A 72,089-nucleotide genomic window follows, 5' to 3' on the forward strand; every position below is an offset into this window, starting at 1 on the left:
CAATGTTTGGTGCCGGCTTTCTGAGAGGTCTCTCCCATCCTTCCTTTACCAAACAAAGGGGTCCCCTTACAGGATGTCCGAACAGAAGTTCAAAAGGGCTGTAGCCAACCCCCTTCTGCGGGACCTCTCTGTAGGCGAACAAGAGGCAGGGTATCAGGACATCCCATCTCCGCCGAAGCTTTTCAGGTAGTCCATGAATCATCCCTTTTAGGGTCCTGTTGAACCGCTCAACAAGCCCATTGCATTGTGGGTGATAGGGTGTGGTGAATTTGTAGTTGACACCACACTCCTTCCACATAGCAGTCAGATATCCCGACATGAAGTTTGCACCTCTGTCAGAGACAACCTCCTTAGGGAAGCCCACTCTGGAGAACACTCCAACTAGGGCTCGTGCCACAACAGGTGCTGTAGTGGTCCTAAGGGGAATAGCTTCAGGATACCTGGTGGCGTGGTCCACCACCACCAGTATAAACTCGTGCCCTGATGCTGTCGGGGGTTCCATTGGTCCGACAATGTCGATCCCCACTCGTTCAAAGGGTACCCCCACCACCGGCAGTGGTATGAGGGGGCCTTTGTCGTGCCACCTGACTTACCACTGGCTTGGCAAGTGACACAGGAGCGGCAAAACTCCTTCGTATCTTCGGACATGTGGGGCCAGTGAAAGTGAGGTACAATTCTGTCCCAAGTCTTATTCTGGCCTAAGTGACCTGCAAGGGGAATCTCGTGGGCCAAGGTAAGAAGGAAACCTCTCAGAGACAAGGGGACGACCAGCCTCCTGGTCGCGCCAGGCTTGGGGTCTCTTGCCTCGGAGTACAGGAGTCCATCGTCCCAGTACACCTTGTGGGTACCTGTGGCGTTCCCTGCAGCCTCAGCAGCGGCTTGCTGTCTGAGGGGTTCAAGTGAGGGGCAGTCTAACTGTGCCTTCCCCAGGTCTTCCCTAGAGGGTCCCCCTGAGCCCAGAAACTCAACCTGACCAGGTTCAAGCTCTTGTGGCTCAGTTTCCCTCAGTTCCTTAAGGTCAGCCTCCTCAGAGACTTGATCCACGACCTGGGGCAAGGGGGAAGGCGAGGCCTTACCCTTACTGCTCCTTTTCTTGGATGGTGTCTGGTCCGTTCTTCCAGGATCCAGCACCTGTTCAGTGGGGCATCTTTTGGCCTGTGACCTGGTCACAGCCAGGACATGTGCTGGCAAGCCTAACATTTCCATGTGAGTCCTCTGCTCCACTTCTGACCATTGTGACGTTTCCAAATCATTGCCCAACAGACATTCTACGGGGAGGTCTGAACTAACCACAACTTTCTTTGGGCCACTTACCCCTCCCCAGGAGAAATCAACAACTGCCATACTGTGATTGGTAGTGACATTGCTGGCATTGGTCACTAGGTAATTGGTACCTAGCATGATCTGTCCAGGGTCCACAAAGTTAGGTGTCACCATCGTGACACTGGCACAAGTGTCCCTGTAGGCCTGAGCCACTTTTCCATTGATCAAAGGCGTCTGTCTGTATTTGCCCAAAGTATTGGGACTGGCATCAGGGGACATATCCATATCCCCTGTACAGACAAGGACGGCCTGAGTGAGTGTGCCAACTAAGTCGTCACACCCCTCAGTTCCCAAGGTTAACCCAACTAATGCCTTGGGAGGCGCACTACCACTGCTGACTGTACTAGGGGGTGCAGGTGCCTTAGGGGCTGCAGTGGCAGGAGTTTGCCCTCCTTTCTTGGTGCACTCACTAAACCAGTGAGTCTTACCTTTACAGTATTGGCACCACCTTTTTGACTGGCCTTCTGGAGTCTTCTTTTTCTGCTGTGAAGCCTGACCCCCACCCTCTTTGGTTTGTTGGGGGCCTGTCGAAGACTTCTGGTCATTTTGTTCACTCTTGTTACTACCCTTTTGGTCTGCTTTCTTCTGACCACCCTGGTTCTGAGTCTGGTTCTGCTTGACCCTTGTTCTGACCCATCTGTCTGCCTTCTTTCCCAATTCTTGGGGAGAGGTCAGCTCCGAGTCGACAAGGTGCTGATGCAACAATTGGTTCTGACAGTTGTTTAAAATCTGTTCTCTCATGATAAGATTGTACAATCCCGTGTAATCAGTAACCTTGCTACCCAGTAACCAGCCTTCTAAAGCCTTAGTGGCACAATCGACAAAGTCAGTCCAATCCTGAGACTGAATTTTCTGGGTGTCCCGGAACAGCACCCGGTACTGTTCCGTGGTTAAGCCGAACCCATCAATCAGTGTATTCTTCAGGACTTGGTAGTTGTTAGCGTCCTCAGCTCTCGTAGTGAGGAGCTTGTCCCTTCCTTTACCTTCAAAGGAAAGCCACAGTATAGCTGCCCACTGACTTGGGGGGACGCACTGGACAGTGCAGGCCCTCTCCAAAGCAGTGATCCACTTGTGGATGTCGTCCCCTTGTTTATAGGGGGGCACTATTTTACTCAGGTGTCTAGTGTCTATACCCCTGTCTTTCTCTCTAATGAGAATGCTGCCACCAGTGGGATCTAACCCACTCAATTTCTGTTCTCGGGCCAAGGCAAGTCTTTCTTTGGCGAGGGCAAGTTCTTCCCGCTCGATCCTCAGATTGACTTCCCTCATCTTCGCTTCGTGCTCCCTTCTCTGAGGGGACGTCATCCCTCTCTGAGAAGATGCCTGAGAAACATGTGTTCGAACAGATCTGTTAGAGCCTCTCGAGAGAGAGACCTAACTCGTCCGTTCCCAAGGTTAAGCCTGCTTGAGCGTGGGCCCGGGGCTCCCCCAGTTCCATTCTCGTGCCTGCTTAAGTTGGTCCTTGTGAGCCTACTGACTACTACTGGACCTCCGTCTGCCTCGTCCCCTGCTAACTCTTCTTCCTCTTCCTCCTCACTATGGAGGTCAAGGTCAGGGTCGCCACGGGTTCCCTCTAAGGGAGGCATGTCCCCATCAGGATTAGGGGGGCCTGTGTTAGAAGCCCTCCTAGCATCATAAGTCTCTAAGAGACCTATCAAAAACGTGATGGTAGGGTTAGAACCCTGGTTTAGCTTCCTGGAGGCACACAATTGTCTCATCTCCTTGAAGCTAAGAGCTGCATATCGTGACACGACCTGTGGAGGGTCGATGACCACTAAGGGAGTCTCTGCAGACTCTCCGTGGCCCGACATGCTTTCTAGTGAGGTGTAAGTGATGCACCTACCTACACTATGTGTTTCCCTACTGATCCCTCGCTAAGAGTTATAGTCAGGGTGTGCTAGTCCCTGTTTCACTATAACAGCTGGTTCAGTAGAACTCAGAGTATTCTAAGTTAAGTTATATGTACCTGGGTACTTATGTGATCTTTCAACTTGATATTCTTAGGATACGTGTGTGGTAAAACAACAGCAAGCTCAAATCCCAACCGCTGCTCACCAATGTGAGAAGTTGGCCTGATATGTAGTGCTCACTATTCTAGTGATCACTGTGTATCATTCCAAACGACCCTTATTGATGATTGGTTGTAAGTCAACCTTATAGACCAGCTATCCTAGTAGCGTGGACAAGAGCAGTCTTCAGGCTAAACTCTAGAGGGCGTGTTAAGCCAGCTGTTTACCATCACAAATACCCCTTGAACACCAAGTGAAAGGACACCACACAAGTTGTTATGAAAATAAAGGATATTTATTTATAACAAGACTACCCTGGCTCTTTATGAGTCAGGGAGCTAAGCACAATACAAAACTCTTAGGAAAATACTTCTGGTTGCACAATTTACACAAATGCCCGAGGGCACGAAACCATTTACACTGCAAGTGGAATGGGAGAGGTTAAGAAGTCTAAAGTTACTGATTCCGGAGGAATCCGATCAGTTGGACTAAACGGGAAAGGAGCTGGACACTTGTAAAGTGAACCTACGATGGAGCACCGAGATGCTCGAGTTACCTAGCCAGAGGCTGCGGCTGCGTGGGGTTCAGCAAGATGTCGGGAGTCCTTGTTGTAGTCTCGGGAGCCTGAAAGAAGAAGTTGCTGGCAGGCGACCAGTGTCGATGTTCAGCGAGATCCAAGCCTGGATCGGTGATGAAGGAAACCTGAAAGCAGAGGGGACTCAGTTCTCAACCGCTAGCCAGCGATCGTGTGGGTACCAGGAAGGTACCGGCTGAAGTCACCTCGACCAGGTGAATGGGTGACGTCGGACTCGGCTGTTCCTCGGACCAGGAGGCGCGGCGGCGACCAGGATGGAGGGCGAGCTGTCCCACGAAGGTGTCTGCTGTCGATGATGCTGGGCCCAGGAATGGGGCAGCGGATCTTGGCAGTGGCAACCCACGCGGGGGAGTCAAGATGGCGTCTGGAGTGGACCAGGAGGGTCCGAGGTACTCCTCTGTTGAAGGGGAGCAAGAGCCAGCCTGGAGCAACCAGACCAGTGATACAAAACTGTCGGGGTGCGTCGTGAAGAGGGCCACAAGCCGGTCGGCGAGTGGTCGGACAACGCGGTGAGCAGCAAGGAGCAGAAGGGCCCCCCCACGCAGATCTCGTGGATGCTGGGGAGGCGGACTTCGGTGCAGGAGCCGCTCAGGGTTAGGGCTTCTCAAACCCTAGGTGCACTCACTCGAGGGTCCCTCGGTGGGCGTGCTAGATAAGCGTCGTGCAGGTTCTGAAGATGGCCGGTCCCGCAGGTCTCGTCGCACCTACGAATCTCAGCTGGGCTGACGATGTAGGTAGAGGTCAGAGATGGCAGGGAACCCGGGTCTCGTCGAGCTGGGCGGTCTTGATCCGTGGGAGAGACGTACAGCAAACCGCAAGCGCTTAGGTGGTGCCTGCTGGTGCAGGGTGGCTACTCCTTAGCCACAAGGGAGAGTCTTCGGAAAAAGTCAAGAGTTCCTTTCGTGGAAAGTCGTTCAAGATTCAGAATTATCCAATTTGGGAAGGGGACCCGCTCCCACCTTTATTCTAGGAAAAGGGGCTGGCCCGTGACTAGGTCCTACCTATGGGTGGGGCCAGGAGGGGGGTGGTTACACCCCTATCCTTTGTCCGGCTTCGCCCCAGCTCAGGGGCTGGTGTGCCCCCGAAACTGGTTTGAGCCGGGCTATGCACAGTGAGCACCGGGGTGCCACTTGCAATCACCTTCCTTTCAGCCCTGCCTACCTGGGATACACAAACCCTGTCTGGGATGGTGCTAACACCGCCCTCGACAGGAAACCCTTTGTCCAAGCTCCCCTCGCTGGAAGGTCTCCCAGCAGCAGGAGGTCAGACTTGTGTCTGGTGGCAGCATCCATTTTGTGATGCTGAGGCTTGAGTCAACTTTAACCGGGGTTCAAGGTTACTTCCATGTCGTGTCCCTCTAGAAGGGTGGAATGCTAACCCCGTCGCCAGAATTGGCGAGGGGTTCGTATTCCAATTCGTATGACACCTTACTCGACATGTGTGGGTGATGCGCTGCCAAAGTTAGCAAATAACCGCGAGGACTATAATGCATTTTAAGGTAGTTGGCCCGCATCACCATGGAACGGCTATTAGGACTTGGTTCCGCAAGCCGTCGACGGGCTCAGCTCGCGCCAGAGCACCATCCCACATGATTCCCCGCACTCTGCCTTCAGGATTGATAAGGCCTGCCATAGGAGTGACTGATAGAAATCCATGTGTCCATTTTAGGGTTAGGTATAGGAATACTACACCTACAGCAACGGGTGATTACACCACCTTGCCCCAGCTGTCGTGCAGCCAGTTGTGTCAGATTTGGGTGGCCATCCAGGGGTGGCATAATACATGCTGCAGCCCCTGGTAGGCCCTGAGTACACCGATGCCCTGGATACCTGTGGTATGCTGATACAGGGACTGATAAGGCGGCCCAGTTCCAATTGGTGGATGCACCTAACGTACATGTGTGTTAATTTCGAGAGAGAACAGCTAGGCTGTGGGTCTGATTGGCAGGCCCACAGCCGGGGAAAGTCGTAAACCAATGAAGCAAAAGCAAAAAATCTGGGTGATCATAGGATTGCAGACCCTACTCTCCTACAGCGGCCCCCGCAGGATCCCGTGTCGAGCCCGTGCCAGCCCCCGGGCCCGAACCCTTGGACTAGTGAGCAGCATGCCTGAGCGAGGGGCCATGGAGCTATCCAAACAGGTGCAGGGCCGTACCCTCCTAGAAACCCATGAGGGGTTGCTCATGGCCACGCCGGTCCGCTCCCACAACCGCCCGAGTCCAAACTAAAAAACCCACAACTCGACCCCATATGCCACCTGGAATTCACCGACATGTAACGTCACAAGCACGATCCAACCATGACGCTCATACTTATTGGAATCAGTCCCCAAGATGAACACCCCAGTAAAACCTGATCGCACGTCTCCCACTTGACCATGAGGCATCAGGGAGGTCCACATGAGCGTCCGCCGCGCCACCGACCAACAGATACACTCCCTAAGGCACCGGGCGACCCGTACGGGACCACAGGACGTCGAGCCCCCCCACGCAGGCTCTCCACCATGATCCCCAGCCCTATGGTCGACCACCCCAGTCATATCGACAATGCCTACACACGTTTTTTGCCCATTCACTGCGCACAAACAAACAGGAGCATAACTCACTCACAATGGCGTCGTCAACAGTGAAGGCCTGACAGTGCACCCCAGACAGATCATCCAAGAGGGCAAACATGCGCTACATCCGAAACAGACGACAACATAAATACCCGGGAGCAGAGAGCACAAGGCATCCCAGGAAGATATGCAGGGAGCTGGGTAGACGGTCGACAAAATCCCCGGAAGCACTTGTAAGTGCTTTCGGTTCACGCATGGTCAGCCAATCGCGTGTGGGGCTCAGGGGGGTCAGGGCGCCAAGTCACTCGTGCGCGGCACGCCCTGCCTACCCCGGGTGTGGGGGCTCGGTGCGACCGCCATACTGGCGGCGTGCCCGAATCCGTGCCCGCCTTGCATATCTGTCGTTGAGCAGCAGCTGGGCAGGTAAGTGGAGCGGCAATGGAAAAGAATGCCTGCTGCTCCACAGTCCCCTTTTATTCTCCCGACAGCGGGAGCCGGGAAAACCCGGCTTTCCCGCTGTCGTTTTCATGACGCGCGACCCGGAAGCATTTAACTGCTTCTGGTTCGCCTATCTTCAACCAATGGCGCGAGGGAAAAAAGGCGGGCGCTGCACATGTCATGCGTATGCGCCCCCCGCGCCCCCCCTGCCTCCCCCAAACATAGGGACCGGCACAAACCGCCATATTCTGTGGCGTGCCCGAGTCCGTCCACGCGCCTTCATATATGGCCAGGTATTATGCCGAGTCCCTACCACCCTCAGACTTACCCCCCTTTACCCGTTTACCTGGTGACAACTTTTTGGGACCATATAGCCACCTTCCCCCAAGGCATCCGCAGTGGAAAGTTTTCACACAATAGCTTGGGTTAGGGGTCGGAAACCCCGGTCGTATTTTATTACAAAAAAACAAAACATTAATTGCATATATTTACATCATTTACAAATAATATGCAGAAAAGTCCAACCATTACATTTGCAATATAGAGCACTCCATTGATATGTACAGTATTCCAGTTGGCTAACCTTAACATGTTTCTAATACATTGCCAATCCTGTCTTAGCTAAATGTTCAACAATCAATCCTTTTCTGCGTTTCCCTTTTTGAGCCTACGGCAAAGTCAGTGACTGGTCCAAAAAGATCATGCTAGGGTCCATCCTCCTACCGGAGTATCTTGCGCAGGGGGGCCCAGTTTGCCAGAGATTACCTCCCCAGGCACCCCCTACGCCCCTAAGTTTTATCTCCAAGGGGGCTACGCAGTCTTTGCCAAATATCCTGTGCCACTGCGCATGTGCATGGGTTGGTCCAAGATGCCTACCGGAAGCGGAACTTCCCAGCTCCCCGCACATTTCCAGCCTACCGGCTGTAACTGCCCCCTGGAGTTCCAAGAGAGACAAAATGTCCACTCCCCCAGGTGTCCTTATTTACCAATGGTGATGCCTACAAAGGCCCGAAAAATTATGCCCACCAATCAGGACATTACTGCCACAGGCCAGCATAGCTGACCGACTCTCTGGCCCCTCCCTTTCCGAAACTAGAATGTCATGCCCTGCTCCATGCCCCCTCCAGCCAGGCTAACAAGTTTCCAAGAAAAGTTTTGTTTCCAAACCTGGAAAGATGAACCCCATCGTGCAGGAAAACCTTTCCCCCTTGATGCACCCATGTGCGATTGTCTGCAACCTTGGGGAGCAAAACAATCTATCCATCCACTTATCAATTCTCTTCGCTGAGTGATTTAAAGCCCACACAGATTCACCACCTCGCCAGTGGAATCTGGGGATGATGTGTGACCATGCTATCACTGCTTGGGGGCTTCTTTTCACCAGCCAACCCACTTCGGTGATCAGTGTTTCCACCACACCTTTCCTCTCTAGGTGAACCAGATCACTGCCCCCCAAGTGCAGAATTACTGCAGCGGGGAGTATGTGTGCTCTATCCAGTGCATTCCCTAACATGTCCCTTAGCTGGTCAAAGCGCAAATCCCCCGTCCACGGAAAGAAAGATTGACCTTTGCCCGCTGATCCCGTTGCACATAGTTGCCTGAAAAGAAGACATGTTTTAACCTGTTTACATAGGAGTGTCCAACAATCCACACTTCCGTTTCCTTATTCCCCCAGGCAGGTACCCGGGCTGCGATGGGATCCAATGACGAATGAACTTCTGCAACCTTCCTCCCTGCAGGACAGGTCGTGGGAACTGCAAACCAAGCCAAAGGATAAAAACTCCATCAGTAACACGTAGTGAAACGTTCTCATGTCATGTGTATAAAACACACACATAGCGCTTCACACCAGCCGTAAGCTTCCCTCCTGCGGGACAGGACAATGGAAACTGACAAACAAACCCCAAGATTCCAATGCTACCAGCCCGAACAATCATTGTGACATAGCTTCCTTACAGCATATGCAACCGCACATATCGCTTGTAACAGTCTGAGGACCATCTACCAATCCTCTGCACCGCGCTCCCTGGTAACCCCCTGGCCATGGCTTCAGTAGCGGCCCCTATTCTAAAAGAGTGGGTACCAAACGTTGATGAGTCCAAACCCGCCTCCTGAATTGCAATTTAGTTAATAGGGTTCCATCACCGTGTATAAATAGGGGGCCCCTGGAACCTTGCGACCGCTGCGTGATGAAAGCTTCTAAATTGGTGATGAGACAGCAAGTGCTACCCTGTGCCTTATGAAGGATAATTTGGTCCCCCCTCCCATTTTGATCGGTTTTGGACCTAGGGACAGTTACCAGCAATGAACCCCCATGCAGTTTAACGTGGTGGCAATGCAGCACCCCAAGCCAGTCCTGTTTGTTTTTTGCTACCAATTCCCCCACCCTGAAAGTGCAGAAGAAAGCTAGCAAAAATGCCTCTTTAAAAAGCAGTACCTCCCCAGATGAGCCACAAACCTTGCCTAACGCCCTTAGTAATGCCTCTAGTGTCTCAACACCTATGGGGCACCTTACATCCGGCTGGGGTCCTTGCAAACGCTGCCATCCCCATAGTGCTCTGTTTACTATGAAATTGTTGGTGGGGTTGCACTTCCCTTGCATTATGGCAGAGAAAGACACTGCCACCATGTGGCGCCTTGCGCATGCTACCGTGCACCCTCCGTCACTCATTGCCCTCAGAAACGATACCACTGCAACTGCTTCGTGCCATGTCCCTTCCCAGGCCTCCCCAAGAAACTGCAATAGGTACCAAAGGCCCCCTCAAAAGCCCGTTGTGAGATGTTGGCCTGGCATATGCTGTTCCTAGTTATAGGGACACCTTGCACCAGTCCAATTCGACTCCTATTGATGATAGGTTTAAGACAACCTTTAAAGAAAGCTATCCTAATGGTAGCTGTGGAGAGCAGCCTTCAGGCTAAGTCTTGAAGGAGTGTTAAGCTTATTGTTTTACCATAATAACCTCTTGAATATCCAAATGAAAGAGTAGCCCACACAGGTATATATATAAAATATATGTATTTATTCTAGACAGAACCCCACAGTCACTTTATGTGGCTAGTGGCAAAGTTACACTTCAAACAAGCATTTATAAACACAATAAATAGCACAGAAATCAATGGGCCCCAGGGGGGGACCAAACCATATACTAAAATAGTGGTATAAGAACCACGACAATTCTACAGGCAATGCCTAGGGCATTCAGGATCGCTTGCCCCTTCAGAATCCACCCACAGTTAAGAGGAAGGGGACCCACGGGAGGCGTGTGCAGTGCGAGAAGTTGCTATCGGGATCGCAATGTTAGCCTATGGAGAATGTCGCGGTTGAATAATTAAGGTTTAAGGACACTTCTAACAACAGTACAAAGTTAAGGCTTGAGACTTAAGGCTTTGGAGAGCCCACCACCACGGGAGTACCGAAGTACCACTGTTACCTGCCCCAGGGAAGCCGGGTGCATAGGTCGATTCTGGTGTCGGGTCGCGGGCTGATTTTCTATGGAAAAGTAGTCCAAACTGCTGCTAGCTGAAAGCGTCGTTGAAGTCGTGAAGATTAAAGTTGAAGAGAAGATAAAGGTGAACCTGGAAGCAGAGGGGACAGAGTCTGGGTCACAGCACAGTGACCAGGGAGCTCACAGGAAGGAGCTCGTGGATGTCGGGTGCTTCAGGTGTGGAAGGTACAGCTGGGCTCTGCAGTCACGGGCTCCGGGAGGCTTCAAGGAAGGCCAGCTTCTGGAGGGCGACTGTCCCACGTCGGCTGAGGGTCGCTGCGGTGTTAGTGTCCCGATTGGATCCACTAAGCATTGGCAACCGCAACCCACGCAAGATGAACAAAGCAGCTGCTGGTGCAGACCCACGAGGTCTGAGGGTGCTCTCCTTTGCAGGGAGCGTAGAGCAGGCCTGGAGCAACCAGGGGAACTCTTGGAAAGATAGGTTTTCCTCCGTCAGGGCCCACAAGTCGAGAGACAAGGGACCGCAGAGGGCAGCAAAATGGAGTGCGTAAAAGGGCTCCCACGGGCCACCGGATTGGACTAGGGGGCTGAGCTTTGGCACAGATGCTGCTTGAAGGTTGTCTCACAAATGGGCCAAAGCACAACTTCCCCACTGGTCGGGGTCGTGTGCTATGCAAGAGGTGGCCGGGGTCTCGGGGTATGCAAGGATCTCGGCACCCACGTGGTCCACGGTGCTCAGACTTGCTGGGCACGCTCACAGGACTCTGGGATGCACTGGAGACCCACCTCAAGGTTGATGGAAGGCGTCGAAGTTCGTGAGAGCAGCGAAGTTCCAACCGGGTATCTTGCAGTCTTTTAGGTGCCTGCCAAGCAGGGGGATAACTCCTTTATCCCAAGGGAGATTTCTTCAGTCAGCTGGGCAGCAGCTCGTCGAAGGTCAGTTCTGTGAAGTCCTGTACGAATCTAAGGCTCTAGGGCCAAGTTATTCCCATATATCCCCAAGATTAGGGGATGGTCCAAAATAGAGCCTACCAATCAGAGTAGAGGCGGGAAAGGGTGGCTACACCCACTCCCCTTTGTGTGTTTCCTGCCTGGGCGAGGGGCAGGATGCCCCTGAACCGGTTCCAGGCGGTGTATGCAGAATTGGGGCTCTGCAGCTGCCTACGTGCAACTCTGAAAGGACATTTGGTGCACCCACCCTGTTCCAATCCACATATCCTGTCTGGGGAGGTGCTGGCACCTCCCTGCCACAGGAGCCCTATTGTCCAGATGGCGAGGCTGGGGTTTTCCCCAGCAACAGCCAGCCAGAGTCGTGTAGGTGGCGGACAGTAGCCATTTTGTGGTACATGTGCACTTTTAAATTGGTGCCTAAATTCTACCGCTTTTCCCATATCACCCTCCTAGCAAGGGGGAATCGTGCCCTCATGCCCATGGCTGGACTGGGGGTATGATTCCTTCATGTTTGACACCAAACACGATATGGTTCTGTGTAGCCATTCCCAAGTTACAGCGATGACGCAATAACTTATAATGCGGTTAAGAGTATATGGTATGGCTACACTACAAACAACCCAGTAACGATTTTATGAAGGTTGCAGAGAGGTCCTACTCACGTAGGGGTCCCCCCTCACACATACCTCAGCACCCAGCCCTGTAGGATTACCAGGGCCTGCCATAGGGGTGACCTATGAGAGTATATGTGTTGTAAGGGTGTGGGATATAGGGTACCTACATCCCTGTAAGGGGTGCTAGCACCACCGTACCCAGACTACAGTAGTGGTCTGGTGGTGTCAGTTTGGGTGGCTGTCCCAGGGTGGCACAATAAGTGCTGCAGCCCTGGTAGGCCTACTGGGGGACCCATGCCCTGGGTACCTAGGGTACCATCTACAAGGGACTGGTAGGGTATGCCCAGCATCCAATTATGTTTGTACCTAGAGTACTCACAACAGTTTTAGGGAGAAAGCAGATAGGCTGGGGTCCTGGATAGCAGGATCCCAGCCAGACTAGTCAAAAACCACTTAAATACCAGGCAAAAAGTTGGGGGCAACCATTAGTCAGATTCCACTCTCCTACATAACCCCCCCCCCCCAAACGAAAGGAGATAAGGCTAACCTTGTCCAGATAAGCCTTTATTTCCTGAGTGGCCATATAAGGAAGAACCTTCACTAACATGGTTGCTCCCTGTGTCATGGTCCACTTGGGAAATCCTACCCCAAGGGGTTCTAGAGTTTCTCCAAAGTCTAGGGAAATTACCTGTATTGGTTTTTGGGTCAGAGGTGGGCTGGTGGGGTGTCTGAGTCTGGAAGTGAGGCCCTACTTGGGTTGGTCTCAACCTCCTCAGATCACTGGCCACTATGGAAGCCTTTCTGCCCATGACTGTGTCATATCTGGCCCTAAGGGTCAACCTCTGGCTGCCCACAGCTGGGGGTTGGATCCCTTTGGCTGGAATAGTGGAGGGTCCTGGAAGGTTTGGGGCAAATAGGCCCCAGGTTTCCCTGTTCCCAACAACATCCATTTGAGGGGTGCCTATACCTAAGGGTAAGGGGGATCCCTCAGTTTGTAGAGGAATGTTCACCTGGCTGAAACTACTCTGCTGGGTGTCCCTAATCTGTTGATGAGGGGGTTCCTTTGGTCAGGGGCCCAGTAAGGGTCCACTGACCTCCCTGACCTCTGCAGCCCTGGGCTGACTGAGGCAGGATAGAGAGGGGCAGGATACCTGCTCCAGACTGGGTACCACCTTGGAAGGGTCCCCTGCCATCAGAGAGGTGGGCAGGCCAGGCCTGTCCACTTCTGGGGCAGTTACCTCACAAGGGGCAGGATCAGTTCCCTGAGAAACTTGACCCTTACCTGTAGTCTGGTGGGGGGAGGACTGTTCCTCTTCCCCTATGCTCTCTGTTTGGGTAGAGTGATCCATAGTTTCAGGCTTCACTCTTTCTATTTCCTCCTGGGGTGGAGGTGAGGCCCTCAGGGTCTTATCCACTCTCTCAGGGATTCCTACCATTTTCAAATGGGCCTTGTGGTCAACCTCAGCCCAGGCTGAGATTTCCAGATCATTCCCCAGTAGACAATCTACAGGCAAGTTTGGGGACACTGCCACTCTCTTTGGGCCAGTGACCCCTCCCCAGCTGAGATTTACTACTGCCATGGGATGGTCTGTCCTGATTCCATCTATGTTGGTCACCTGGTAGCTAAACCCAGGTAAAAGCTGATCTAGGGGCACTAGCCTCTTGGTCACCATGGTGACACTGGCCCCTGTGTCCTTATAGGCCACAGCCTTCTGACCATTGATTATTGGTTCTTGTCTGTACCTGCCCAAGATATTGGGGCTCATGGTAAAGTTGGCAAACCCCATGCCACCATCACAGACCATAGTTGCTTGAGTAGGGGACCTGGATAGGCCAGGGTCCCCCTGAGTTCCCCAAGAAATCCCAACTAAATTTTTGGGTGCACTCCCACCGCCTGGGGGATTACTACTAGTAGTAACAGGAGGTGTTGGAGCTGGTTTTGGAGGAACATTTTCTTTATTGCCATTCTTAGGACAGCTGGAGTCAGTTTTCCAGTGGCCAGGTTGCTTACACACATGGCAATATGGTTTCTTGTTGTTAGAGGAAGTATTTTGGGACCCACCCCCAGCACTGGGTTTTTGGGGCCCTTCAGAGGACTTTTCTTGTTTATCATCCCCACCTTTCTCTTTGGGCTTAGTGGAATCCTTCTTCTGGTCACCAACTTGGCTCTTAGGCCTAATCCTGGTTCTGACCCATTTGTCTGCCTTCTTTCCCAATTCTTGGGGAGAGGTCAGATCAGAGTCCACCAGGTGCTGGTGTAAAAGTTGGTTCTGACAATTATTAAGAATCTGCTCCCTCATTATGAGATTATACAATCCTTGATAATCATTAACTTTACTGCCATTTAACCAACCTTCCAGTGCCTTGGTTGCACAATCCACAAAGTCTACCCAATCTTGATTCTGTGCTTTCTGGGTGTCTTTGAACTTAAGTCTGTATTGATCAGTGGTTAAGCCAAACCCATCTATTAAAGCAGCTTTCAAGATATAATAATCATCAGCATCCCCTTCTCTTACAGAGAGGAGCTTGTCTCTACCTTTGTCTGAAAAGGAGAGCCACAGGATTGCTGCCCATTGCTCTACTGGGACCCTCTGTACTCTACAGGCCCTTTCAAGAGCAGATATCCATTTGTGGATATCATCCCCATTCTGATAGGGGGGCACAATCTTATGGAGGTTCCTATTGTCAGGGACTTTCTCTCTAACTCTAGGGGTTTCATCACTGCCACCAGGGATCTCTAGACCCCACTTCTTTGAAGCTTTCTGAAGCTCCAGGGCTTCCCTGTCCAAAGCTAACTGTTCTCTTTTAAGCTGAAGCTTAGCCTGCTCAAATTTGATCAGTCTGCATTTCCTCTCATGAGAGGACTCTCTTCTCTGAGAAGAGGCAGAGGACCCTTTGGATCTCTCAGAATGGTTGGATCCCTCTGAGGGGGATCTGTTCCTTCTTGGATCCACCACTCTCCTTTTAAGGATGGAGGGAGTGCCTCTTGGGCCATCACCTCCAGTTTGTGAGTGGTTTGTTTCTTCCAGGTCAGGACTTTCATCCTCTTCCTGGTCCTCATCAGAGTCCACTCTGGGAGTGTCCTCTTCTGATGGATGCCCACCCACTCTGTCTGTCCCTCTGGACCCTATGGACTCCATAAAGTCTGCTATGAGCAGGATTTTCCTGAGACGTTGGGTGTTGGCACCTCTGTTTGTCTTCAGTTTTCTAAGGGTGCACATCTCCCTGAGCTCTGCAAAGGAGAGATGATCATACTTATCAACTGGGACCCTTTGGGGTCCTTCCATAGCCTTAGTGGCACCTTTACCTGAAGACATGTTTAGTGTAGGGATAGTGGTGTATCTACCTACACTAAGTGTGGCCTACTGAACCCTCTCTTGAGTTGTAGTCAAGGTGTGCTAAACCCTCTACACACAACTCCAAGTTCAGTAGAACTTATTGTATTCTAGCTTGAATTTATATGTACCTTTGGTACCAAGTGGCTTTCACTTTAGAAATTCAATTTGTTATCTGGTAAAACAATGGCAAGCTTGAATCCAACCGCTGCACACCAATGTGAGAAGTTGGCCTGGCATATGCTGTTCCTAGTTATAGGGACACCTTGCACCAGTCCAATTCGACTCCTATTGATGATAGGTTTAAGACAACCTTTAAAGAAAGCTATCCTAGTGGTAGCTGTGGAGAGCAGCCTTCAGGCTAAGTCTTGAAGGAGTGTTAAGCTTATTGTTTTACCATAATAACCTCTTGAATATCCAAATGAAAGAGTAGCCCACACAGGTATATATATAAAATATATGTATTTATTCTAGACAGAACCCCACAGTCACTTTATGTGGCTAGTGGCAAAGTTACACTTCAAACAAGCATTTATAAACACAATAAATAGCACAGAAATCAATGGGCCCCAGGGGGGGACCAAACCATATACTAAAATAGTGGTATAAGAACCACAACAATTCTACAGGCAATGCCTAGGGCATTCAGGATTGCTTGCCCCTTCAGAATCCACCCACAGTTAAGAGGAAGGGGACCCACGGGAGGCGTGTGCAGTGCGAGAAGTTGCTATCGGGATCGCAATGTTAGCCTATGGAGAATGTCGCGGTTGAATAATTAAGGTTTAAGGACACTTCTAACAACAGTACAAAGTTAAGGCTTGAGACTTAAGGCTTTGGAGAGCCCACCACCACGGGAGTACCGAAGTACCACTGTTACCTGCCCCAGGGAAGCCGGGTGCATAGGTCGATTCTGGTGTCGGGTCGCGGGCTGATTTTCTATGGAAAAGTAGTCCAAACTGCTGCTAGCTGAAAGCGTCGTTGAAGTCGTGAAGATTAAAGTTGAAGAGAAGATAAAGGTGAACCTGGAAGCAGAGGGGACAGAGTCTGGGTCACAGCACAGTGACCAGGGAGCTCACAGGAAGGAGCTCGTGGATGTCGGGTGCTTCAGGTGTGGAAGGTACAGCTGGGCTCTGCAGTCACGGGCTCCGGGAGGCTTCAAGGAAGGCCAGCTTCTGGAGGGCAACTGTCCCACGTCGGCTGAGGGTCGCTGCGGTGTTAGTGTCCCGATTGGATCCACTAAGCATTGGCAACCGCAACCCACGCAAGATGAACAAAGCAGCTGCTGGTGCAGACCCACGAGGTCTGAGGGTGCTCTCCTTTGCAGGGAGCGTAGAGCAGGCCTGGAGCAACCAGGGGAACTCTTGGAAAGATAGGTTTTCCTCCGTCAGGGCCCACAAGTCGAGAGACAAGGGACCGCGGAGGGCAGCAAAATGGAGTGCGTAAAAGGGCTCCTACGGGCCACCGGAGTGGACTAGAGGGCTGAGCTTTGGCACGGATGCTGCTTGAAGGTTGGCTCACAAATGGGCCAAAGCACAACTTCCCCACTGGTCGGGGTCGTGTGCTATGCAAGAGGTGGCCGGGGTCTCGGGGTATGCAGGGATCTCGGCACCCACGTGGTCCACGGTGCTCAGACTTGCTGGGCACGCTCACAGGACTCTGGGATGCACTGGAGACCCACCTCAAGGTTGATGGAAGGCGTCGAAGTTCGTGAGAGCAGCGAAGTTCCAACCAGGTATCTTGCAGTCTTTTAGGTGCCTGCCAAGCAGGGGGATAACTCCTTTATCCCAAGGGAGATTTCTTCAGTCAGCTGGGCAGCAGCTCGTTGAAGGTCAGTTCTGTGAAGTCCTGTACGAATCTAAGGCTCTAGGGCAAAGTTATTCCCATATATCCCCAAGATTAGGGGATGGTCCAAAATAGAGCCTACCAATCAGAGTAGAGGCGGGAAAGGGTGGCTACACCCACTCCCCTTGTGTGTTTCCCGCCTGGGCGAGGGGCAGGATGCCCCTGAACCGGTTCCAGGCGGTGTATGCAGAATTGGGGCTCTGCAGCTGCCTACGTGCAACTCTGAAAGGACATTTGGTGCACCCACCCTGTTCCAATCCACATATCCTGTCTGGGGAGGTGCTGGCACCTCCCTGCCACAGGAGCCCTATTGTCCAGATGGCGAGGCTGGGGTTTTCCCCAGCAACAGCCAGCCAGAGTCGTGTAGGTGGCGGACAGTAGCCATTTTGTGGTACATGTGCACTTTTAAATTGGTGCCTAAATTCTACCGCTTTTCCCATATCACCCTCCTAGCAAGGGGGAATCGTGCCCTCATGCCCATGGCTGGACTGGGGGTATGATTCCTTCATGTTTGACACCAAACACGATATGGTTCTGTGTAGCCATTCCCAAGTTACAGCGATGACGCAATAACTTATAATGCGGTTAAGAGTATATGGTATGGCTACACTACAAACAACCCAGTAACGATTTTACGAAGGTTGCAGAGAGGTCCTACTCACGTAGGGGTCCCCCCTCACACATACCTCAGCACCCAGCCCTGTAGGATTACCAGGGCCTGCCATAGGGGTGACCTATGAGAGTATATGTGTTGTAAGGGTGTGGGATATAGGGTACCTACATCCCTGTAAGGGGTGCTAGCACCACCGTACCCAGACTACAGTAGTGGTCTGGTGGTGTCAGTTTGGGTGGCTGTCCCAGGGTGGCACAATAAGTGCTGCAGCCCTGGTAGGCCTACTGGGGGACCCATGCCCTGGGTACCTAGGGTACCATCTACAAGGGACTGGTAGGGTATGCCCAGCATCCAATTATGTTTGTACCTAGAGTACTCACAACAGTTTTAGGGAGAAAGCAGATAGGCTGGGGTCCTGGATAGCAGGATCCCAGCCAGACTAGTCAAAAACCACTTAAATACCAGGCAAAAAGTTGGGGGCAACCATTAGTCAGATTCCACTCTCCTACACCCGTCTAGTCCTGGGGGCTAGGCTAGCTGGCACGAGGTCCGATAGCTGGGGGCACCAAGCTTGCACAGCTGGTCTGGGAAGGGCTTTGGTTTCTCTGCTGCTCCGGGGTAATGGGACCTGAACACCTGCATCTTAAAGTGAGAAAGAGTATCAGCAGCATGATTCAAAACACCTGGGACATGCTTAGACTTAAACAGAATATTCAACTTCAGGCAAATGAGTATTATCTCCTTCAACAATCTCAGTATCATTTTACACTTGGCTGACTGCTGATTAATGCACTCCACCACAGACATGTTGTCAGACCAAAAAAACGCAGACTTGTTTTTCAACTGTTCCGGCCAAAAGGATAATGCAACAAAAATGGGGAATAGTTCCAGGAAACCAAACTTATTTGTGAGGCCTGACTCCACACATCACCCAGGCCAGCGCTGCACTGACCAAGCCGAGCCCAGGATGGCCCCAAACCCCTCCCTACCTGCCGCGGTCATTAGCCCTATTTCAGGGCTGGAGCGCGCAGGGCTAGGCCACACCACATTGCCATTGAAATCACGCAGGAATGCCATCCAAATGCGCATGTCCTGCCGGACCTCGCCGGACAACTTGGTATGGTGATGTTTCTCCTTGAGCCCTGCCATGGCCGGGGCAATGGAGCGTGAGAAAGGAAGAGCCCTGGGGATGATGTTCAGCGCAAAGTTTAACTGCCCCACTGTCTGCTGAAGCTGGTGCAAAGTACTTTTTTTTTCCTCAGACAGTCCTGCAGTGCCGCAGAGAAAGCCACGATCTTTTTCTCGGGGAGTCGTGACACCTCGTTAATCGAATCCAATTCAATGCCTAGGAATTCTAACTCAGTTGATGGCCCTACCGTCTTGTCCTTTCCAAGGGAACGCCAAACTCCTGCCTTAGAGAGCAAAACCCCTGCAAAGCCCTCTTGCATTCCTGAGAGCCCGGCGCCCCTAAGAAAAGGAAGTTCCCTCAGCATTGCCACCGCCTGATCAAAAGAGGCATATCTGACTGTGCACGGATCCTCATGAATTAGACGGGATTCCCCTGGATTCTTTCTTGGGCACTACCCCCAGCGGAGAGCAGACAAATCCCTCCACCTGCACCTCAGCAAATGGACCAGCTATCGTCCCTAACTTCAATTCCTTCGCTATTTTTGCTGCCGCTATCCCCATGTTGGCTCTAACAGATAGCTGATTGCGGCAGTGAGACATCCCCAAGTAACTGGGCGCAGAAATTCTAAAACCATCCATGAAACCTTCCAGTAAGATCTGCGCTGTCTGAGGACAAACATATCTGTTCAACCATGGTACCAGAGCACTTGTTATGACAGGGGAGTGGGCCTTTGATAGGGCTGACACTTCACTCCTGCTTCTTAGCCCCTCTATCCTTTGCTTTCTTAAAACATTTAGATTCGGGGGGCGAAGTGTATCCACAGAAGGAACAGGCGTGCTTGAATTTACAAGTGCCCGCTGCTCTGGAGCATGACCGCATGTTGAAATCCCAACCTGCCTCTTTCCTCGTCCCCCGTACCAGGTGGGGGGCCTACCCAAAAGGACTGTCCCTTCGCACTATCTGGTGGCATGGGCTTCATATGGCGCAGCCACATGATGACATCTATCTGATCCCAAGTGAGGCCTGGGTCTGTTGCCTCTGCCCTCCTGAACTCTTTATCATAATCTTTCCAACCAATACCCCCGTATTCATCATGGGCACACGCTATTCTATTTTGGTAACATGCCATCTATGCCACCAGACCTGTAAAACGTTCAGACATCACAGCGATTCACACTTCTTGCATTAACAACTACTTTTCCCATCTGTAAATTTTGCTTTTCAGTAAAAAAAATAAAAAATAAAGTTTAAAAAAACAAAAACATCACCGCGGTAAAAATAGAGAAACCCTTGAACCAATTAACCAGGTTTTCATCAACTTTTTTCTTTTGGGTCCAATTAGCCCATTCCCTTGGGTGTACCCACTCCTTTTTTGACTTTGCCTCTTCCTTATCCACATTGTCAATCAACAAATCGAACATATTAACACATTCACCCTTCCAAATTTTCTCTCATACCTTCTGTGAAATATGCCTGCCAAATTTGTCCCTCAAGTAGCGCAATTCGCCTAAACTTAGGATTGGTAAAGCCTGTGTCGTATATATACACAGGAACCCCTTTTGTTCAAAAGGGGAGAGAACAAGAGGCTGCGGGGTAGGCAGGGTAAGCTGGCCTCCAACCAACATATAGCACACAACAAGAAGCTACCCTGACTCAGTGTCTGATTCCTAGTACAAGATGAGGCACATTATGCCGATGAATTAGGTGGTGCTGGGCATATCAAAAAAATGTATGGACTGGCCTCACAAACCCCCAGGTGTCATGCTTCATCAGCGGCTGTCCACGCCCTTTAAAAACCACGTTTGATAAAGGGCGGCCTACAACTGGAGACAGGGAGGCACTTCTATAACTAAGTGGGGGCCCGTGTTAAATAAGTGAGTGAGTGATGTTAAAAATTGATGTACGGCCTGAGTGAAATTTTAATTGTGCAGAACGTGCTCGATATTAAAAGTAATGGTGGAGACTAGGGGGTTTAGTACCCCACCTCCATCTGTGTTGCCAATATGTTTCTGCCACTACGGCCAGGAGGGTCCATGGCATTCATCAGGGCGTAAATAAAAGGGGAAACATCCTTTACCACACAACCATTACAACGTGGTATGGTTACATTGTGGTTTTCACAACGCAAGTCATTACGTCGACTTGCACTGGAGGGCGCTCTAGACTAAGGAATAGTGCGAATTACTATTCCAACAAATTCCCCTACTGTACGTAGACTGGAGTTGGAATAGTAATTCACACTATTCCTAAATCCAGCGCCCTCCAACGCAAGTCGATTAAACGGCTTGCGTTGTCAAGACCGCGATGTAACATATCGCGTTGTGATGGTACGCGTTGTATCATCATACATTCAAATAAAAGGGCTCCTATCTTGTCTCTAAGAGACAGAGATGAATCCACTCACGTAGGCTGGCTCTAGTCCAACTCTACCATGACATTATCGGAACACCTTTAAAGAAATGACATTTCACAGCATAAGTGAAACAGTAAAATACACTCATACTGATCAGGAAGGATTCCGACGAGAACACATGCACGAGGTACATTTACATTTTTCCCAGTAGTCAACATGGACCTAACTAACGAACTTGCTTTTGATGAAGCCACCATAGCTGAGATCCTAAAAACACCCTCCCTGTTAGCAGACACTGTGATCACATAGACCCTAAAGAACTCTGATGAATGGGAATCACTATCAGCCAGTAAAAAGGAACAGCTTCGCACTGCTCTGCATGGGGCTTTCATGACGGAGTACCTTAGAAAAAACAGCGCACCGAGTGGGGTTGGTAGTTACCAATGAACCGCTCATCTTCCTTAACAACAAGGAGTTCAGGAAGAGCTGGTCTTACATAGCGTGGAAACGCACAACAGACTGGCTCGTACTTATCATCAGTACGTCCAGGAAACTAGCAGACCTCCTACTGGTGGAGATCCAAACCAGCGAGAATAACTTGAAGGCATCGGTACACATCACGGTCTTTAAAAAGAAATTGGAAGAAATCGACAACCAACACAATGAATACAAGGACTATCTGACCCAGTCCAAACTGATGAAACTGAAAAGGGTGTGCAGCAGTTTAGTCACAAGACCACATACCCGTATGTGACGGATAAGTACTATGATAAACCACAGGCTGGCTCTAGTCCAACTCTACCATGACATTATCGGAACACCTGTAAAGAAATGACATACCACAGCATAATTGAAACAGTAAAATACACTCTTACTGGTCAGTAAGGAATCAGACAAGAACACATGCACGAGGTACATTTAAAGTGCATGTAGTGAGCACAGGTGTCACTGCATACGTGGTGCTCAAAGAAAAAAATATATGGATATATTCTCAAGGATCTATTGCCGAGTTATCGGCACTTTATCGCAGCCAAAGTCGCGATGAATTTATCAAACCATTCACAAGCTAGTGCTAACAGCCCATATCACCAGTTTACCTGCGATAGCAGTCGCAAAAAACATCGCCACAGATGACCCCGGCAACTAACGCTAATGAGATGCAGACTAGGCGTTCCCGTGCAAAAAGCAGCGACAACACCACTCCACAACATTCTCAACGACCAGCCAGATCGGTGATGAGATCACAAAACATGCTATAAGGCGTGTTAGCAGTAGGATTTTAACACCTGCTCTTACCTGGTGTAAAGTCAGACGACAACCGGCACGAGACATGGAGCACAGCCCATAGCCACACATGAAGAACAACAGATGCCCTGGAGCCCCAATAGGGCAACCCATCGCCACCATCCCCAGGCACCCTCCACATCATGCATCCCTGCACCGCGGGCCACCAGGTCACACACTTGATTCTGGGTCTTGATTTTGCAATGGCAGAGATCATATCAGTGCACACGGCATCATCGCAGGCTGCACACCCGCTCAGCTCTTGAGGTGCCACTAACTCTGTGAACCATGAGGCAACGCCATGTGGTGGGAGGCCCGCACTGCCCACTGGCTCAGGCCTACACTGCGGTCCAGCAGGGCTCACACTAATCCTTACCAGTCCGGACCGCCAGGACGGCTCATCATTGCAGGCTGCACACCCACTCAGCACTTTAGGTGCCCCTACCTCAGTGCACCGCAAGACACCATCCTGTGGCGGTGTGCCTGTGCCTGCCACAGTGTATCCGGTGCCACCAGGTCTGTGCACCGCTAGCCATGGACCCTTTATGATTGAGTCTCGTGGTGCGGACGCCTCATTTTCAGCAAGAGTAAGCCTTTCGCGCTCGCGTCTTTTTAAAACCTGTTTTACCCGCATTTTATTGTTTTAAAACTGATCTCATTGTGTTTAAGTACTGCTGTAAGTCGTGCTACGCTGCCCTAAACATTTATGCTGCAACGCGCACGCACTTTTAAACAAACAATTTTCTCTGCTTTTTAAAAAAAGATCACCTTGCTCTGTGCCCGTCACGATCCCCGGTCCGCCACGGTGATTACCGATTGTGCAGAGGGACGTGACTCCTCCCCCCTGACGCCCACAGCTTGTGTGAACAGCTGACACAGCCACACTGTTTAAGTGGCCTGTGTCAGTGAACGTGCAGAAGCCGCAATTTCAGCGAGAGTAAGCTTTTCGCGCTCGCGTCTTTTTAAAACCTGTTTTACCCGCATTTTATTGTTTTAAAACTGATCTCACTGTGTTTAAGTACTGCTGTAAGTCACGCCACCCTGCTCTACACATTTCTGCTGCAACGCGCATGCACTTTTAAACAAACAGTTTTCTCTGCTTTTTAAAAAAAGATCACCTTGCTCTGTGCCCCTCACGATCCCCGGTCCGCCAAGGTGGCATTACCGATTGTGCGGAGGGACGTGACTCCTCCCCCCTGACGCCCACGGCTTGTGTGAACAGCTGACACAGCCATACTATTTAAGTGGCATGTGTCAGTGGACATGCAGCGGGTGCGCGCCAAATGCGCGCCAAAGGCAAGCCCGTCTGCGCCCATCCGCGACCATACGGGGCCAGGGGCCACCCACTATGCCCGTTTTCTACCTGCTCAGCCCTTGCGATACACAGGCAGAGTCCTGCGGTAGCTGCAGTGGCCCACATGAAACTCACCCTCATTAACTGCAGATCACTTATTCAACATAAGACAGAAATCTATGATTATCTCACAGACCACCAGCCTGAGGCCCTGTTTCTTACAGAAACCTGGCTCAACAAAGACTCAGCCCCTGACATACTTGAGGCGCTCCCTAACAACTATGGTATGCTCAGACAAGAACGCATCCTAAAGCGCGGAGGTGGAATAGCTATAATTTTCCATCCATCCCTCAAGTGCATGCTCAAAAAAGCCCCACTAGGTAACACGGAAGCAGCCCTATTTAGAGAGGAGAGCCAATGAGACCATAACGAATGGTTTCTTAATCTACCGCCCACCAGACCCAAGAACCACCCAATGCCTTCATAATTAATCTTACGGATCTGGCAACCCAGTTGGTGCTGAAATACAATAATTTCAAAGTTTTGGGTGATCTTAATCTCCACATTGAGGACCACCTCAAAACCGAGGCACAAACCTTACGCAAAGAACTTGCCAGCATACAACTTGAACTCAAATCCGCGGAGCCAACACACCACGCAGGCCACCTGCTGGACCCTATTTTTTCTAACCACACGGGGATGGTAGTAAAACAACCTAGCGCTGTCCTGTGGTTCGATCATCACCTCATAGAATTTTGAATACCTTTACCTAAACAACGCCCCATAAAAAACACTGACCCCACTTGCCCACGCAGAAACTGGTTCAAGTTTAACCATGAGAGCTTTTCCAAAGCACTTCAGAAAACACCACCTCTATTGCACAATGACGCCAATTTGGCGAATACCGCAATTATCAAGTGGATAACAGAGGCGCTCGATGATGCAGCCCCCTGGACCACTAAGACCCCTACGCGAGGGTCTAAATCAGCACCCTGGTTTAACGAGGAGCTCAGAAACGCCAAACAGGTTTGTAAGCGCCTAGAACGAAAATGGAGAATAGCCTTATCCAAAGAAGTGAAGGAAGCTTACAAAACAGCACAAAACAAATGCCACTCACTCCTCAAAAAAAGGCGCTCCATGTACTACAAAGAGAGAATTGAGATGGCAGAAAATTCCTCTAGGGAATTATACGCCACGCTTAAAGAGCTCTCATCCCTGCAGAGAACACTCACAACACCTAACAGCTCTGTAGAGAGATGCAACGTAATTGCAGACTACTTCCTCCCAAAAATATCCACTATATATAACTCCTTTCCTGAGGAAGCCCGCAACGACCTTAGTGAACCTAATGAGGAAGTCACTGAGATGAACGCGCCACCATTGAGCGAGTTTCTCACCCCCCCATACTGGCGCTCAAAGAAATGGCCTTACAAATCAAATCTGGCTCCCCCGATGATCCAGCGGCACCTAACAGAATAAAGGAGGGCATTGAACTGATAATCCCCAAAACACAGATATTATTAATAGACACATCCTTCAAATGTGGAGAGGTCCCAATGGCATGGAAACATGCGATTGTCATACCTCTAAAGAAATAGCCCGCCGCAAACCCTGAGCTACTGGATAACCTACGCCCCATCTCCCTACTCCCTTATATATCCAAACTCGTTGTAAAGGTTGTGAACAAACAATTAGTGGAACACATCAACACACACAAACTTTTACATCCGACGCAGTCTGGTTTTAGAGCATCCTTCTTGACCGAATCTGCACTTCTCTTTGCAACAGAGACCTTACGAAGACTGGCGGATGCCGGTCAGATGGTGGCCTTGATCCAACTGGACCTAAGTGCCGCCTTTGACACGGTTTCCCACAAGCTTCTCATTCAATGTCTAAGGGTGTGCGGTCTGGACGGGGCAGCACTACAGTGGATGTGGTCCTTCCTGAAAGATCGCAGTTTCCAAATCGCACAAAATCCCCATTGATCTAAACCCCTACCACTTCACCAAGGGGTCCCACAGGGATCTATTCTGAGTCCCACCCTTTTAGGTCTCGCCTGACCCAGCGCATGCGCTGGTCTGGCGAGACTTTTTGAGAGGGCTCCAAAAAGTGCTACCAGGCCAGCCTAGAGCTACAGTGCATGTGCGCGGGCACGTGCGCCGCGCTTGACCGCGATTACTTTCACTTTCACGGCTACTTTGATGTTTGATCGCGATTGCGATCACTTTCACTTTCTCGCTTTTGGGACCTTATAAGTATTTAGTTATGCAACTGTTGCATGGCTAAACACTTATCAGGTCCCAGAGGCGAGACCTATTGGCTATGCCAATGCTTGTTTAACTTGTATATTGGACCCCTGGCTAAAATTATGGACAACTACAAGATCTCCATGGTATCGTGTGCTGATGACACACAGCTTGTGGTGACATTGGCACAAATTTGGGCAAATCAGCACTACAATTCTCTTCATGTCTCAAAGATCTGGCCTCATGGATGTCCAACAACTGTCTGAAATTGAATGGAAGTAAGACAGAGGTCATTGATCATTGGAAAATCCCCCTCCTTCTGGCATACAACCTGGTGGCCTCAAACACTGGGTCCTATCCCTGAGCCTAAACCCGAAGTGAAAAACCTAGGAGTATGGCTCGATCCTAAACTCTCTTTTGAGTCCCAAACCAGAAAGGTGGCAGGGAGATGTTTTAGCACCTTGAAGATGTTAAAGAAAACCCTAGACTTTCTGCCTGTGTCAGCCAGGAAAACCATAGTCCACACTCTGGTGACCTCACAACTTGATTACGAAAACGTTCTATATTTGGGTGCACCAAAATACTGCATGATACGCCTCCAACGCATTCAAAAGGCAGCGGCACGCCTTGTTCTCAACCTTCCCAGCCGTGCTTCAACGACAAAAGCTCTAGACTCCCTCTACTGGTTGCCTATCGAGAAAAGAGTTCCCTTTAAAGCCTTGTGCTTCTGTCACAAAAGCCTACAGGGGAAAGGCCCCAGCTACCTACATGACTTCCTCACCCCGTACAATCCCAGTCGCCAGCTACGATCGACAGGAGCACATTTACTCAAGATCCCCAGGATAAGGAAAGCTAGGATGGGCGGACGATCCTTTGGCTACCTGGCGGCCAAGAATTGGAGTACTCTCCCTCTCTGGCTACGTGCTTAGAAAGCTGAACCTGCCTTTCGCAGTGGACTGAAAACTTGGCTGTACAAACATTAGCTCAATAGTCATTAATCTTTGTTGCTGATGTGCTTCTAGTGCGGGAACACACCTTTTGGGGTAGCGAGGCGCTCTACAAATGAACCATTATTATTATTATTATTATTATCATGTTACCCCGGCACTGGGCAATGTGAGGTGGCAGGGCCCTAGGCCCTCATGCATGAATGATAACCACACGGAGACACCCAGTTAGAGAGTTGAAATGGCGTCCAGCACATGCGCCAGGCCCTTTTTATTGGCAGGGTCACATGTCCTGTGACGCCTGTGCTGGATGGGTGTGGTGTGGGTGTAAACCAGCCACGAGGGAGTGGCTGTGGTATGCTGACAACTAGAAGAAATGAGTACAAAATTTTGGATTTCACATTGTTCTCGGAATCTATCAGTCTTTGGGGTGGGGACATATCCCAGTCCTTTTTCTAGTACAGTAATATCAATATCAGTCAGAGGTCTGTGAGATAGATTCACCGCTAAAGTCTCCTGCCCTGAGTTTTGCTCCTCGTCTCCACTGTATTGGGTGGTTGATCTTGCCACTGCACTTGTTTCTGCCCGCCTCTTTTGCACCCTCTTCCTCTGCCCCAACCTCTGCCTAAAAAAGGAGCGTTACCAGTAGGAAAGAATTGCGGTTGGCCTTGTGGATACTTTATCTTTATAAATTTTTTAGACACAATACTACGTGTGTCTAGTATCCCGCTGTAACTGATGTGGCGCGATCTTACAAACATTAGGTGAGGTTTAGATAACTCTGATCACCATCGCTGTCGCAGCCTAATCATCACTGTTGTTGTTTTTATTGAGAGTCACGGGTGTGCTATAATTACCCCATTAATAGCACTACATATCTATAATTTTCATGAGTGATAACTACAGGTATCACTGTGTATTGATTGGGGCACTTTTGATCATCATATAGGTCTAGAGTCATGGAGTGAACTTATGTGTGATCACAAATACCAAACTAATGTATTATGTTTTCAAATATATTTGTTCCTTTTACAGGTTGGCCTCTAAACCTGTGGGTACAGTCCCCATAGGACCACTGAGTGGTAGGTAGTTTTTCACCTCACCATTAGGTGTAGATAGTTTTCTTTCCATTTGGTCCTGAGGAATCGCCACAGATCTTTCTGTACTACAAGGCGAGAAACATGTCGACCATCTAGGAGTAGAGCGCTTTTTTGACACATTATAGCCAGATAGTCGCCTCTCCTAATCCTGGTTTGTAACCAGGCTGGTATCCTTCCAGAATAAAGATTATTTAGAGGATTCCCTCCCCTGTTTCATCTTGCACAACCACCATTACATCTACACGTACTTGGCCCCTCACACCCACGGCACCTAAACGGCAAGGAACAAAAGATCTCCGGTAAAGAGCCCCTTTGTGGGTATTGCAGCGCCGACCCGACGAGGATCTGGCCCATATGATAAAGCATGACACCTAGCTTGCTGGGTGTGTGAGGGCCCTAGTTCCGAAAGGAGAAATTCCCTCCTCCTTGGAGGACAACATATCAACGTGATATCACATAAACCCTCATACTGTGTTCTGTGACCCATTGAGGAACTTTGTACTCATTTCTTGAAGTATATCAGGGCATGTACGTTGGACCTTTCCAAAAGCCCATTAGCCCTAATTGTTGATTAAATGCTGACAACTAGACCTGTGAGCAGCAGATCCCTACAGGGAAGACCTTAGACATGTAGTGTTGTTGTCCCCCTATGAGCGTAAGCGGAGTGGGCTGCCCTGGCGTATGCCAGTCCAGTGTAAGGGTGTGAACAATTACCCCGGGGCTCTGGGCGTGGTTCCTTCCTGGGCTGGACAAGAAAGTAACTAATGCGTGTGTCTCCGTAGTAGTGTCGGCGCCACCCGGACTGCAATTGGCAATGTGTCACCCTGTGACCCAAGTCCCACAACATGAGCAACATGGAGGTAAGGGGAATCACTGACCCTACATTCATCCATACTTCCACTCTGGAAAGATCATATACATGACACATCTGTGTGAATATGAATGTTTATTGCACATTCAGTGGAGTGTTGCAGCTGGAGCAGTACAGGGCCATGCAAACCCCACTTTACATTGTTGGCCCGTGGAGGGCCAGCCAGAGTCCTTCAGGGAATGACAAGTACATCAGAAGAGGAGGAGTTCAGTCCGCAGTCGGATAGCTGTGTCATTGGTGACCAAACAGAATATGGCTGTCCATGTCGAGATCCAAGGTGAGTGTCGCAGAGTGCATCGGGGGACAGTGGAAGGTGATGATGCAGAGGGCAGAACCAAGCAGAAACAGGCCACATGGCGGAGATGAATGCTACTGCGTCCTTCTGACCACGAAGGAAGATTCATCCGCATCTTTGTCCTCTGCTGTTGCATTGGCCTCAAATGTGGGTGGTGGTGTTCTGTCTCCAGCACTGTGTGGCAGTGACACCTCAGGGGCTGGAGGTGGAATGTCTGCCACACTGTGTGGCACTTACACATCAGGGGCTGGAGATGTGGATGGAGTGGTAGCAGCAGCATGCATCAGCGCCAGGCCTTGTGGTAGCAATGCCATGAGGAGGGTCTTTAGGGCATTGAGGGACCCTGCTAACTCTCGCTGGTGTGCAGCCATGGCAGCCGCTCTTTCCGCCTGCGTCCGCTCCATGTTCTCCATGATCCTCCGCATGTGTCCCAACTCCCGGGCGAGATCGCTGGAGTCACTCTGACTAGAAAGTCGTTCTTGTCGCAGAGTCAGGACTCTAGCGATGTCAGCCATGGTTTGTTGGAGAGCATGGAGCGGACTGTGGGTGTCCGTTAGGGACTGTGATGGGACTTAGACACCCACGTATGGCGTCTAGTTTGGCTGCCATGCGGTCGAACCCCACCTACACCTGTTCAGCCAGCTTCTCCTGGCACCCCAACACACGGCGTTGAAAGGCCATGTGTCCATCGTGGGGGTCCTGGGAGGCAGGTGTGGTGGTGGGTGCTGCCTGCTGTGTGTTCTGTGCAGGGGGTAGGTTCTCCTCGTAGCAGCTGGACTGTCCTGCTCCTGGAAGTGGGCTGCGGAGGCACTCCACGAGCTGTTGAAGGGCGTCGGAGTCGAAGGTGTGGTGGTCCTCTTCGTCATCAGAGAAGAGAGATTCGGCCTGATCTGCAGGAGGTGTTAGATTTCCCCCTACAATGTGAAGGGGAGATGCAGTTTAACATTGTGTTCACATGTATGTTGACGCATTGTACATGTTTACATTCAGACTGCATGACACTGTACATTGTGACTGTTTGGGGGGAGCTGCCTATTTGATGCCGGACAGTGGACATTCCGACAACATCACGGATGTGTGTTTGTACTTGTACATTGTCAACTCACATTTTCCTGCAATGCCAAATGTGATTGGCCAGTTTCTACGCACATGCGGCACCAGTTGTGTCCTGTTTTGTTGTGGAGTGTTGCGGTTTGTACCACATCGTTGTCAATGTTGATCTGCTCTGCATGTAATGTGTGTGTGCCGCATTTTGGGGGAGTCGGCCCTGCGGCTCTGATTTAGCTGCCCCTTAACCCTCACATGCGGTGTGCCTCTGGCTTCTGTGCTTATACAGTGCTGAGATGTTGCATACTTGGGTGCATTGGTCTCTTGGTGGGAGTTGGGGGTCCGGGCATGGCTTGTCCGCAGATGTGCTATGCTTAATTGTGCATGTGTGCTATTGTGTCCATCTCCCCCTGTCCCCCCAGTCCCAGGTCGTTACTCACCCTGTTGCTGTTGTGTCCAGTCATGTTGAGCAGTGTCCAGGCCCCCAACTCCTGCCACCGTCTCCCCACTGATGACTGTGGACACCATTTCCTCCATCTCGTCCAGCTCCTCCTGTGGCGCTGGACCTCCACCTCCAGTCTGAATTGCTGCCTTCCGGTTGTTTGCGAGTTTCTGCTTGGTTTTACGCTTCACATCATTGCAGCGCCTCCTGACCTATTCCATTGTCCTCTTCAGCACTCCGACTGCATTCACTTTGTCCAAGATGGTCTGCCATATTCCATTTTTAGTTGCCAGTGACACAGTGGAGGTGACGAACAGTAGTTGATGGTGTTCCACCACCTCCGTTATCAGGATCCTGTTTTCCTGCAGACTGAACCGCTTCTTCCAGCTCTTCTTGTCCTTGCCCTTCCCTGACCCCGAGGTCCCAGGTTGGTCCTCCGGGGGGATTGTGGGGTTGTGGTTGTCCTCTGTACTTGCTCCAGCTCAATCAATCAATCAATACATTTGTAGAGCGCACAACTCACCCGTGTGGGTCTCAAGGCGCTGGGGGTGCTGCTACTGCTCGAACAGCCAGGTCTTGAGGAGTCTCCTGAAGGCCAGCAGGTCCTGGGTCTGTCGTAGGCGGATGGGGAGGGTGTTCCAGGTCTTTGCGGCGAGGTGGGAGAACGATCTGCCGCTGGCAGTCGCTCAACGTATGCGGGGGACGGTGGCGAGGGCGAGGTCAGCGGAGCGAAGCTGGCGGTTCGGGTGTAGAAGGTGAGTCGTTCGTTGAGGTACGCTGGTCCGGTGTTGTGGAGTGCTTTGTGAGCGTGGGTGAGGAGCTTGAAGGTGATCCTCTTGTTGACGGGGAGCCAGTGTAGGCCTTTCAGGTGGGCTGTGATGTGACTGTGGCGGGGGATGTCGAGGATGAGGCATGCAGAGGCGTTCTGTTTGCGTTGTAGTCATTTCTGGAGTTTGGCTGATGTTCCTGCATAGAGAGCGTTGCCGTAGACCAGTCTGCTGGTGACGAGGGCCTGGGTGACTGTCCTTCTGGTACCGGTCAGTATCCATCTGTAGATCTTGCGGAGCATGCGGAGGGTGTTGAAGCAGGCGGAGGAGACGGCGTTCACTTGCTGGGTCATTGACAATACGGAGTCCAGGATGACTCCCTGGTTGCATGCGTGGTTAGTGGGTGTCGGTGCAGCTCCCAGCACGGTCGGCCACCATGAGTCATCCCAGGCAGATGAGTTCAGTCTTGTCTGAGTTCAGTTTTAGGCGGCTGATCGTCATCCATTCGGCGATGGCCTTCATTCCTTCGTGGAGGTTGGATTTGGCGGTGGTGGGGGCCTTGGTGAGGGAGAGGATCAGCTGGGTGTCATCGGCGTATGAGACGATGTTTGTGCTTCGCTGTTGTTTGGCTTTTGTTTGTATGTTTTTTTCTACTTTTATAGTGCATTTTTCCGCATGACACTCGGGAATTGCAGGCCAGTGGCTGGTTTTCGCTGATTTTTGTATTGCGATTGGCGTCATCACTACTATTTTCGCGTTTGTATTTCACGTTTTTTCGGCGTTGCGTTGATATTAACGCATTCATTTGACGCGTTATCGTGAGACTATCGCATGGTACCGCCGTGTTGGGAATACCACGTTAACACGGTGTAATTTTCCCGCGATAGACTGCAATGTGAAGAGTTGCATTAAGCAAATTTTGCGGTAGTTATCACACGTTCTTGAGAATATACCCCATAATTGTGAGCCCAGCTCACACTCTTACCCTATTAAAGGTGTAGGGATGTCCCATGGGAAGAGAGGAGTAGAGGGACCCCTGTAGTCAAACTCTGAATACCAAGTTAATTTACAGAAAATTAAAAAGGTGAAAGTTAGAGAAATGCGTAGTGATGGTTCAGCAATGCATTCACTCTTATACATAGTTGAGGCTTGTTCAACCAAGTATCTCAATAAAACACCCATTCATCCCCTTACTACTTCAAGGTGCGTCCCTCGCAATACTCCTAAGGTGTTTCCTCGTCGCTTCCCCACTGGTGAAAGGCTTGGGGAGGCAGCATGGTAAATATACGTGCAGTTTGGTGAGTAATTGGCTCATTAACGTATGAATGAATTGCACCTGGGACTCGGAGGGAATCCGTTGTTAGGCGCTGCGATAATGCATTGTGCTTCGGTTGTCCTCATGAGAAAGCCTGATCTAAGCGTCATCAGTGTGAGGCTGTCAGGAATGAAGGGAGCGTTCTGATCTGGCTCTGTGGTTTTGGAACCACGCATGCGCATGCGAGTACTTGAGTGTACTGATTTGCGCGCATGCGTTTTAATTGCCCTAAAATAGTGCGGACAGAGCGAAGTGTGATTTCATGTTGAGTAACAGTAGCCGAAATGTCACTCCCCAGGGTGAGTGTGTTAATTTGAAAAAATACACACGTTAGTAGCTATGAGTGTGTTGTAGCGCATGTGTTTCATTATTTAAGAAGGAGCAGGCAGCAATGAGTGCTCCGTTGCTGTATTCAAAAACTCCTAAACGTGAGGGACAATAATTAGAAGGAAGTGATTGATACTGTGTTTGCACCCATAATTGGATGTAAAGGTGGAATGAATGAACGTGGGGGATCAGAAGTACACTGCTGTAAACGGGTGTTTACAAATGGGGGAGGGGTGTTTGTGTGTTCACATATGCAAACCAGTGTTGGTCTCTGGTCTGAAATGTTGGTTAGTCCAGGACTGTATTTGTACCCATCATAGAATGTATAGGTGGAATAACATCACAGTGTCATATGGAACAAACTCATTTGTAGCCATGGTATTTCATTGTTTAACCCATGGTCACTTGATTTAAGGCGGTACACCCGAATGTGAAGTTTTCTTTGTATGTTGGGACTCCCAGAGTGCATCTTTTCCAATACTACCTGTTAGAACTGGGATTTCTGGTTGGCTGAGGCTTGCGCCAAAGCCAGGCAGAAACCACCACTCTAGTCAGGGCAAGGAAGTTACACGCCAAAGATAACCCCTGCTCATCCCCTTGGTAGCTTGGCACGAGCAGTCAGGCTTATCTCTGAGGCGATGTGTAAAGCGTTTGCGCGCGCACCCAGCAACAACACCCAAGGCCCACCACAAAGGAAACTCCACACAAGGTATTCTATAAAAATAACCTTTGTATTATACACAACACATTAGATAAAAACACACACTTTACAATGTGCCAACAGGCACGGGCAGAATTTACAAGGGATATGTACAAGACAGGGCCACCTGGACCACTGTCAGGAATTAGCACTTTTAGAACTTGCACATAAAATATATAAAATTACTGTAGCACAAAAATAATAGGTATAGCACACAACCAGTACTTACTGGTATCAAGAAAGTATCACCTACGCAACCCTAACCACTTTAGGAGAATACTGCGCAGGGAACTAGAACCTCACTAGCACCACCTGTACTAGGAGAAAGCAACCAACCACCTAAGTATCACAATACCTGTAGGGGTAATAGGACGTTACACATGATGCATCACATTCAGAGGTGTAGGGAAGGAAAACACATGATGCATAAAAACATTCAGCGGTGTAAGAACAAGGCACATGATGCATCAACACACATTCAGAGGTGCAGGTAGGGACAACAGCGCAAAACTCCACATGAGCCACCACCTGTGGCAGTCCCTGGGCCAACTGGCCTGGAAGGGGCTAGGACGCCCTGCGTTCAGAAAAGCTGCGCCAGCTGCGCCAGCCAGAATGTAAATTATCCCCACCTAAACGTTGCAGCTGCCCACTAAGTGCTGGGCAGCTGTGGAAAATGTTACTGGGGGCAACGTAGGAGCCACGTGGGCTCAAGTCCACAAGATATGCCCCCTAGAGCCTTCGTGGCCCTAAACGGACAATGCCCCGTCGTTGGAGTCCTCTCTGGACTCTGAACCTTCGCCAACTGGAGCCTCGGGGCTCTAAACACAACCACAGCCCCCTAGAGCCTCACGGGGCTCTGTCCCAAGGCCACCGGTCGTGGGAGCGGCCCGCTGCCTTCCGGGGCCGCTCGTGGTGCAACAGAAATGCCCCCGACGTTGGAGCCACACGGGGCTCAAGCCACAATGCCCCCAAATGTTGGAGCGACCTCAAAAGCGGGGGCCGCTCTAAGAGTCAGCCGGTCCCGGACCGGCACCCACAATACGCGCACGGAGTCCCCCAGCCCTGCTCAACTTACCGGGCCGTTGCTTTGGGGACTCCCGTGTCGTCTCTGCTTCTGCTCTCTCTGCTCCGGTGCTGGGGCGGGCACGGCGCTGTTTTTCTTTCTCGGCGCGGGGCTTCCCTCGACCTCACGGGAGCCCCGCGTCAGTCACCAAGTATTTCCGGCTTCAGTGCAGGAGCGCGGGGTAGGCTCCCGTCCGCTTCCTGCTTCGTCACGTCCCGCCCACGTCCCAACACGGCCGCCTGACTTCCGGTTACGAACCGGGCTGCAGCGGTGATTTCGGCAACCAAAATGCGGGGTGGGCACCTGCCAACGATCACGGCCACGTCCCAGGCAGGGTGGGCACCTGCCAGGGGGCCTCACGATCCACAGCGACGGGGCAAACGCCGGGTGGGCACCGGCTTCTTGAAATAAAGCGCTCACAGCGCTATAAAAGCCCAAACGGCGCGCCCAGCGCTATAAAGTCCAGAAAGCGCTCCCAGGCGCTATCAGCAACGTCCAGCAGCCAAAAGTTCCTTCAAAGAGCAGGGGGGCAAAGGCTGGGCCCAGAGCCAGCTCACAGGGCCCTCCAGCAGGGAGGCAGTCCCCAGTGGCGGTCTCTCCTGGCGCCCAGCAGCAGCAGGCCCCCCCTCAGATGATCCTGCAAGAGAACACCGAATGTAAGGGGACACAGCCCCTTTTTATACAGTACAAGTCTTTGTCTGAAGGTGCAGGGAAGGGGCGAACCAGTTACATCTGGTTCCTGAGCACTTTGTTTTGCTCAGCCCCTCTCCCTATTCACTGGCAGGGCTAGGGTCATTAGACGCACCACAGGGGCCGGCGCCAGCATTGTGTGGGGAAAGCCCTGTCCTATTCAGGACCCAGGTATACTCCTCCCCAGCCATCAATATGCTAACTCCCTATTCACCACTGGGTGACTCCTCCTGACTCTGGGGATTTCCCTAGTCCGTCACATGACCTCACCAGCCAATCGCCAGACAAGCCACACATTTCATACTGCACACTGAAGTGCCCACTTCTAGAAGTGGTACTTCCACACTAGGTACATGCACGCCGCACACATCAACGCGCAGCATTCACTCACACGAGTCCGCACATACCAAACACGGGCCTGCACACCCCACGCATCAGGAACTACCAGGACACATACATTCCCCCATGCATTCCTATGGGAGGGCAGGCCAACCTCAACACACGCACGCACTTTACCCTGGGACACAGCGGTAAAGTGCGCAGAAACCCAAAAATCACGAAACCAAGTCATCAATAAAAAGCAAAAAGTCTCTGGGGTGAACCTGCCAGAAGGGCCAAGTCCAACACAACCCCCTTCCAGACAAAACGCAGGGTAGGCCAATCACCACCGTGATGGACTTCCCTGCTTGGGGCGATAGAACACGGACGCGGGCCCGCAACTGCCGGGACACCCTCCTGTTCTACGCCACGGTGAACCCATGGGGTTTCTTCTCAAACCACTCTCCGGACCAACTGGGCTACCCCACTGGTACTCCCAAGCTGTCCGCGGCCAAGACCAGGCCCTAGGTCACCCAGGTGCCACTGGTCCTTGCCTAACCACACAGTGGGGGGTAGTAACCCCTGGCACATAGCAGCCATTCTCCACTCTACCCCTCATCAGGGCAGTTCTAAACTGCCACTGATCCTCCAGCCTAGGGTCCGTACCCTCAGGCTGACCAAAAGTCACGGGTGAGGCTCTCTTCCCCCTACCTCTTCTCCTAGGGTTCCGCCCTCCCCTCCTCTGAGAGGCACCCTCAGACATCAAATTTCCCCCCAGCTCAGGACCTCTCCCTGAGAACTGGTCTACCAACCTAGGGTTTAACCCCTCATGTTGCACCGGGGTCAGAGGCGGGCTCTCCCACCCTCTGCACCCCCTTCCAGAGTCCTGCTCCCTACCAACTGGGGCGGTACCTCTGGAAGAAGAACCGGTCAGGACACTTGTTACAGTAGTCCCACCCTTCAGGTCAGGCGGATCCTGAACCTGGCCTCCCAACCTCTGGTCTAGAACCTTTGGCGGAACAATTGCCTGGCACTCCAGGACTTCTGGGGACTTGCACACCATCCCCCCGAGAGTAACATATTCCTCATAGGTTACGTGACAGTCTGCCTGGCGCAGATCTCCCGCCCCCTGTCCACCTGACAGTGCGTGAAGATCCCCCAGAACAGAAGTGGCGCCACCCTGGTCCCCCCAAGGAGATCTAGCCCAACTGGCTAGTCCCTGGTCCACTGGTGCATCCACTGGGAAACTCATCCCCCAACCACTCCTCACGCTGGACTCCTGTACCCTCCCCACCGGAGTGGCACTGCCAGACTCCAGAACCACAGGAGCCCTGTTTACAGGCGCTCCCGGTCCTCTACTCACTGGGTGACCCTCCTCAAATGGGCTAACAGGACAGCCTAGGTCCCCAACTTGGTGTTCCCTCATGAAACCACCCAAGTCCTGAGGCAGGGTTTCGTACGTCTGGGGACCCTCGGTCACCCACTTACTCCCGCTCCACTGAGCCAGGCCGTAAGGCCCTACACCCTCCTCGCTATCCTGGGACCTAGCTGGGCTACACGGAGCCTCTTCCACCACGCTGGACTGGGAGCTACTTGAGTCACTAGTGTGGGAAGAACTATCCCATTCCTCATCATAACTTGGGGCCCCTTCCCATCGGTCTGCTTCCTTTGCAAGTTTCCATGGATCAGTGCACCCCCATGCTAACAGGTGTTGGCGCAACTCGGGATAAAAACTACTGGATAGCTGCTCTTTGATGACCAGGTCATACAGTTCGTCAAAATCCTCCTTCGTGTTAACCCTTACCCAATTAAACAGTGCCTCATCACATTCCTCCACCAACTTCTCCCAAGACTGGTGCGGCAGCTTCTTCCTGCCCCTGAACTTTAACCTATACTCCTCCTCTTGGGAAACAGGTACCAGACTGGGGGAACTGGGACTTCCTATACTGAAATCTATCTCGCTGCCACCACTGGACTCAACCCTCCCTGGGGAGCCCAGAAAACTAAGACTGCGCGCAGGGGATAGTCTACTCTCCAGCGCTGATTTCTCCCTGGTGGAGGCCCTCTCAGCCTCCTCTATCCTCTCCTGCGCTAAGACCCTCTCGGTCTCCAGCTTTTTCTCCTCTATAGTCAGCTGCGCCATCCCCCGGGCATGCTCTAACCTGAGCTTCTCCATGGCCAGCTGATGCTCCCTCTCTTCCCTCCTATCTCTCCACTCCTCTGGGGACAGGGAAAGGGATGGGGTGCTGCTCCTGACACTGGACCCTGCAAGGGACTCCCTATCTATGGGGTCTTCACTCTCTACTGGCGTCCCTGTCAGGTAACCTTCCTCCTCTTCAGATTCCTCAGGGCTCCCCTCAGACCCACCACCCTCTCGGCGTGCGGCCCGGGCCCTATCTTCCTCACTGCGCTCTCGCTCCCACTCATCCTTTTGCCATAGGATCAGGTTGTCCCTCAGTTTGGACTGGGTATCTGACTCACCCACCTCTATGTCCCTCTACTCACAGAACCTTACCAGCTCCAACCTACTGTACCTAAACAGACTACAGAAGTTAAAAGCAGGCTCCATTTTGGCGGACGTTCTCGAGAAGAGTTTAACACCAGGAACCTGGGGGTCGGAGCTACACAGGAGTACACAATTCACAAAAGGTTTCAGTGAGCTCTCTATCCTGGAGAACTCACACTCACTGTCTAGTGCCACACACACCATCCACACACAACCCTCCCCTCGGACTGGTAAGGCAGTTTCTACCACCCCTGATCCCTCAACCTGACCACCACGTGACACAGGTACCAACTCTGGGCGCAGGGCGGGGGACAAATGTACTGGACACAATTACACAATGATACCTTCAGGAGAAGAAATAAAGGAACTTCAAAACAATAATCCCTAAAATGTGATTTATCTAATGCAGAGTTTTGTGGTGTAGCCAGTCGCTGCTGCGGTACAGCGCAAACGCAAGTCCAAATCCCACCGCTGATCACCAATGTTAGAACTGGGATTTCTGGTTGGCTGAGGCTTGCGCCAAAGCCAGGCAGAAACCACCACTCTAGTCAGGGCAAGGAAGTTACACGCCAAAGATAACCCCTGCTCACCCCCTTGGTAGCTTGGCACGAGCAGTCAGGCTTATCTCTGAGGCGATGTGTAAAGCGTTTGCGCGCGCACCCAGCAACAACACCCAAGGCCCACCACAAAGGAAACTCCACACAAGGTATTCTATAAAAATAACCTTTGTATTATACACAACACATTAGATAAAAACACACACTTTACAATGTGCCAACAGGCACGGGCAGAATTTACAAGGGATATGTACAAGACAGGGCCACCTGGACCACTGTCAGGAATTAGCACTTTTAGAACTTGCACATAAAATATATAAAATTACTGTAGCACAAAAATAATAGGTATAGCACACAACCAGTACTTACTGGTATCAAGAAAGTATCACCTACGCAACCCTAACCACTTTAGGAGAATACTGCGCAGGGAACTAGAACCTCACTAGCACCACCTGTACTAGGAGAAAGCAACCAACCACCTAAGTATCACAATACCTGTAGGGGTAATAGGACGTTACACATGATGCATCACATTCAGAGGTGTAGGGAAGGAAAACACATGATGCATAAAAACATTCAGCGGTGTAAGAACAAGGCACATGATGCATCAACACACATTCAGAGGTGCAGGTAGGGACAACAGCGCAAAACTCCACATGAGCCACCACCTGTGGCAGTCCCTGGTCCCTGGGCCAACTGGCCTGGAAGGGGCTAGGACGCCCTGCGTTCAGAAAAGCTGCGCCAGCTGCGCCAGCCAGAATGTAAATTATCCCCACCTATACGTTGCAGCTGCCCACTAAGTGCTGGGCAGCTGTGGAAAATGTTACTGGGGGCAACGTAGGAGCCACGTGGGCTCAAGTCCACAAGATATGCCCCCTAGAGCCTTCGTGGCCCTAAACGGACAATGCCCCGTCGTTGGAGTCCCTCTCTGGACTCTGAACCTTCGCCAACTGGAGCCTCGGGGCTCTAAACACAACCACAGCCCCCTAGAGCCTCACGGGGCTCTGTCCCAAGGCCCCCGGTCGTGGGAGCGGCCCGCTGCCTTCCGGGGCCGCTAGTGGGGCAACAGAAATGCCCCCGACGTTGGAGCCACACGGGGCTCAAGCCACAATGCCCCCAAATGTTGGAGCGACCTCAAAAGCGGGGGCCGCTCTAAGAGTCAGCCGGTCCGGGACCGGCACCCACAATACGCGCACGGAGTCCCCCAGCCCTGCTCAACTTACCGGGCCGTTGCTTTGGGGACTCCCGTGTCGTCTCTGCTTCTGCTCTCTCTGCTCCGGTGCTGGGGCGGGCACGGCGCTGTTTTTCTTTCTCGGCGCGGGGCTTCCCTTGACCTCACGGGAGCCCCGCGTCAGTCACCAAGTATTTCCGGCTTCAGTGCAGGAGCGCGGGGTAGGCTCCCGTCCGCTTCCTGCTTCGTCACGTCCCGCCCACGTCCCAACACGGCCACCTGACTTCCGATTACGAACCGGGCTGCAGCGGTGATTTCGGCAACCAAAATGCGGGGTGGGCACCCGCCAACGATCACGGCCACGTCCCAGGCAGGGTGGGCACCTGCCAGGGGGCCTCACGATCCACAGCGACGGGGCAAACGCCGGGTGGGCACCGGCTTCTTGAAATAAAGCGCTCACAGCGCTATAAAAGCCCAAACAGCGCGCCCAGCGCTATAAAGTCCAGAAAGCGCTCCCAGGCGCTATCTGCAACGTCCAGCAACCAAAAGTTCCTTCAAAGAGCAGGGGGGCAAAGGCTGGGCCCAGAGCCAGCTCACAGGGCCCTCCAGCAGGGAGGCAGTCCCCAGTGGCGGTCTCTCCTGGCGCCCAGCAGCAGCAGGCCCCCCCTCAGATGATCCTGCAAGAGAACACCCAATGTAAGGGGACACAGCCCCTTTTTATACAGTACAAGTCTTTGTCTGAAGGTGCAGGGAAGGGGCGAACCAGTTACATCTGGTTCCTGAGCACTTTGTTTTGCTCAGCCCCTCTCCCTATTCACTGGCAGGGCTAGGGTCATTAGACGCACCACAGGGGCCGGCGCCAGCATTGTGTGGGGAAAGCCCTGTCCTATTCAGGACCCAGGTATACTCCTCCCCAGCCATCAATATGCTAACTCCCTATTCACCACTGGGTGACTCCTCCTGACTCTGGGGATTTCCCTAGTCCGTCACATGACCTCACCAGCCAATCGCCAGACAAGCCACACATTTCATACTGCACACTGAAGTGCCCACTTCTAGAAGTGGTACTTCCACACTAGGTACATGCACGCCGCACACATCAACGCGCAGCATTCACTCACACGAGTCCGCACATACCAAACACGGGCCTGCACACCCCACGCATCAGGAACTACCAGGACACATACATTCCCCCATGCATTCCTATGGGAGGGCAGGCCAACCTCAACACACGCACGCACTTTACCCTGGGACACAGCGGTAAAGTGCGCAGAAACCCCAAAATCACGAAACCAAGTCATCAATAAAAAGCAAAAAGTCTCGGGGGTGAACCTGCCAGAAGGGCCAAGTCCAACACTACCCACTCAAGGTCCTTGTCGCAATGTCCTTGCTCCAGGAAATGTTGTGTGAGCTTTGTGTTGTTTTTTTTTAACATCTTATGGTGCTCCAGTGTTCATTGATCAGGACCTTTACTTTACGTAGTGTCACGCCTACATAAAGAAGATTGCAGGGGCACTTTATTAGATACACCACATTCTCACTGATACAGTTGGTCAGACTCTTCAAAATCCATGGTCTGTCTGTGTTGATGTCGACCTCTTTAGTTTGATGAGTAAATTAGCACGCTACACAACTTCCGCAAGGGTAGTGGCCAACGGGTGTGTTCTGATTCCACAGTGTGGTTTGTGTCTGTGGTGGATGTGGTGTAACCTTGGAGTGGACAAGTGCATCCCGAATGTTCAAATTTCTCTTGAACTCAAACATTGGTGCGGTCCATTGCTTTCCTGCTCCGTTCAGTATAAGCCAGTGTTTCCGAATGATGTTTTGGACTTTATTGGAAATTGGGGTGTATGTCGTGACACATACTATCTTCTCACTCTCTTGTTTCTCATTGTACTCCAGCAGTGCCTCTTGATTGTTGTTCCAGGCTCTTTTTCTATCCCTCTTCACCATTTTCTTTGGGTAATGGCGATGGATCAACTTGTCTTCTAGAGTTTGGGCTTGATAGTCGTATGTTTCCAACGACGAACAGTTCCTCCTCACGCTGAGGAATTGGCCCACTGGGCGATTCTGTCATAGTGCTTTGGGGTAAAAGCTCTCGTACATGAGAAGGCTGTTTTTGTCAGTAGGTTTATTGTGCACTTTCATGCTGAATTCTTCTTCATTATGGGTAATCACGAGGTCCAAAAACTGCTTCATTCCTGTTGATGTTGTACGTGAATTTGAGGTGTTCGTCTCTCATGTTGACCTACTCGCAGAAATCGGTAGCATGTTGGTGGTTCCCGTGCCAGATGATGAGGATGTCATCGATGTATCGGCACCACAACTTCAGTTGTTGTTTGAAGGGGTTTTCCTGGTGGTAGATGAAGTCTTCCGCAAATTGGTGCACATAGAGGCACGCCATACTGGGAGCAAAAGTGCTTTCCATAGACGTGCCTCTGACCTGATGGTATATGGTGTTGTTGTACTCGAAGAAGTTTTCTGTCAGAGCCATCTCTGCACATTCCATGATGAAACTGCATGGGGTGATAAAGTCCCATTCCTTCTCTTGAAGTATGTGCTCCACAACGGCTAGAGTACGTTTCTGGGGTATGCTTGTGTACAGAGCTCCTATAGCCATCGTGATCAACCAGTCTTCTCTTTGGTCAAATTCCATGTCTCTGAGTAGACATAATACATCCTTGGTGTCTTTGAGATTAGATGTTGATGTTTGAACAGTCGGTTTGAGGAACCAGTCACAAAATTGCGAGGGGGGGTTCGAGTACTGACCCGATACCTGACACAATCAGTCTTCCCAGTGGTGGATCCTTGTTCTTGTGGATTTTCGGTAGGGTGTAGAATCTTGGGGTCTGTGGGGCATCGCCCACCAGAAATTCAGCCTCGTGTTTAGTGATCCAATTGTTGGCAATCCCCTCTTCAACCATGGTTTTTATCCTGGTGGAGAGTCTAGATGTTGGGTCATTTGTGGTGATCTCATAGCTGTCTTCAACTGATAGAAGGCGCATTCAATCTGCCTGGTAGTTGTCTGGGTCCATGACGACGATCGCTCCGCCTTTATCCACTGGCTTAATAACCAGATTGCTGTTTGCCTTCATTTTTTAAATCCCTTGTTGTCTGTTCAATTGATTGCATGTATTTCTTTCAGGACTGCTTGTTCAAAAGCCTGGATATGGCAAGGAACAGCCTGAGTGGGGGGTACAAAAGTGGATTTTTTTCTCAGGCCCGTGCTGTTGGTCAGTTGTTCCCAGACATGTTCTATTCCCTCGAAGAAGTCTTTCAATTTCATTTTTCTGAAGAATTGGGCCAACTCGGTACCGAAGGTGAAAAGGTCATTCTTGGGCGTGGGTACAAATTCTAAGCCTTTTGCGAGAACGCTCTCTCCATCTGGTGTCAAGGTGTGGCTGCTCAGGTTTACCACATTTGGTGCTATTTGCTTGTTGATGGACCTTGTTCTCTTCCCTTGCTTCTCGTCACCGCTATATTGGGTGTTTGGTCTTCCCAGTGGACTCTGGCGCCTTGTCTCTGGTTCTTTTGCTGTCCTCTCCTGCAGGTCTGGCCTCTGTATAAAAAAGGCGGTGGTCCTTGTTGGTATGGGAAACGTTGTGGGTAAAAGGGCTGTTGCCAATACCCGAAGGGGGGCAGTGGAGGGGGTAATCGTGGTTCTTGATAGAATTGCCGAGGTCCTCCCACTGGTGTTCCCTCGTCTCCGCTTTCACAGCTGCTCCTTTTGTCTCCTGAACTGATGGTCCAGTTCACCGGGGTCGGTCTGGGTCTTTGTTGTTTCCTATTTGTAGTCTAGGTCTGTGGTTTATCATAGTACTCATCCGTCACATATGGGCATGTGGTCTCGTGACTAAACTGCTACACATCCTTTCTCAGTTTCATCAGTTTGGACTGGGTCAGATAGTCCTTGTATTTATTGTTTTGGTTGTTGATTTCTTCCAATTTCTTTTTAAAGACCGTGATGTGTACCAATGCCTTTAAGTTATTCTCGCTGGTTTGGATCTCCACCAGTAGGAGGTCCGCTAGTTTGCTGGCCAAACTGATGATAAGTACGAGCCAGTCTGTTGTGCGTTTCCACGCTACGTAAGACCAGTTCTTCCTGAACTCCTTGTTGTTAAGGAAGATGAGCGGTTCATTGGTAACTATCAACACCACTCGGTGCGCTGTTTTTTCTAAGGTACTCCGTCATGAAAGCCCCATGCAGAGCAGTGCGAAGCTGTTCCTTTTTACTGGCTGATAGTGATTCCCATTCATCAGAGTTCTTTAGGGTCTATGTGATCACAGTGTCTGCTAACAGGGAGGGTGTTCTTAGGATCTCAGCTATGGTGGCTTCATCAAAAGCCAGTTTGTTAGTTAGGAGCATGTTGACTACAGGGAAAAATGTAAATGTACCTCGTGCATGTGTTCTCGTCTGAATCCTTCCTGACCAGTATGAGTGTATTTTACTTTTTCACTTATGCTGTGAAATGTCATTTCTTTACAGGTGTTCCGATAATGTCATGGTAAAGTTGGACTAGAGCCAGCCTACATGAGTGGATTCATCTCTGTCTCTTAGAGACAAGATAGGAGCCTTTTTATTTACGCCCTGATGAATGCCATGGACCCTCCTGGCCGTAGAGGCAGAAACATGTGGGCAACACAGATGGAGATGGTGTGCTAAACCCCCTAATCTCCACCATTAATTTTAATATCGAGCACGTTCTGCACAATTAAAATTTCACTCAGGCCGTACATTGATTTTTAACATCACTCACACACTTATTCAACACTGGCCCCCACTTAGTTATAGAAGTGCCTCCCTGTCTCCAGGTGTAGGCTCACCCTTTACCAACGTGATTTTTAAAGGGCGAGGACAGCCGTTGATGAAGCATGACACCTGGTGGTGTGTGAGGCCAGTCCATACATTTTTTGGATATGCCCGGCACCACCTAATTCATCGGCATAATGTGCCTCATCTTGTACTAGGAATCAGACACTGAGTCAGGGTAGCTTCTTGTTGTGTGCTATAAAGCCTGTGTCATACCTGTTGGAGCCGCCTCCTGTTTCTTCGCATTATCCTCTTCTTCCGATGGGTCTGCCTTGGCTGGTTCTGGTCCGGCTCCGTTAACCGCTGCCCGACCCGTAGCAGCATTGTCCATTTTTTGCATCATTGCCTCCATAAACACATACATCCTAGAGCACTTCTAAGGTGTGGCTCACTGGTTAGAGGTGGCAGATCCGTAAGCAGATAATCGGCCAGGGACCAGGGTTCAATTCCCGACGCGGCAGGGTCGTGGACCAGGGTCAAAACGGACTCGATAATTCTAGCCTCGGTACCTACTCTAACCAGGAACACACTCGGCAACTCTGGGCATTAAGCTTGCCTCATCTCTACAACGGTCCCCCACAGACGCCGGGGATGCCTGGTTTCACCTTGGATATACCCAGAAAGGGACCATCTCACAGGGAGAGCCAGGACGGGTTCCCCAGCGGTCTATAGCGCCGGGACACTTCCGAGTAGCTGTGCGCTGTATAAATGAAAATAACATAACATAACATAACTACAGGCAAGTTCAACAATAAAATGGTATGTTCCAGCATGAATGTTTGAAAAACAGCAAAATAACAATGTTCTCACCAACTGCCTGAATAAGAGTACAGATCAGCCTCACACTGTGTCCTGTGCGGATCCTTATCCTTCGTTGAGCAGCAGCTGGGCAGGCAGTGGAGCGGCGATGGAAAAGAATGCCTGCCACTCCACAATCCCTTTTACACCCCAACAGCGGGAACCGGCAGAATCCAGCTTCCCCGCTGTTGTTTTCATGACACGCGACCCTGAAGCATTTAACTGCTTCCGGGTCGCCTATCGTTAACCAATGGCACGAGGGTAAAAGGCCGGGGGCCGCACACGTAACGCGTATGCGACACCCGCGCCCCCCCCCATGCCACCCCAAATGCAGGGACTAGCACAAACATCCATACTCTGTGGTGTGCCAGAGTCCGTCCGTGCTGCTTCGTAGAGGACCTCCTGCCTTTCCTCACACCCTCCCTGAGTGTCTTCCAAAAAGGCTAGTAGGTAACAGAAGCATTCCATTTTATAATAAAAACAGTTAAGCAATCGCGCCGGCTGCATTTCAAATATTTTTTTTTACATTTTTGATTGCACATCTCCAGGCATTAAAAAACATACAAATACATCTAAAATAATATAAATGCAAATACCACAAAATAAACACACGTGTTTTAACAGCAGTGTAAACATGTGCATAATATAATACTCGCAAAAACAACAGTTGATGGACAGAATGCAGAACAATGTCATACATTCACCCCAGTACAGAGATCTGGGACTAAATCCATCGTTTTTTTGCTCACCATGCCATTCCAGTTTGAACCCAGCTATATGTAAATCAGTCTTGACCCTGTCCCTCATGGGAACAGTCCAACCCGAACTGCCAATCTAGGTCCTCCCTGGACTGGAAACAAGCATCCTAGGACCAGTTTCGGGGTTTCACCCCTCTTCAGCCGGGATAGCTTGATTCCAGTGCCATGGAGAGCACAGGACTCACGTCTGAGCATACCCGTCCCACTCGGGGTGACAAATGCAAAAACAACAGTTGATGGACAGAATGCAGAACAATGTCATACATTCACCCCAGTACAGAGATCTGGGCCAGGTCTAAACTGGGGTGGCATGGTGAGCAAAATAATGATGGATTTAACCCAGATTTCTTGACTGGGGGTGAATGCTTTGATTTGTAATGCATTCCGTCCATCAATTGTGTGTCTTTTGCTTTCTCGCCCTAAGTGCGCCAGGTATGCCCAGACGTGGGTCCTGGGCTCACTGTGCCACTGGAATCAAGCTATCCTGGCTGAAGAGGGGTGAAACCCCGAAACCGGTCCTAGGATGCTTGTTTCCGGTCCAGGGAGGACCTGGCTTGGCAGTTCGGGCTGGACTGTTCCCATGAGGCACAGGGTCAAGACTGATTTGCATATGGCCAAATCTAAACTGGGGTGGCATGGTGAGAAAAAGAATGATGGATTTAACACAGATTTCTTGACTGGGGGTGAATGCTTTGATTTGTTCTGCATTCCGTCCATCAATTGTGTGTCTTTTAATATAATACTCGACCAGTGCACGCTGAGGCCTTTTCTCGTGTGATACAATTGTGATAAAATTATAATTCTGCACACTCCGACATACAAAATGCAACCAATATTCTTTGTAACTGCCAGGACTGTCATGTGTAATGTGCAACTTCTGAACCATTCCCTGGTCTCTTTTTGAGAGCAGAGTAACACTCTGCAGGCATTGTGAACTTCACAAAGATTGAGAAGTTTAAAAATAGTCAGTAAGAAAGCCAACTAAAACCCTTTGTCCAACAGAATGCTTCAGAAAAAACATATAGTAGGCCTAGATATAGTAGGACAATTTTACAATACAAACTGGTTATGGGAACATTTTCTTGTAAAATCAGTTTTTCTTGATAGGCCCCTTCCAAGGCCAGGACTGACTAACCTGTGTTTATTACAGCGTTGTTGTGATTCGGTGTGAAATAACTATTTTTCAGCTGGTGCTGCAAACTCAAATTTGGTATAACATTGACCTTTTAAATAGCCAAATGTTCTGAGTGATTATGTCCAGTCTCTCCCTATTCACCAGTAATACATGTAGTTTCTGAGCCCCCCACCCATTCTCCCATTGCAATCTTGTTGAGCAAGCAATTTCAGGATTCTTCTTTAATGTATTTATTTATTTATTTAGTAAGAAGGTTATAGCGAAGGAATCTATAAATCCTGCCCATCAACAGAATCATGGTACAAAAGGTCAGGTGCACTTTGGTAGCAACAAAAAGATTGCGTAGGGTAGATGAATGCTAGGTGTTGTATGCAATACACAATACAGGCTTGATAAACACAGACTAGTGAGACAATAAAACTTGGTATTCCAACGTATTTACACATTTACAACATGGGGTAACAGGAGCTCATAGGAGTACAAGAGTGGGTTGACAACAATTAGCTGGGATTACTTTCAAGCGTAAATAGGTCAGTCTTTAAGGACATTTTGAAAGCTGGGAGTGAGAAGATGGAGCGCCGTTCAGCAGGGAATTGATTCCAGTGATATGATTCTAAAAGGTTTGACTAAGCAGAATCAGGAGCAGCTAAGCTATGTTTGGAGGTGTGGGGTTGAGAATGTGTTCGAGAAACAATATAGGACTAGGCAGAATTGTGGGTTTCGGTCTGAAAGGCGTTTAGCATATAGGAATAGGTAGCCAGAAACAGGCAAATGGCTGAGTCAATCAAAGACTAATGCTGGGTAGGAGAAGAAAAGTTGCACTTCATTGGTAGGAAATGCTGTAAGGTGGTTAAAATGAAGGTAGATCCAAGATGGCAGCGGAGTAACAACTCCAGTCTGCTGCTCTGTGGGAACCAAGCAGATCCTGGTGTGATAATGGCTCTTACATCACCCTAAATCGGAAGTAAAAGAAAGTCCTGAACAGAGAGATATCTGGAAATGAGTAACATGGATGCTTGAGAGCTCGGGAGATGAGAGAAGTGAAGAAGTAACATAGACACACCCAACATACTCACCAGAACAAAAGGGCGCAATAACCATCTTCCACCATATTGCAGCTCCCACTGTTAAGGAGGATACCTGGATATTTTATCCCTTTCAGAACCCAGGGTTCACATTTGTCCCAGTTTACTTTGTAGCTAGGGAACTTAGAGAATGTGTTCAGAAGATCAATATGGGTAGGCATGGAGTCAGTCAGGTTGGTGACAGTCATGAGAATGCCATCCGCATACGAAAGTGCCTTTACAGAGGTCGTATAACAGACATTCCATGAATAGGTGGGCATAGGACCTGGATTACTCCAGTCTGGACCGTGCACACCCAAACCCAAACGAGACACAGAACAGACAGTATTACTTGGGAAAAGTCAAATTTATTACAAGTGAGTGAAGCACATAAAATGACATTAACATTATAAAGGGTCAATGGAGCTCAAGAGATAACTTCCTACAGCAAGCAGTGAAGCACATGGGTTAAATAATGTAGAAACATGACTGAATCCTAACAGGCCTTATCTCTAAGGGCAAGAATACAGTTTTCAGAAACAAGGTCTTCTCCATGAACATTCCAACACTAGGGTCTTCGGCAATCCTTTTTACCCATGGCCGATACAAGTGGAACCATTTGCATCCATGAGGGGTGGTCCAACACACTGTACCCGTGGCTGCATGCCTGGGTCCCACCGCTCCACCACTAGGCTGCCTTAGGAGCTGCGATTAGTGTGACCAGGAGGTATAGCCCCTTGCCCAACGCAGGTATGATCTCAAGCCCCTAAGCCAGTGTGTACATCCTCTAGATAAATCAGGAGTACTGCCCCATACCCTTAGTGCTATTCTGGGAAGTAGGACCCCTCTGCTGATTAGAAGCATACTTTGGAGTAGGGTTCCTGTCACAAGGGCGACCAGGGCAATTAAGTACTTTAACCTCCCCACTACAGAAGAGAGAATACCCATATGTCATCTATAAACGGATCTGTTCCCGCGTCCGAGAGATGCACACCATGATGGTCAACCCGCAGCAATTTATGTGGGATATTCCATAAGTGCCCGGACCTAGGCACAATTTGGACATCTCTGAGTTCAGTTGCCTTACGGACACATAATTGACTAGACGTAATGTTCTTATCCCAACTGCAAAATGGTACCATGTGAGACCAGGCGATGACAGCATCTGAGAAGACCCTACCAAGGTGTGCAACTCTTTCTGAATTACTTCCCTGAGCGCCTTGCAGTCCAATTTTAGCAAGTCATTACCATCAAGATGTACAATGACAAGGTCAGGGAACTGGTGTCCCTCACGACCTCTGGTCTCTTCCACCAACAGTTGCAGTTGGGAAATCCAGAGTCTCCTGACTCCTCACCACCAAAAGGAAATGTCCTTCAGCGTCTCCAGCTTCGGCCTAGGGAGCAGTTGCAACTTGTACAACACCCACTGAATGAACGAATAGCCATGACCCACACAACCTTAAAATGCATCCGACTAAAAGAGTGCAAAGAAGAAGCATGAATAGAGAGAAACAGGATGAAGAATACTGGGAACAAGGCGAATCAGGGTGAATATAAGGCTTGAAGGACGCTGATGACCATCTATCTATTCTCTGAACTCCCTTGTGAGAAAGGCCTGCCTCAGCCGCAAACATTGCCGCACCGATCCTAAAAGAGTGTAAAGAGTAACCGGTAGGATTGACTCCTGCTGCCTTAAGGGTGCAAGACATTACCACAACAAACTGGTAGTGTTACATCAAGAAATAATGTTGGAGTCATGAAAGTAGGCCTTACAGCGAGGTTGGACTCCAATGCGAAACACCCAACAAAAGGGAAGCTCATGGCTGATCTGAGTTCCACACATGTCCCCCTTCCTTCTTGTTCTATCTTAGATCTCCTTAACCAGATATGGAGTCTATCCTGGTCCAAACGGACATCTGCCCACTGCAGGGCACCCACATAATATGGCTTAGATGATCCCACCAGTTCACTGACCCTGAAGGCACCATAGAATACCACTGTAGATGCAGCTTCAAACAATGTCACCTCATAAGATAAACTGCACACCTTGTGCAAGATGCCTAAAAAAAGGCCCAGACTGTACCCATTAAAGGGTCACCTACCATCTTTGACACTGCCATTCAGTCTAGCAGAACTGAATAACGCTTTTTAAATAAAAAACAAATACCCACATCTATTACACCTCTAAGTTTAGCAAAGAAACCAATAGCTGTGAAGTGTGCCCTCGCATAAGAGACAGACCTGCCCTCATCTCTGAGGGCGCAGAGAAAGAGGCAGATACGTTTATGCTTGTGTAAAAAGGATCTATAATGCACAAAACATTTCTCATATGACAGCTGTGTGCGTTTCATTAGGGAGGCTGCCACTAGATTTGGAAGGATGTCACTCCAATCTTCCACAGATATGATGGAAACTCTGTCATCTTCTCTGCTGCCTGCAGGTGGAAATTACGAAACAAGGTGATCCAACGCAAACTCAATAATTTGATCAGGTATAAATATTCAACAAATCATGTACATTGGCCATACACATTCACCCAGATCCCTGATCGCTAGGGTCGAGTTTGTTAACTTGTCTCAATTTTTACTCTCGCTATTTAGATTAAATTTTACACATTTGTATTATTTGTGCAATCTAAAATAATCGTAATTGACTTTTCATCTACTTGGTCGATGGACCGACTAGTTGAAGAGTTGAAGGAAAAGGAGATATCCCTCATATAGGGATACAGAGTGAGTCGCATTTTATGGCATTTAAAAACTTGGCAATTTTGTTCCCACATTGCAAAATTAAAAGTCAAGTTTAGCATTGATATGTTGCAAAATATTATAAAAAGAGGCACACGTCAAGGTTGCCCTTGTTCCCCAATATTATTCGCCCTTTATATAAACCCTTTAATTTTGAAACTACTAGAGAATCCCCGAATTATACCTAAAGTGGTTAATCAATATAAAAATAAAGTATTGGCATATGCCGACGACATTGCTGTACTAACACCGAATCCCTCTGAGGCAATGTCTGAAATAGAGAAAATAACACAAATGTTCGGACTTTACTCTGGATATTCATTAAATAAAGAAAAAACAATCATGCTGTGTACAGATAATATCATTTGTAACGATCGTAGGAAATCCCATAGCGCTATATACCTTGGTGTTCGCATAAGTCCCGATGTTATACAAATCCCTAGACTTAACTATGAACCCTTTTTAAACACTATAAAAAAAGATTTAGATCGGGTTAATAGCCTACAGCTATCCATCATTGGTAGAGGAAATTTAAAAAAAATGAATATTCTTCCTAGGGTGCTCTATTTATTTAGAGCCATTCCTTTAATTCCTGAGGAGAAGGCCCTTAAAATATTAGATTCTGTTATGTCTAAATTTATGTGGCAACAAGGTAAAATTAGAAGATCCTTGAAGCTTCTCTCGCTCCCTCAGAACAAAGGAGGATTAGCAGCTCCAAATATCTTGTTTTACCTCTGGGCCTCATTTCTCCAACAGATGGCTCCGCTTCTCAAAGTCAATCCCAATCAAGAGATTCTTGAAGCCGAACCTCTCCCTTCTATCTATGAGTTATCTTTAGGTGAAAAAGTTAAAGGTCTTTTTTTGAGGCAATTGGAGAGAAGCTATTATAAAAAGATTAAATTTAAAGTTATCTCTAGCGCATGGAAAATATGGTTTAAAATAACAAAATATATGCATATTAAAAAAATTAATAGATACTCTCCTCTATGGCACTCTAACTTACTACCTGAACTAGTCTATGAAGCTATTTCAAAGAAATGGCAAACTATTGGTATTATTACTATAGGGGATTTTTTGGGGGCGAATCCAGCTTCTACATTTGCCGATCTGCAAAAGAAATTTCATCTCTCAAATGGACAATATTTTAAATTCTTGCAGATTCAATCTATTATCAAATACAAAGCCCCCAATATTGATTTGGGGAAAATTGAAATTATCGATATTATAGGTAAAAATACGACTAGAATCGGTACAATTTATGGGCTATTGCTGAATAAGCTTGAAGATGACATAGAGCATACGGAAATTGCTTGGGCAGAGAAACTTGACAACCCAAATGTAGATATCGATATGAGCCTTTATCTTTCATCATGTCTCCTTATGTCAGCTAGGTTTAAAGCCCAGACGTATAAAACTATATATAACTTATATTTTACCCCGGCCAAATTATTTACTTGGGGCAAAAGAGAGAATGACCATTGTCCTAGATGTAATAAAGGCCCCGCTACATTAATACACATGTTTAGTGAGTGTGATCAATTAACTCTCATTAAAAAAATGATCTGTGAATTTTGGGATGAAGTGTTTGGCCATAAGCTACCTGACTCCCCCACGTTATATTTGTTAGGAACAGATAATACACTTAGCCTAAATAGGGATGAAGAAGCCATGCTTTTTATTGGAGCGGCGGTCCTTCGGATTATACTAGCAGCTCGGTGGAAAGATTCAGACCCGCCATGTTTTCAAGTGTGGTTAGCCCGCTTTCTTGGTGTCTTTAACCAGGAAAGCGCCATCTATTCTACTAGAGGGCTAAAATCGGCTATGCGTGGCAAGGTGATTTGGCAACCAATTATTAACTGGAGAAAGGGGCTCTGCGTAGTTTGAGAATAAATCACTGTAATATCTTTTTTTTTTTTTTCACAACGAGAATGTATTATATATGAAAGTGCCTGTATTATATTTGAAAGTGTCGGCGTATTGTATAATATTTTTGTATTAGGACTTCAGTCTCTGCTGGTTCTGAAATAAAAAAAAAGAAATGTTGCTAAAATATTGATATAATTAAAATGTCAGGTCCTCTGTAACCTTCTAATCTGAGACGCGCTGGCCCAGACCCACCTCCTTCGGGCTTGTGCCCCTAATCAGAGTCACGGCCAAGAGACATACACACCCCAGAAATGAAAGAGCACTACACGTGGCCAACAACTGGAAAATGTCTCCCAGTTATTAATCTGTAACAACCATAAATTGCAATGTTCAAAACAGACACAAAATAATACAAGGTATAATAGAGTGCTACTACTCTTCGTACACCAATCCGCTCCACATAGAATGGGGATAAAATGCAACATACACCGCTCTATTCCCATCTAGATAATATCAACACCTCACCAACTTACCGAATAAGGGGAAATGAGATGGTGTGAAACAAAAGTTATTGTCAATAGCGACCATGTATGTGGGTTTATGGTAGCTGAGGAGGCGGATAACAAAAAGAGGGAGAATGGCTTTAAGCATGTGGATTTATAACCAGAATCTAACCTGCTTCCCCCAAAAAGCTACCATAAGTAGGGTGACTAACCGTCTGTAAATTTCACAGACCGCCCGTTATTTAGTCCTCTTGTCCGTTGTCCATGAGGAATTCTTTCACGGTTGCCTTTTGTCTGTAATTTCGGCCATTAGAGCGAGCTGTCACCCTGCAAGCAGCCTGAGAGTTCTTTAACTCTCACTGCAGGGGCGAGCTCGCGCACCTGCTCTGATCTTAAGGGCCTGCAGCAGCCCCACCCTGAGTCGCTGCAACCAAATCTCTCCCCTCACAACAGGGTCAGAATGGGACCAATCACCATAAAGATTTTTTTTTATAATACTATATGTTCTTTAGGTAGTACTGTGCCACATTTCAGATAATATGGTAGACAGTGCATTTTACAGCCAACTGGGACAGAAGAAATGGGGAAAGCGGTATATAATGTTTAAAGGGACCTTTACATGAATATGCAGGCTTTTCTACTGATGATTTTGGGACAAGAGTGGCAAATCGCTCATTTTGAAACACGTTTGGCCTATATCATTGGTGAAGACAAATGAATGGCAGACAATTTAATATCAGGCAGGAGGAATGGGCGTTCTCCTCCAATACATCTTTAGTAAACATGTTGATAATAGTGCATTTGAAAGTACATCCGACTGCTAATTAATTGCTGAACTTGATAGGATTTAACAAGACAATTTTACAGAGGGTTGAGGAGGGCTAGGGGTTCACTTCTTGCTAGAAGTAAGATAATCGTGTAATGAATAGTCCATTTTATTGGATTAATTTTTGTCCTGAATTTTGACCTTCTGTCCTGAATTTTTGTCCTGAATTGGGACCCTTTGTCCTGAATTTTTACACTCGACGACCTGAATTTGCATCCAGGCCAGTTGATCACAACTATAAGGGATTACTCTTTCATTCTACCACACAAGGACCAGGATAAAGGCAATTCACCAGAAAGTGGGAACCATAAGTGATGGTGGTGGTGCTTTAAGAGGGATGAAAAGAGTTTGAGGTCACTAAAAGGTGTGTGGCCTGTGTAATTAAGGTTATGGCTTAGGCATGTAAAACTACATTTTTGTGATTCCCGTAGTGTGCCAATCAACCAGTATTTTGGTTCCTCTAAGGTTTCTGTTATTACATCCAGATACATAAAACAATAAATGATGTAAAACTAAAACTAGTCAGGACTATTGGCTTTGTCAAAGGGTGCTATTTGTTTAAGATAAATGAGTAACAATGATTCTGTTGTGGAAAATAATACTGACAGTGTTTCAATTCTGAAATTGTGAGCCTTTAAATTAAACATTACTGATGTCTGTTAAAGGGGTAGTGGCCTTTAGAGTGTCTCAGTTGCTCAGATATGTTCACTTTTTGACCCACTGACAGGAACTGTGAGAAACTCGCACTGCTTTCAGCCTCAACTCCAGATCTCTGTGAGAAACTCGCACTGCCTTCAGCCTCAACTCTAGGTCTCTGTGAGAAACTCGCACAGCCTTCAGCCTCAACTCCAGATCTCTGAGAAACTCGCACTGCCTTCAGCCTCAACTTCATATCTCTGTGAGAAACTCGCACTGCCTTCAGCCTCAACTCCAGGTCTCTGTGAGAAACTTGCACTGCCTTCAGCCTCAACTCCAGATCTCTGTGAGAAACTCGCACTGCCTTTAGCCTCAACTCCAGGTCTCTGTGAGAAACTCGCACTGCCTTCAGCCTCAACTCCAGATCTCTGTGAGAAACTCGCACTGCCTTCAGCCTCAACTCCAGATCTCTGTGAGAAACTCGCACTGCCTTCAGCCTCAACTCCAGATCTCTGTGAGAAACTCGCACTGCCTTTAGCCTCAACTCCAGGTCTCTGTGAGAAACTCGCACTGCCTTCAGCCTCAACTCCAGATCTCTGTGAGAAACTCGCACTGCCTTTGGACTCAACTCCAGATCTCTTAGTCGTGGCTGTTATAAACACCTGGAAGTGACTTGTTTAAGTGTGCACCACATAAGAGTAACATGCTACACAACAGAAACACAACATCCTACAAATAGCTGACACTAATAAGTAATGGAAGATTAAGTGAAATATAGGCAGGAGCTAAATCGCTGACATAGAATATTGGTTTAACGTTTTTACATTAACTGTTCTGAAATCGATCAGCGTTTTTGGCAGTAAAGTGAGGGATATGAATTTAGAGCCCGATAGGGACCCGTTTTAATGCCCATTTTGAATTGCTACTGGGTCCCTGTCCCCTTAAAGCCCAAACAATAGGCCCACCAGCCAAAATGATGGTGCTTGCTTCCATAGGATGTACACGTGGCAAGATCTCATAATTGGATTCACACTGGATTGCAATTTCTTACATGTAAAACAAGAAAAACGTACATAAATCGAAGATTAACATTGAAAGACCAAAGCAGTACTGCTACAAGAAATACCCCAACACCTCATGTCCCATTGCAACTTATGCTGAACAATTTCTTGCCGGGTTTCTCTTTCCTATAGAAGGCGGCCCCCCTAGATAGATGGCAGCTGAAAACTGTCACTATGGTAGGTGTCATGTAGGGAGTTCTGAAACAGCAATTTTTGGCCACGGGCAGACACGTGACTTCCAGAGCCCCACACTGTCTTTTGGCAAGCAGCAGGGAGCCAGACTAACAATTGTGCTTCTGCTGAGCCAGTGTAAGGGCCCCCCTTACAGTTCAGGATGCATGGCCAGGGCCTGCCAGCCCAACGCGGGAATATCCTTTATCTCGTGTTCACAGTAACTATAAAGAGCTGAAGAGTGAATGCAGAATTGTTGAATTGTTTGCCGTATCTCTGAAATTCTGAGGGCCATTCGAAATGTGAAATTGTTGTTGCTGCAAGAACAGAATCTCTGCCGTAACCTCGATTCAGCCCCCGTGTGTCTCAGCCCAGGCTGCTGCAGCTCGAGCTGCTTTGGGCTCGGCTGGGCAGTGTCTGAAGTCTTATCTCCGGCATGCCCAAGTTTTTCACAGGTCTTTGAAATACCATTTGCATATTTACATACCTTTGTAAACTGGTAATCGAGGCTTGGTTTTTATGTCGAACATTCGAGACCTCTTGTATATACTTTAGTATATACCTATATGTGTATATACTTTGTGGGGTCTGGAGATCAGCCCTGGGACTCTACTGCTTCCACTTAGGGACTTTTTTTTCTGTTCAACTGCCTCTATTTAACTGTCTTAATAGAAAACGTCCAGCAGAGGTCAGTAAAATACCAGAATAGCTTTCTGCTTAGGGACTTTCTTTTTTTAATTTTTCTGGCAACTACATCTATTTAACTTTCCTGATAGAAAACGACCAGCAGAGGTCAGTAAAATACCAGAATCACTTTAGCATTCTCTAGATTCCAGTCCATAGAAATTGTCTTCCATGAGCACCCATAGACAATAATATTTTTTTCAAATCTTGTATTTTCAGTGATAGGACCACCGAAGGCCCTGATTTTATATTAAAAACAGAGCTTTGGACTATACCATTTCCTGCTGAAAGGCAATATTTCTCTCCATATCTTCCCATACCTGGCGTGTCACAAAGTTTGGTGCTTATTTTCCCTTCGTGTTAAAGAACAATAGATGTTTCAGCACCCAGGCTAATGTGCTGCATAGCTAAATACACATAAGGTCCCAAAGGCGAGACCGATTGCATTGCAAATGCTTGTTTTCCCTGGTTCCAGTACCCACTGGGCCCCCACTGTGCTTATTCCATACATTTGGATTCTACTGCCATAGTGTGAGAAATAATTTCATGAAAAGAAATATAAAGTAGGGTTGCCAAAAGAAAAATACCAGCCATTTGTTGTTTAAAGAGCCTGCAAAGGCCTCATCTTGACACTAAATATGATTATGAATAAAGTCATATGTATTCATTTGTAATGTGACTTTTCTGTCTTTGTTACCTTTGATTATCAGTCATGGATCATTCAGGCAGAACACGAACACAATTAAAAATGATTTCTATTTATATTTTCTGTTCCAAGTATGCACAGATAAGTGCGGAAAATAGGCTTATGTGACTGCTTGTTTTTGTAATGCCTGGGACATCAATATAATGAGCTGGATGGAAACTCTAATCACAAGACTGGAAGTTTGTTGCAGGATGAGCACCATATTTATTTCCTTCACCCTCGAGCCCTGAAAAGGGCCAGACTGGGAACGCAAACCAGCCTTGGCAATTGAGTCGGGCCGGCCGCGGAGGAGGGGTGTGGGAGGCATGGAAAACACTGCAGCTGCTTTTGGTACAGGGGGCCGCTATTGCAACACTGCTGCAAAACCGGCTCACTCTACCAAAAACTGCACCCACCCTTCCGGCCCAACGAGCAAATACCCTGTGCCCACTATGGCCAGTCCAGCCCTGACCCTGAATAATGCCATAATAGCAATAGTTTAACTGATATCTGAAACCCTACGCCAGCCCTCAATAACATGCTGAGTTACTTCAAGTGTCAGGGAATGCACCCGCATTCAGACAACTCACTCCTCATTCCTCATGTGTGACCCTTGCTAGGGCCAACCTCCCCCCACCCCGAAGTTCGGGTCTAGTTGCACCCCTACAAAGCATAGGTAATGAAATGAAGAAAAAAGAACTGTATCGACCACATTCACACTAGATTATGGATTGATAAATAGGAGTCGGGAGCTACGAGGATCCCCCCAAATAGATCTCCAATTACCTCAAAGTGAGTGGATTTGGGATAACATGAAAGCAGTCCCTATTGGCAATAGAGTGGCATTGGCTAAAAGAGGAAATGATTTGCCATGGGTGCTTTGTTCAGAATAGAACACCAGGCCATGGATAATGGGCATCATTCTGAAATTGAGCATAGGGCGCCACTGTGGTTCCTTGGTCTCCCTTGATCGAGATTCATGATCGTTCTTGACTTTTCGACGTTGTGCACACGTGTTACTCTGGATCAGCTTGGCCATTTTTTGCTTTCTCCTGTGCTTGTAAACTATGTATCCTAAATAGGGATCAGCAATTTTGCATATGCTCACAGTCCTGAGGATTGCTCGTCTATTTGCCAACACAGAGACCAACAGTCAAGGTGTTCTCCTTATCTTTTCTGGACTAAACCAAGTGCCATCTTTATAACAAGTGAAGACAATTTCTAACACTATTTGCCTTAGTGAAATGTAGCACATATACCTACCTGACCATTTTTGTTGCATTACCTACTATATTGCTGGACATATATGTGTGAATGCTTCAACTGAATCCTTTCTACTGTTGAATTATTACTGCACACAAATAATGAAACATTTCTCTTTACACAATGTACTCCATCACTTACTTTGTAATCATGCAATAAGTAATTCCTTGAGAGCAAGTGTTTGTGTTTGACTGGGAACTCAGGAGTACTTCTTGTGCCTCTGCATTACAGACTGCCAAGACCTACTTTGGAATGTGCTCGTGTGTGGAGGTTGCTCATCAATTCTATTATTGTGGATATTTTAGTGCTTGAGTTGTGAAAAAATAAGCACAGGGGCCCAAAGTTTTTCTTAGGAGATTTCTGCTGGTGCCACCTAATGCGCGGGTTTGCGGGTACCAATGTTGCCTCATGCCTATTTCTTCCACCAACCTACACTTTATCAAACTCTTGCGGGTTTATATTTTCATACTTGCTTTCTCCGTTTATCGTGTTCTCCATCTCTTCTCTTCAGGGCCGGACTGGGAACCAAAACTGGCCCTGGCAAAGTGCTCGGCCTGCCCCCCACGGGGCTTGGGGGTGCCGCCGAGCTCTTTGCCAGGCCTGGTTGAAGGCCGATTTTGTTACAGGGACGATTTTGCAGCTATGCTGCAAAAACGTCCCTGTAACAAAAACGGCCCGAGGGGCCCAAAACCGGCCCCCACCCGTGCGGCGCACCGGTGGATTGCCCGGTGCCCGCTACGGCCAGTCCGGCCCTGCTTCTCTTCCTCTTTCTTCCTCCCAATCCCACCGTTCTCTTGTCTTTCTTTGGGTCAAAGTCTGATGATGAAAAGAAAGTCCTGGTCACCAAAATGAGAGCTGATGCTCATCACCTGTAAGCACCTATATAAGTTAAAGAACGGTTATTCCTATGGGTTAGACACCTTTTTTTGTGAATTTAAGAGTAAATTACTCAAAAAGTAGGTAAATTACACTTCTATTTTCTTTTGTAGACTCAACACTTTATAGTCATGCATACAGTCAGTCCTCTGGTTCTACTTTTGGGAATTGACCGGAGGTTTTTGGAAGCAAATATCCCGCTTTAGGTGCACATACTACACCACACAACTTTTGGTTGGATATGCACAACGTTTAGGTGCCTTTGGCTGTTGATGTACATTTTTCCTAGGTCAGGAAGAATTTTTTTTATGTGAGTGAAATCTTGAGAAATGTAGGAATTTTGTATATGCAGATTCCATGTTTTTATTTTTTAATTTCAAGTAATTTTGTCCAGAGGAAGAATAGTTTGAGCAGAATTTTTCTCACTTGAGACTTTGTCTTCTCAAACCAGTCTCCGGCCAGTATCACTTGTCACTTTGTTTAATGCAAGTCAGAAGTGGTGACAAGTGTTGCTGCACTGGGTGCCAGGCTAAGATGGGCACAATTTGTGTGACAGGCTGAGGCGAGACAAGAGAAGCCTACAGAGATCTTTGTGCGGCCAGCATTTTTCACGGGATAATAATAATGACAAGGTAACTCTGGTGGTTAGAAGGCTGGCTTTAGTTTTGGTGGAGCCCGGTGAAACAATCTTTGTTGGTGCTCCGCTCCCCGCTATGACCTTCTTCTCCACGGAGTCCCTCACTACCACACCCTAATGGTGCCCGTTATTTCTCCATTGCCCCTCTCTCACATTTATTTAATTTCTTTTATTGCGCTACTCACTCCAATGTAGGGTGTCAGAGTGCTTTACATCACCCGCACATATTATCGAGAGACAGGGAATCATACATGTGTAAATCAATATACAGAAAATGTTACATAAGACCATTAGAGATACAAGGTGTAGAGTCACATATTAACCATGCTAGTAGGCGTTATGGCCTGGATTTACTATTCCTTGATGCAAGGCAAAGGTGCACCAAAGTTACTGCACTCCGTTGCGTCACAAGGATAGAATGTGCCAGAGCTATCAACACATGGTGCATTTAATCTCTCTCCTAGCAATGGCACACTTTTGGCAGCCATGCACTAACGCAAAGACCCTTCCGCCATAGTGGAAGGGTGTGTGCGTTTTGAAAATGAAGGGGTCCCTTCCAGTACAAAAACCATGCTTTAAGGCTTTTCCCACTGTGTATGTATGATGTACAATGCATCACACATGCAGAGTTGGAAAAACAAAGAGAATAAAAAGAATTCTCCACTTTACGCTTGCCTGGAGAAGGTGTAAGATTTTGGTGCAAGTTCCTGTTCACCAAAGTTTGCAGATAGGGATTTGCATCAAAACCATGGTTGGTGGCATGGGAACATCCATACTCCACCCATGGAATGCACTCTTGACACAAAGTAATACAAAGCAGTACATAGCGCAACTTTGTGTTACTTTGGGATACCATTCAACCGAAATCCTGGTTTGCATTATCTAGCCACTCCCACCATAACACTTTGTGCCAGGCTTGTGTCACAAAAGTGACGCAAACGGACGGCAAAGTATTCGTAAATCTAGGCCTATATGTTAAGAGTGTTTGGTCTCACACTAGCAGCCAGGTTACAACCATACCTTACCACATTGATGCATCCAGACCAAACTGGCTTCATGCCGGGCTGCAACGCAGCGCTCAATTTAAGGCGCCTACACGGCGTAATGGCCCGCATCCCCATTATCCAAGAAGACGCTGTTATTTTATCCTTAGATGCACGTATGGCTTTCAATTTAGTCGAATGGCCTTTCCTGTTTGCAGTCCTTCAACATATGGGTTTTGGCCCCAAATTTTGTGCCTGGGTCCAGTTACTATATACAAAGCCACTGGCACATGTAGTGGTGAATGGGCGAATCTCTGCCGAATTCGCTCTGGGACGAGGAACAAGGCAGGGCTGTCCCTTGTCACCGCTCCTATTCACCCTAGTGCTTGATCCATTGGCGGCCTGGATAAGAAGGGAACCGATCATCCGTGGGCTTAAATGGACAGAGGGATGGGAGGACCACATTTCATTATATGCGGATGATGTTCTATTATACATGGCGTCCCCTAGAAGGTCGATTGGTAGACTCCTGGATATCTGCGAGGTATATGGCAGATTCTCTGGATATCCTATTAATTGGACCAAATCTCTTCTTTATGTGCTGAGCAGCCCCCCGCCATGATTACCAGAAAACTGTGAGATACAGATCGCAGAAGAGGGATTCAAAATAAAATAAATGTAAATCCAGTACTTGTATAGCGCACGAATCACCCCCGAAGGGGTATCTCGGCGCTGGGGGCCGTTGGGAAGATTAAGCGAGCTATTGCCCAGAGTCGCATGGTGCTGGGCAGACCCCTGCCGCCGGAGCCGGGGATCGAACCGTGATCCCCAGCGTCAGTCGCCCTGGCCGCGGCGCCACACCTCTTCCCTTATCCCCCTTATCCCCAAATACCTGGGAATATATATCACACCCCATCCCATGTTATTTACTGAGAAAAATCTCCAGGAACCACTAAAAAGACTACGCCACGATGTCAAACATTGGCAAGGCCTACCCTTGACGTTACTGGGGAGAGCTGCTCTCTTCAAGATGATGGCGCTCCCTAGATTCCTATATGCCCTGCAAAATACCCTGTTTCTGGTTCCCCCCACTTCAAAGCGATTGAAGCGGAAGTAGGTAACCTTTGGAATGGGAAAACTTCCCGAATAGCTATGCAAAAGTTAGTGAAGGGTTGGTATGACGGCGGAATCGCCCTCCCAAATATAAAAACAAACTATTGGGCCTCCCAACTAATTGTGATAAATGAATGGCTCCACGCCCCACAAGAGGAACCGGCATTCCGCATGGATATTCACATCCTAGGAGACGAAGGTGTCATGGGAGCACTTTACAATAAACCCCGACAAAGAGCACTCATGGGACCAACTGCACATACCATAAAAACATGGTTTACTGCACTCCGTGCACTCGGTTGGGAGGGGGTTATCACACAGTATACACCGCTTTGGGAAAACCGAAGATTGGGAAGACTGTGTAATAGTAAAGGTTTCAGGCAATGGGACCTAATAGGTATTTCAAGAGTAGGGGACCTATGGAGTAAGGGAGAAGTCCTTACATTCCCTCAACTTCGAGAAAGGTATGGGATGGCACCAACAGAAATCTTTCATCACATGCAGATTAAACACGCCCTCACAAAAACTATTCCATTGGGTACTATACTCCCGGATACCTCCCCCTAGTGGACAGACTATTGACGGTCTAGTTGCACCCCGGCAAAGCATAGGAAATGAAATGAAGAAAAAAGAACTGTATCAACCACATTCACACTAGAATATGAATTGAAAGCCATTTCACTAACCTATCGAAAGATAATAAACAACCAACCAGACCCCACACAGACTCTTAGAGAAAAATAGCAGATAGAAATAGGAGAACTGGACGAGACAGACTGGCAGGAGGCACTGGCATCCCCGCGAGAGGCGGCAATATCCTCCAAGATGAAGTTAGTACAACTAAAAATACTCCACCGAATGTACTACACAAGACTAACCATGCATAAAATGGGAAAAACTGACAACCCACTCTGTTTACAGTAATGCGGAGCCCCATGTACTTTTTTCCACACACTCTGGGATTGCCCAAAGATCGAGTCATACTGGAAGGCTTTTATGCACACAATCAATCAAGTTAGTGGGGTCAGCGTAATGCCGGAACCCAAGAGATGTCTCCTCAATATTTGGGAACCAACCGATCTTAACCATATGACTCACGATTGGGAACATTGGGTATGATGATGGCTAAACGAAACATCGCTCAATACTGGGGAGCGCGAATAACTCCTGCATATAGTAAATGGTGTAGTGATATGGATGATGCAATTGTAGCAGAGAAAGTGGTATATGTGCACAGAGGATTCCCCAAGAAATGGACACAGGTGTGGGGGAAATGGAATACCTTTAGATGGAATATTTGTGCCCCACCTCCTGATGAATCGGCAACAGACACCAGTGAATAACATTTCAGCTACACTGTGCTGTTTTGTATTTCTTGTCTCGTGTAGTAATGTTACAAGTGTGGATGGGGAGTATATGAGACGAGCAGCTTGATTATGTGACCACTTGTTTTATGATTACTCGCTGTAATTTGTACATGCCTTAAATTTTTATAGTGATGCAAATTGTATAAGTTAATGAAAATTATAATAAAAATGTTTATTAAAAAAAAAAAGAGTGTTTGGTCTTGAGAAACAAGAGGGCATATTTACTAACTGCCTGATTTGGAGTTTGGCAGATGGGATACCATGAGCGGCTCCTCCATTAGGGCAGAGGAGCATGCCCCAATAATAAAAATGCACCAGAAAGTGCCCCAGAGATGAAAAATAAGATAGTAATAAAGTTAATTTATTACCATTTTATTTTACCCTAACCCATGTCCCGTGCTGAGTGTCAGGGCGGGACAGGGCCATTGCTGCTGAGTGGCAGCAGCAGGAAAGAGTGGTGAGCTGGGCACTTTAAGATCAAAGTGTTCATGTCACTTTGGCCGGCTATCTTGCAACGGCCAGCCAGACACGCGCACTTTAAACCTCTCCAGGACAGCAAGCACAGGCCTCCAGTGCTCTTGGGAGCCCTGAGAGAGCCCGTTCCATCCAATCCTGGCGCTTCCCTCATGCTGGTCAACAGCATGAGAGAAGCACCAGGATTAGTTAGGGGAGTTGGCTGGGGCTCACTCTGTATGAGAGAAAAACTCCAGAACCAGAGCGAAGTGAATGTTTTATTTTACATTTATAATTTATTTGATGTGCACTAAATCGCCGACATGCATTAAAATAACGTTTTAAAGTTAAACATTTTAACTTTTAAGCAAAAATGTAATGCATGTTGTCTACTTAGTTAATGCACACACCTACCCTTTTACCCGCCACACCACTTTCCGTAGTTGGCAGACGCCACTGTGGAATACTCCATTACAAACGTGTCTGTGAAGAAAGAGGTCATGGCGAGAGGTGCCAACAAAGATTGTTTCACCAGTATCCACCAGTGCTAAAGCCTGGACTGACGTGAGTATACCAGCATATGAAAAATGCACGCAAGATACCAGTCAAGTACATTTTGCGCAATGCACATATCATAAATATTTCCTGGTAGTTACATTTATTTATTGTTTGCGAAAAGCGTCACAATTTCGCCCACCCCTAATTTTTTTATGCTAGTGCACGTCATAAAAGCATGTATCTAAGCCCATAGCATTTGTGTACAGTTCTGCTTTACAGCTGTTTTACTTTTCCAACGTTTAAGCCAGAGACGTTTTAAGGCATGGGCAAAGTGGGCTCTGGCCCAGGCCCCAGTCTTTCAGGGGGCCCCTTATAGAGCCAGCTATGTTCTGCAGAGAGTCATACCTTAATGACCTGGGTAATTCTTAAACCAATTGTTTTAAATACCGTTTTCCTTTCATTTATTTTAATGTGGGTGATGTGTGAGTTTTTTAGGGACATTTTGAAGGAAAATGCTGTGCTTGTTTCATGCAACATCCATAAAAAAGTTTCTTTTAAATCATAACAGGACCTCATATGCAATAAATAGAAGGGTGTCACAGAGATTATTTGCAGTAATATTAGTGAGCTGCTGCTGTGTTAAATATTGAAAGCACAAGTCACTATCCCTAAATATCAGATGGAAACACATTCCAAATTTGTACGTGTGTACCTGTGTGCTGTCAGTGAATATTAAATTAAAAGTTGCTCTGAACAAAATACGTTCGGCCCAGAGCCCACAAAATCCTTAAGATGTCCCTGGTTTAAGCCAGTACAATGCCACGAAATTTTGGGTATTTCACCACTAATTAAGTGGGCACAATTTGTGTACAGTTCCCATACACCGAATATATACATATAAGCAGGTACATTGCTCCTCTGTAAATAATACGAGCAGTACGCACGCATACATTAGCACTTTTTCCAAGCATAAACCATGCTTATGACAGAAAGAAGCTATGTGGATTGGATCTGAGATCTCCCACTAAGCTCAATCGAAGTACCACTGCAAACTGTGAAGCCACAAAAAACGCGCTTCTCCGCCGCAGAGCAGCCGAAAAAAGTGTGGAAAACAGAATAGACTTGTGTCATTTCTAGGGGAAAATTTTATTTTAATGTCCCATGCCAGAAAAAATGACTTGCTGTTTTCCCTCTGTAAAAAAAAGAACGTTTTTTCATGGAAAGGTCACTTTTTACCTGAAAATGGAATCAGAAACGTAGCTATCGTTCGTGCAGCAGGTGCAGTGGCAGCGGGCCCCCAGTGTGCTGCTAGGTGACCACTGCACTTACTACCAAACTGAGAGGTGAGGCCGCATTTTCCTGGCTGGCAGGAGGGCCCTGGCCCCTGGCACCCTTGCGACAACACTGAACGGAAAAAGGGCCGAGTGGTCCCAACAATGTAAACATATCGAACACGCGCCTAACCCTTCACTGTGCCTTTCCTTGGCATAGCTCTGCCGGGCCCACTTTACTTGGCAGGGCACACTCAGCCAGCCCTTATGTCCCACGAGATTGTGCACATCACGCGGCTAACGACGCGAACAAGTATTCAGCCGCGCTTCGCTGGTGTGTGCCATGTGGCCCACGGGATTTGTACGTATTTAACAGTTTTATATCTTTAGCAGCTTTTCGGCTTAGCATCACAAATACCGCCAGCCAATTCTAACATCATGGGTGGCGGCCACACGCGGGGACTCATTACCGCCTCTGATATTGATCACACGGTTTTAGGACATATTCATAAAATGTATTGAAATTGGATTAATGGTGGGGGCAATGCAGCTTCGATGTCCTTCTGTGCCCTGGGTAGGCGGGGCTATCTTGGCACAGGCCTCACAGCTTGCATTGGTGTGATTATTAAGAGAGGCCAGATGGACATACATCAGTGCATCCAGACAGCATAGTAAAACACAGGCGAGTGAATATTTGGTTCTTTATGAATTTTCTAGTGCTGCACATGTAACCTTTTGGTTGCTTCAGAGTAGGGGTGGGCGGAATTTGCGAAATCCACTTTCGCAAATTATCGCGAAAATGTGTAAAATTATCGCAAACAAGCGGAAATATCGTGAAGATGCGGATTTTTTTTTCCCGCATGTTCGCGAGATTTTCTGCATGGTTGCGGGTCGCCAACTTACCCATGTGGTTGCTCGCGGGCGCGGCCATCTTGTTTTGAGTTGTCTCGCGGTGCATGATCGCGAGAAGAAAGACATGATCGCGCGACGCATGACGTCACTGCGGGCGCGAACTGTCGCGAGACAGCGCAAATGGCTAAAAACAATCCAACATCTCATGGAGAACGCGACCGGATCAAGAAAACTTTTCGGCGAACGCAGGGATTCAGGTAAGGCGATCGCGCGCACGCGAGAATGTATTATTTTACAGCGCGAGCAAGAAACAAATTATCGCCAAGCTGCGGAAAGCGGAAATTTTGACTTTTTCGCGCTCTCCGCGGAACACGAAAATGTTAAATTATCGCAATTTCCGCGAACGGAATGAAATTTTCGCCCAGGCCTACTTCAGAGCCCGACGGTTTTGTGGCACTGTACAACTATTGGTGTGTTTGCCTAAGCCTAGCCTCACAATAGTATAGTAAAAAGCTCTGGGATGGTGACGGGCCCCATACCTGGCATTTGCCGTTAGCTGGTCTGCATCTCAGATTGCGCCAAACTGGCACCCTGGTTCCGGGACCTTTCTTCTGCTGGATTTTCTCCTCTCTATTGCCAATTCTTGGCTTATATGATAAGAAATGCCCTACTCGTAAACGGCAGCTAGGTCCCTTCTGTTGTGTCTAGGTGTTAGTGTTCAACCACAGACAACAACAGGGCACTATGTTGTTTGACCTGCTAAATGTTCAGACTGAACTCAGCAGAAAAGCAGAATAATAAAACAAGTGTAGCCTATTTCTAAAAAAACACAGTGTCATGCTAACATAAAGAAAAACTACAGTGCGTCCTATAGAGAACACACAACAGGTATACCTAATACCGATGGCCATGGCCAGGTACGCTATTATGAGCGACACCAGGTGTAAAAGATGTGGTGCTGCAGGGGCGGACTTTATTCATATGGCTTGGCACTGCCCCACTGTGGCTGCGTTTTGGGGACAATAGGGGCTATTGAGGATATGACAGTACACAAATTTCAGCTTACCCCCGCATTGTACTCATTGGCTATGTCAAAAACGTCCCAAAGCAATTTTATAAATAGATTACTACAGCTATGCTGCTGCTGGTGTTTAAAAATTGGTGCAGTTGCCTGGTACTGGCAAACAATGGCACAAATTAAGCACTGCTTTCAAGCAATGCAGCACAGCAAATGTGTTTATTGCACTGTGTTGCTTTATAACTCAGGGCCTGTTTTAGAGTTTGGCCTAGAGGATACTCTGTCACAAGTGTGACGGATATCAGATCTGCTGTATTACAAGTGCCGTATTGGATTAGATCGCTGTCATTTTTGTGATGGAGTATCCCATCCAAAACTCTAAATCAGCCCCTTTGGAAATCTGCCCTTTCTGATTTCCAGACCAAACACTCAATGCATAATGCCTACTAGCATGGACGACATGTGACTTTGCATCTTGTAGCCCTCATTCTCGTATGTAACATTTCCTCTACAGTGATTTACTCACTTGTATGATTCATTGTCTCTGTATAATATGTGTGAATGATGTAAAGCACTCCGACACCCTTCATTGGAGTGAGTAACGTTATATAAGAAATTAAATAAATGTTGGAGAGCGGATCAGGAGAGATGAGGGGCATCGCTGAAATATGGTAGCGATGGAACCAGTGGAAAAGGAGGTCATGGCGCGGTGCGCCAACAAAGATTGTTGAACCAGATACCACCATTGCTACAGCTGGCGGTGTTGGACGCAGAGAGAGACGCTTTGCCGGGGACACATCTTTAAAGAGTCATGGGTTAACACTGACTGTATACTGTCCAAAGAACTTATTTTATAATATTATCCTGACTAAAGACTCCAGACAAAGGATGCAAAGCTCCTGAAGCTGCCTTCTTATCAACGGAATCTCATAGGGGTACAAAAAGAAAAGTGCGTCCTTTAAACTGAGGATCTCAATACCGTAGGGACACAGAAGAAGGACCATAAGGTCTGCTCAATTTAAGAAAAGGGAACACTCATTGGAACATGATGGATGACTGATGAGCCCTGAAGAAATACTTTAATAGGACGAAACCCGTTGGCTACTGTGAAGAGAAGAAAATAAAGATTCAAAGAATAAAGAATTGTGTCAACTACTTCGCTTGGTGGAACTCATTTCTTGTGTATAGTGTGTGCAGATCAAATTATGTTTGCAACTGTCTGTTGTGGAAAGTTTTTTTCACATCATAGGAAACTAAAAGGGTCCTGTTTCCTTTGATCAACGCACCATATGTTAACAAAAATTCCCATAATATAAATAAGTGCGGTACTATATCCTAGACCCTTTTTTGTAAATCATATTGCTAAAGCTGGCCCTGGTAGCAGGTGACTCTACAAGGCAATGCTCACCAGCACCATGAGCCAAGGCGAAAGCTGGACCCCATGGCCCCCTGATCCAACCAACAATATACAGCAGAGTTCGCTAATCAGGAACAGTAGAAGTAAAGAGCTACTTGCACAAGTCCTACAAGCAATCAAGTTAACTGATTGGGGGGTGTTGTGAGATATAAGAATGTGTGTGTTGCGTGCTTTTTTATGCATACTAGGATTAACATGAGCAAGGTGAGTTAAATGATAGGCATGTGAAGTGGTTTCTGGCATATGATGGTGATACAAAGACCTATAAGACAGTTCACAGCCACATGAGGATGTCCACGTGTGTATGAGCATTCCATGGACATAAAGCTCTGCACCTGAACATATATCATGGTAGAACATAGACACATATTAAATTACAGAGACGCAGAGGCGTGATTAGAGCTAATTTCGGGGGGGGGCTACTAATTGTTTTGGGGGGGCCTGATTCTTCCAGCAATAGGCAGAGTGGAGATGCAGGGGCTCTAAGAAGGTGATAAACAACAAAGCTTTGTTAACAAGTAAATGGTCTTCTAAAGACCTGTGAAGTACTCGGGTGCGGCTGCAGTAAGAAGGACGCCAGACCAGCCAGCCAGCCTACAGCAGCTCAAAAACTGTCTTTGTGTGTGCCCGGGAAGCTGTCTCTCCTGCACAGACGTACAACGGTTGGTCCAGGGCATATGAGGTGGTGCCTGAAAATACAGTGGTTGAACCTGCTGGCACAATGGTGTGAATTAGCATGTGATGGTGAACCTGAGTGTCTGACAGTATCTCACTGGCAGATGTGGTATTACAAGGGCATACAAGGCTATACCTAAGCATATGAGCCAACTCAGACAACTTAGGCCTGCCTAGCCAAGTACTTATGAAGATTTTCTTTTCTTGGAATATGATATTGACGTATTTGCATATAAGGTGGTACCCATCCATATGATGTCTCATCCTGGACATGTTAGACTTTGGATAGGTATAATCGGCTGATCAAGAGCATATGAAGCTATTTATGGTATCTGAAGGTGGATCATTGCCTATTTACCTTTATGAATTTTTTATTTCATAAATGCTGTAGGCGGCTAGACAACCATTTCAGAATGCTTTGAAGGAGGAAGCCAGGGACGTTTGTGGTAGAAGGGAAAGCTATTGCATGTCAATGTCCGAGAAAAAAACTCCTTTTGGTGCAGGGAGCATGGTTATGCCTTGAAAGGGAAGAGGGTTCATTGATCATCCTTTTGTTATTACTATTGAGGGAGCAGACAACTTTCAGGATGGGGGAAGGGCGACAAGTGTGAAAGTCAATATGGTACCAATTTGGAAAGTAGGTCTGAGGGGAAGAGGGCAGCACAGTGTCCTAGCTGAATGTCGAGAAAGGGATATGGGTCTTTTGACCTCTGCATAATTTTAGTATGTTCTCCTTGAGTGTAGAGTGTGATGGGCAGGCCATCCACAGCGTAGAACTTTGTATTTATAGTGCGCTCACGCTGTATTCTCTGTACTTACTGGGACAAATGGCAGTATTCTTTCATGTCATCCTGAGGAGCCTGGCTGACTTGTAGGACTGAGAACTTTGATAGGTTACCTGAAGTAAGTTCAGAAAGAACTTCTAATAAGGTCTTGAATTGTGTTCTGTTTAATTTTAACGAGGACCCAGTGTAAAGCATTTGATGAAGGGGTAACGTTTCTTTCATGTGGTAGGCAATAATGTAGCCATTCCCTGTGATTATGGGTTCTTTTGAGCTTTAAGAGATCTTTACTACAGCTCTTTGGGAGAATTGCAATACTCACCCCTCCCCCAGATCTCAGTGGAAAGCCCTCAGGGGATTCTGTGGAGGAGCTGCAGGAGAGGGTGAGCCCTATGGAATTGTTGCAGGTGGTGGAATGTGTCATTGGAGGTAGCACGTATGTGCAGAGCAAATGAAAGGCCACTATCAAAGACCATTCTATTATTGCTTGATGTTGGCACTGATCTAGTTGGGGATTCCATTGTGTCAGGCACTGAGAAAGGAATAAGTAGAGGGTCTGCAGGGACTAAAAGCAGGAACTTTATTTTCTGTCTATTAAATCAATCTGCAATCATTCTTGGACATCTTTTAGGCAGTTTGCTGCAGGGTTCCAGCCACAGTACCCTCTGTCATCACATCGTAATTCGGGCTGTATTCTGTGTACACCTTTCCGCAAATGTTGGGCCTGTCAAGATTTTAGTCAAGTTACATACATATTGAAAAGGTTCTGTTAGAGCATGGGTACTCACAAACATTTGCCCAGGGCAACAAAGTACGGTCTGTGGTGTGGCCGAGGCCCGCACTGATGCCAGCAGGGTGGCGGTAGGGGGTCTGGGATTGTGTAAGGAGATCTAAAACATGTTAAATAAACGGCCAAGCATTTATTTGCAGTTTAATAAATGCTTGTCCGTTTATTCAACATTTTTTCTGAATATTAGTGCTCAGAAGCTAGTGCTG

This window comes from Triturus cristatus, chromosome 6 (assembly GCF_964204655.1).
Source record: "Triturus cristatus chromosome 6, aTriCri1.1, whole genome shotgun sequence".
Taxonomy (NCBI): domain Eukaryota; kingdom Metazoa; phylum Chordata; class Amphibia; order Caudata; family Salamandridae; genus Triturus; species Triturus cristatus.